The sequence below is a fragment of the Aricia agestis genome, chromosome 8, assembly GCF_905147365.1.
Source record: "Aricia agestis chromosome 8, ilAriAges1.1, whole genome shotgun sequence".
Classification (NCBI taxonomy): Eukaryota; Metazoa; Arthropoda; class Insecta; order Lepidoptera; family Lycaenidae; genus Aricia; species Aricia agestis.
In genome coordinates this window covers 1,203,286-1,275,374 of record NC_056413.1, presented here as the reverse complement: position 1 = coordinate 1,275,374, position 72,089 = coordinate 1,203,286, and the positions used below count along the sequence as shown (strand labels likewise).

General features: G+C 36.0%; 1 protein-coding gene across 2 annotated transcripts; it reads right to left on the bottom strand.

Moving 5' to 3' along the window:
* Positions 1-19,446: 19,446 nt before the first annotated feature.
* Positions 19,447-64,870, bottom strand: LOC121729406. 2 transcript variants are annotated; one of them, XM_042117913.1, is made up of 12 exons: positions 64,236-64,870; positions 58,379-58,570; positions 44,223-44,369; positions 43,626-43,814; positions 41,875-42,025; positions 39,595-39,726; positions 36,582-36,749; positions 30,095-30,284; positions 27,130-27,281; positions 24,857-24,972; positions 23,677-23,832; positions 19,447-22,259 (listed from the first exon to the last, which is right to left on the bottom strand). In XM_042117913.1, exons 1-12 carry the CDS (start codon positions 64,507-64,509, stop codon positions 19,786-19,788), a joined length of 4,341 nt encoding a protein of 1,446 aa, XP_041973847.1. In that variant the 5' UTR covers positions 64,510-64,870; the 3' UTR covers positions 19,447-19,785. The 2 variants fall into 2 exon arrangements, with proteins under 2 accessions (XP_041973847.1, XP_041973848.1); XM_042117914.1 differs by having other exon boundaries at positions 58,379-58,566; positions 64,236-64,275.
* Between the last annotated feature and the right edge of the window lie 7,219 nt (positions 64,871-72,089).

Below are 72,089 nucleotides of genomic sequence, written 5' to 3'. Positions count from 1 at the left end.
ACTTTTATACTATACATATATTTAAGATTTTTATTATATCATACACATATTTAATACACATCCAGACCCGGGAACTTTGAAAACTCTTTGTTCCGTCGGCGGGATTCGAACCCGCGACCTCCGGCTTGAGCTACCGACGCGCTCACCACTGAGCCACAGAGGTCGTCAATGTATGTATGTATGTTTTTATGTTTGTGTTCGCATATCTCTGGAACTACCATTGCGATTTTAGTAAATCTTTTTTTGTTGTACTAGATACGTACCGCCACTAGAGCTATCGCCAAACGGAAAACGGCATTGTAAACGCTGTTGAAAATTATCGCGTTAAATTGTGGCTACACCTACGGCTAACGTCCAACAACGCGATAATTAACGGCGTTTGACGTTAGTGTGGCCAGGGCTTAACGGATGTAAAGGCCTAGTTTTTTTTATCCGTGGTATCGTATCATCGAATCCACAGGGGTGAACAAAATTTGATCTTTTATTTAACGCTGACATGATCGAAAGTGTTAGTATAGTATTATATTCATCATCTTCTTTGTTCTTTTCATCATCAGAGAAAAGGTTTTATTTGGGGTTATGTTGTTCAATATAATAATATATTTATTATATAAGAACTTTCTTCGTCTTGTTTCAACATTTCTCTTGGACACTCTACGTGTGATAAAACAAGACAAATGTCCCACAAGTTAAATTGTATTACAGTACGTGAGTAGAGAGGTGAACACACCTCACCTGTTATAGAAAATTTCTTGTACAATTATACTAACATTCGCCCGCGACTTTACCTGTCATTTTAACAAGCTATAAAAAAGGAAGTTTCCAAATTTGACGTATATTTTTTTGTGTATTTTCGAGGATAATTACGCCGTTTGTGAACCGATTTTGATGATTCTTTTTTTGTTTGAGAAAAGACATTTTGACAAGACATAGTCCCATCACCTTTACCAACAACATTTATTATTATTACTGTTTAAAGATGTTTTTCTTGTTAAAATTAGTCTAGATAACAAGTAAAGGTCACGTCAAATAAGGAGACTATGCACTCGTGTAGCGTTTTAGTTTTCACGAATCTCTAGAAAGGTCAAAGTCTTAATTAGTTATTAATGAAATATTTTGTCATTTTTTATCACGGGGCCTTTTCAGATAATATTATATAGGCGTGAAAAGGCTTAAGCCCCGTGGTAATAAAAAATACGGCAAATGCTGTAAAATGACAAAATATTTCATTAATAACTAATTAAGACTTTAGATGAGTCATGTCACACTAGGTGTAATTATCATACAGTAAAATAACTCAGCCATGTCTTTAAATTTAACTTAGTAAATTACAGACAAGATTTATGTGCTTGCGACGTGATATAGATTTACTTTCATTCTTGAATTTACCTGAAATCATGCTAATGTGAGCGTGCGCTCAATTCTGGCGGTTAGTATGAAGATAGTCTACTGTATTTATAGTGTGTTATAATTACGGCCGGAGAGGGTACAGTTTCCAAGATAACTAGTTTGACAAACGACCTTATTGCAATGACGATAAGGTTTACAAATGGTGGACTGTACACTAATAAATATTTGGAACACCTTAATTACGAAGGGCTTCCGGAATAATTAAGGATAGTGCCACCTGGAAAATAGATATTGTAAAACGGGTAGGAAAGGGAAACGTTAATTGGATTAGCTGTTGTCTACAATACTTTAAAACAATTTCTGCACAATTTTCGATATTTCACTAGGGCAAAACCCCTAGCTAAGACGTTTTCTTTATATCTTTTTTATAGAATCACCGATCAAAATGTATGGAATTGACATGAGCGTTTCATAAAGTAAAGTCCTAATTCGTGGCTCATATCTCAATAATTCCAAACATTTTGATCGGCGATTCTATAAAAAAAGCGATAAAGAAAACGTCCTTGCCTAGGGCTCAGACACGACACACACAAAGCGCCACCTGGCCGATTCGTGTTCTCAAAAACTGTCAAGAAGAATAATTATTCGACAATTACCTTTTTTAACATGGGGGAATGCTTTGCCGGCCGGATTATGTGGGGCTTCCCGTAAGATCTACCCACTAAAACCCCATGGGCCATGGTCCTCCACTCCTCGCTTTGGCATAGTTCCGGGCACGATCAATCCACCGCAACTATACCAACGGTTGTCCGCGTCTCCAGCTGAGTCTCCAGACTCATCACAGCGTGCAGGCTTTTCTAAGTTACTCCGCGAGGTGGGTATAAAATATGTAAGTAATATAATTATATACCTACCACCTGATACCAGATGGAGCTCTGTAGCCGTAGGGTCTTTCGTGTAACTTAATTCAAATAAATGTCATAATATTATGTAAATCCATACTAATATTATGCGAAAGTGTGTCTGTCTGTCTGTTACCTCTTCACGTCCAAGCCGCTGAACCGATTTTGCTGAAAATTAATCAAAAAACTGTACGGATTTTGCCGGCGTCATCTAGTAATCTACATATAACTTCCTCCTTATTGGTGTCATAAAAGTGGCTTAGAAATGTGTGTACCCGTTTATGATAATAAATCAATCGTTTTCAACCGACTTATTTATCTAAAAAGCCTAGTTCTAAATAAAACTTTCAGTAAATGCCTCTAATGGATTATTAATTAATGAACGTAAAGGCGTAGATCGACTTACGACAAAATATATTTTTAAACAAAAATCGAACGATTTAAATTCCTAAATGTTATATAATATATTTTTTGTATAGATTTTTTCGATGGTTAGAACTGCCTTGTGTCTTTTCCTAACTACTCTTAGGGCCTGTTTCACCACTTCCTGATAAGCTATCCACCACTTAACTTGACAAATGGAGTATGGAGAATAAGTTGTGAATAGCCTATTCGGCACTTTATCAGGAAGTGGTGAAACAGGCCCTAATATTAATTCGGTGAATCGGTTTAAATGTAAAATGACAACAGACAGACAAAGAAATACCACCTCGCTCGGTCGGAAGATCTTTCTTGATACTACGTCTATTCCTACAGTAGCAACTACAGTTACTTACATATTACAAATTTTATACTATGGTGATGAGTAATGAACTTTGTATTATGTACTTTAATCCTAATATACATAATATTATAAATATAATATTAGGAAGGAAGCAATAATATAACCTTCCTTGAACGTCCACGAATATTCCAAGACTAAAATTTGCCAATTTGGTTTAGCCGTTTTCGAATGTTAACGAGACTTTTATAATTAATTTTTATTTATAAGTATAGATAGATTTTCATTAGATCAGGGCCAGGACGTTTTATTACGCGCAGACAATCCATTACGATGCGCCAAATTAAGATAAATTGCGGTTCGTGTTCCAGAATCTCAGGTGATTCGGAGATAAAATAATTTGGGATAGTTCTGCTCGCTTCATTAATGTGTAGTTTGTTTATCCCGTGAGAAGGCGCGCCTTATATTATTACATAGACAGGCGCGCGCGAGCAAATAGCTCACGCTACTTAAAATGCTTATTAATCTAGTGTTGCAGTAGTTATTGGCTTATAATTGATGTAAATTAATAAAACAAGGTTTAATCAACAAAAAATTAAGACATTTAATTGCACGTTTAAAACATATATAAACTTCTTAGGCAAATTACAAAACAACTTAATAATACTTTCTTATTTCTATCAGTCTGCATAAAAATCACATTAAAAATCTGTCTGTCTGTCTCGCTTTCACGCCAAAACTACCGAACCGATTGTAATGAAATTTTGTATACAGATAGTCTAAAGCCTGAGAAAGGACATAGGCTACTTTTTTACTGGAAAAAAGCGTTGTAAGGGGGTGAAAATGCGTAAATTTGTTCAAATTAAGTTAGTTCAAAAAATTCAAAATAGGTGGCGCCGTGCGTCTCCTACATCGCGCTAACGCTTGCCCAGAAGTCGTTCTATAAGAGTTGGTATTATCGTTTAATTGGTTTTTCTTGATTGTTATTTCTTTTTGCGTTACTTATTTTTATGATTATTGGGGGGCTAAATAAGCTTAAAAATTTGGCATAAAATATAAAGATTAATTTGAAACATTGAAATATTATATGCACACTAATAGGCTTGATGAGGAAGTGATTATGAGGAAGAGGAGAAAAAGGAATTTTCACGCGTAAATTTAGAGGATGCGGATGAGGAAGAGGATATTTTTTGAGGAAGAGGATGCGGATGTGGAAGCGGATGAGGAAGAGGATGATAGGAAATTATAAATACTAGCGGACCCAACCCAAAAGTCTTTGTTCTGTCTATCCATAACTAGGTACATACATTACACAAAAAACAATTAAAAGGGCATTTTCCAGTGGACCAAACTATGAATCTAAACCATTCTCAAAACACACACAATAAAGAATAATCAAAATCGGTCCAGCAATTAAGGAGGAGTTCAGTAACATACACAACACACGCACACAAAAAAGATGGATATGCGACGCGCATGCATAGTGAAATTCCTCATAAATTCCTCTTAAATTTTGAGGAAGCGATAGCGGAAGAGGATTTTTTTATTTTTATTTATGAGGATGCGGTAACGGTCGAGGAACCCAAAATATTGCGGAACTTCCTCATTATGAGGAAGCGGAAGAGGAATCCTCAGCAACTCTACTGACACTGCACAGCTGTTTTGATTTAAGGGGTACCAGGGTTTTTTTAAAGCTTTTGACACCAATTTTGTTGACATCGCGCGCTATAAACTGAAGTCCACGCGGACGAAGTCGCGGGCAACAGCTAGTGTTACATAAAATATACTTAAAAAATTTACTGTTCCATAAGATGTCCACGGGTGTGACTATCAAAACACATTGTACACATAATATATGTAACATGTTCCGTGCAGAGTAATTGCTTGCACAAAGTACATGCTTTTTTCGAGCATCTATTCTTACGCCTGGGACATAATATAATAAAATCCGCTTGACGTAGGCTGTGCAATGGGTTCAGGAGCTGGAACAAAACGTTTCATAAGGAACTTGAGATCGGATGATATATTTGTCATGCAAAACCGGCGTGAAATATGTGGTTTTACAAGCTGGAGCGCTGATCGTTCATTTTATTTCTGTATTGAAGCTAAAATAAAAATAAATGTTTTGTACATATCACTACAGAACATTCACTTATTATTTAAACATTATAATACATGCCATCAATAACACAGTACGTAAGAAAATACAATAATAATGTAAGTATCTTATTCGAAAACTAAATACTTACACGGATGGGCGCGCGATGAGCAAATTGCCGCACGATGGTACGTGGTCACCAAAAACGCCTCGCTGAGCTGTCGCAACAGAACTGACCAACATGAGACTTGCGTCAGGGGGGAGGATGAATAGTTAGGAAGGTACCTAGACACTTAGAACGTTATGGCGATGGTATCACCCTTTCTCCCGCAATTTGTTCCTTTCTTTCAAAGGTTGTCTGGAAGAAATTGCTATTTAGTAATAAGACCGCCTTTGTGTACTCTCGTCATTTTATGTGTTTTTATTTGATGTGTGTGGTATTATAAAAAATGTGATTGTGCACAATAAAGTATATTTTCATTTCAAGCTTCATCATAAGCCTATAATTACAAGTTCTTATTAAACCATATTATCTTCTCTGCACAACTAGTTAAACAAAAACTGCTACTTTTTATTAAGCTAAAAGCATAATATTTAAATAATATTGATGAGACATTAGTATTCTGAGCACGTTTCTAGACCGTGGACTCGAGTTAAAACTTAAAACTAGTAGAATTCCCGCCGATAGACTGTGCACACATTTATATATCTGTAATTAATCTTATTATATCTTATATCTTTAAACAGCTCGGGCAAATAATCTAGTATTATTTAAGTACTATAATTATTCAGTACATAGTTAACTACTAGATGACGCACGCAACTCCGTTGCGTCAAAATTCGTTTATCATGCGGGAACCATACATTTTTGCGGGATCAAAATATCCTATGTTCGAATATCGAGCAAAATCGGTTTATCGATTTGGGCGTGAAGAGGTTTTCTGACGTGGGAGAGCCATGCTTCGGCACGAATGGGCCGGCTCGACCGGAGAAATACCACGTCCTCACAGAAAACCGGCGTGAAACAGCGCTTCCGCTGTGTTTCGCCGAGTAAGTGAGTTTACCGGAGGCCCAATCCCCTACCCTTTTCCTTTCCCTACACCCCCCCCCCCCCCCCCTATTTCCTTCCGTACCCTCCCCTATTCCCTTCCCTACCCTCCCCTATTACCCCTTAGAAGGCCGGCAACGCACCTGCAGCTCTTCTGATGCTGCGAGTGTCCATGGGCGACGGAAGTTGCTTTACATCAGGTGACCCGTTTGCTCGTTTGCCCCCTTATTTTATTTAAAAAAAAAAGACAGACCGATACATTATTGCATTTTTAATATTAGTATGGATATTATAATTAGGTAATTGTAGGTCTCGGTAATATTTTCATTTAGATAGAATGACAGAGGATGTAATACGATTCTTGTAAGTCTAACGCTAACCCCCTTACTAATAAACGCTGTATAAGCTTTGAATAGTTATACAGTGTTTTGTCTTCTTCAATCCAATTAAAAATGTCACTTGTGTGATAGGAACAAAATACTGTATAACTGTTCAAAGCTTAAAATAATTACTTAATATTAGGTATATTATTATTATTATTATTATTATTATTATTAATAGCCGATGGTGTCCCACTGCTGGGCAAAGGCCTATACTAAAGGTATATACTAAAGCAAAAAATAATTACTTAATCATACATAATGTACTTTTATACAACTTTCTGTATATTAATTATACAGTAAGCTAGCTTTAAATACAACTTTAATAAAATAAAATGAGCAAAGACATTTGAAGACAGGCAAACATCGGAGAAAATGTTAAGAAAATCCGTTGAAAGTCTAGCGCCGAAAAAATGGATCGGTGACCTCAAAATCCTAATTGCATGAATGTCAATAGCAGGACTGAAAAGGGTCGCCCTTACACGCAGAAAGAACTCCTTAAATATCAAGTACTAACGTCGTAAAAGAGATCAAATAAAATACTATTAGTAGCAAAAAGGCACTTATACTTAGAGCGCTCAAAGGTTAACTTTAGTGCAGGTCATTTAGCCAAGACTTCTTCGTTCTCGCTTCCATATAGAATCGCCGATCAGGTGCCTTACTCCCGAAACTGATATCAATTTCGATTTCTTGATTTCAACGGTTTTGACACTTTAGACATGTTTTAGGCGTCTAAAATAGCGCTATATTATATGTCTAAAGTGTCAAAAACCGTTGAAATCGAAAATCGAAATCGATATCAGTTTCGGGGGTAAGGCCCCAGAACGTATGGAATTGACACAAGGATTCGTTAATATGACGTTGACGCTCGACTCGTCTTATGTCAATTCCATACATTTTGATTGGTGATTCTGTAACGAAGCGATAACTAAAAAGTCTTGGCTCACCCCCCAGGTTCGAAGTTTTCATGCGTCATAGATTTTTTTCATCAAAGAAAAATATATTTTGTACCATGACAATAATGTCTGTTATCATATTGTCTGATACTTACTTTCTGATGATTTTAAGTTTCATTTTCGCCTACGCCACTACAAAGCTGTGTTTGTATCGACCGCTATAGCCTAGTTCATGATTATGATTATGTACAGAACTATCTAATATAACTAGAGATCGCCCAATGGTCGAAATTCGACCTTAGTTTCAACGACATTAGGACTACTACCTATATTTTGTAAAAAATATTGACTTTATCATATTATTTTTTTCAACTCTTGTCTCTGGGACTCAGCTGATCTCAGACTCGCCGTGTAAGCATTGTCTAATAGTATCTAAGGTTCAGTAAAAAAAACTATAATCCATTTTCAATTTGTCAACTTGTTGTCAACAGACTTCAACCATAAATAAAAGAGTATAATTCGTATGTATAGGCTTGTCACTCAAAAATCTGTCGTTTTTCCTAGTGTGTGTGTTGTAGTGTGGGTAATGTTTTATTTGTTAAATTTTTTTATGATAAAAGCATAATTTCAAAATAATATTAGCTCGATGCACTCCTTCACCATAATATAAGCTATAACAACTGTGCAAAATTTCATTCACTTACGTTTCCGCATTTTTCGTCAAAAGGGGTACAAAGTTTTTCGCTTGCGTATTAATATATAGATATTATCAATGATATTCTATGTTACTAACGTAACTAGATTGGAAGTTTACGGTAGCAACGCGTTGCCACTTCGAAGATGCCTGCAGGCATATCTCACATACATAATGACATAACGAATATATGACTTGACATTGTCTTTTGAACAAAAAAGTGGTTACGCATTTCTGAGAATCTTTTGTAAGACATTGCTACTCTAGTATTTTAGAAACTCATTGGATATTATGGTGAAACATGTTATATTGTAGCGAAAATTCGTTTGAACTGTTTTTGTATAAGTAGGTACTGCATACGTATTATAATAAAGATTATTTTAAAGATCCTTCCTAAATCTTGCTTATTCAGAATCTTTTTTTTATAATTAAAAGTGCTGTTATAAAACGTTATTACAGCGCTTTTAAGAATAAAAAAAATCTGAATTAGCAAGATTTAGAAAGGATCTCTAAAACGCCAGGTCCAACTTCTACATGGAGCTATCCTAAAACCAAGCAACTAATTTCAACCAGTCAATACTATTTCAAACTCGCTGCCACAAAGTTTGGACGAGGCCAGAAGTTAGGGCAGGATGTATTTTTAAACTTCATTTTATCTCGCATGCTAAGTAGACCGGTTAGTTCCCGGAATCGAAGGTTTTTTGATCGTAGTTTATCTTGGCAGTAGTGTTTTGGATTGGCTAACATCGAACACGATGCTGCTGAAAATGTAAGCTACTAGATATTGACCGCAACTTAATTGCGCCAGAATTCGTTTATCGTGCGGGAACCTCTCATTTTTCCAGGACAAAAAGTGTCATAATATGCAGTAGGTCATATGATATTTTTTCCGGGACTCAGAGTATTTCCACAACCAGCTACATCGGTTTAGCTGTTTGGGCGTGAAGAGGTAACAGACAGACAGATAGACATACTGACAGACAGTCAGTTGGTATAGTATGCAATGTTGAATAGGTATAATTAGAAGATAGGCTCATATAAATATATTACACATAGACTGTTTTACTCGTAGCGTGGTTGTAGAATAGTTATTGTAATAGGAGCTGTCATGTTTCTATGATTATTGCGAATCAAAAGGGAAAGTAATAATAGATACTGTACTGTACTGGAATCGCATAACTAATGCTATGGGAATTTCAATGACAATTAATCCGCAAGAAAGACGCAATTTACTTTCACTAAAAACGTGTTTTTTATATTGCGGGTTCCAGCTAATATTGAAAATTGTAACGTATCCAATTTAAATATTAAACTGCTGAACATTATTCCCGGGACCATACATTCCACGAGGACATTTCCGTTGAAAAACAGTTTTCATTCAACTGAAAAACGACGGAATGTTGTAAATTACATGCAGCTTAAACCGACTACATCAGTTACCGAATCTGGGGCATTTATTGCGAGGTACGGATTGGCCCAGCGTGGGCACAGATTGGCCCCGGGGCGGGGTGACAATTAAAACGGGATATAAACATCCCGGGACTAATTTTTCCCGGAAAATACGAGGTGTTAAATGAATTGCTTACGTCATTGAGTGTTTGAAAGCAATTAGGTGATGGCACAAAAAATAAAATAAAAGCGGCCAAGTGCGAGTTGGACTCGCCCATGAAGGGTTCCGCAGCAGTAATAAGGTTTATTTTAATAAAATTAAAAGGTTTTCGATTTATTTTTATATTTCAGTTGATTTAATGAAAATAATTTAAGGTTTATTTTATGACTTATAAAAAAAACTACTTGCTAGATCTCGTTCAAACCAATTTTCGTTGGTAGTTTTTATAGTAATGTACATCATATATTATTATTAGACTTATCATGCCCCTACTTTAGAAGTTAGGGGGGGGACACAAATTTTTCCACCTTGGAAGAGTCTCTCTCGCAAACTATTCAGGTAACAAAAACATTATAGAAGAAACTTCAATATGATTAAAGACCTATCCATAGATACCCCACACGCATAAGTAAGATGAAAAAAAAAAATTTATTGGTTTAAGGTTTACTATTTATGACGTATAAAAAAAACTACCTGCTAGATATCGTTCAAACCAATTTTCGTTGGTTGTTTTTATAGTAATGTACATCATATATTATTTTTAGACTTATCATGCCCCTACTTTAGAAGTTGGAGGGGGGGGACACATTTTAGCACTTTGGAAGAGTCTCTCTCGCAAACTATTCAGGTTAGAAAAAAATTACACGAGTAACCTCAATATGATTTTTGAAGACCTATCCATTATAGATAAAAAAAAATTGTTTCAATTGTACCTATGGGGACCCCTAAAATTTTTAATATTTTTTCCATTTTTGTATCAAAATCTTAATGCGGTTTACAGACTACATCTATTTACTAATTTTCAATAGTATAACTCTTATAATTTCGGAGGAGTGGCTGTGACATACGGACGGACAGACAGACAGACAGACATGTCGAATCTATAAGTGTTCCGTTTTTTGCCATTTGGCTACGGAACCCTAAAAATGGGATAGGAGGAAAAATACAGGTATAACGCCGCTTGTGATGCGAGAGTTCGGCAGAAGTTCGGCACGATTACGCCTCAGTAATGTATTTTAAATTGCTGATGACACACCATGCCGAAATTACGTCGTGTTATATTGTATGCGTAGCGCATTGCGAACGTAATCTTGCCGAACTTCGACCGCGTATTTTCGGCCTTTGTTTAGACACTAATTCCTCGGCTGCGACCGCCGCTTTAGTGATAGCCGGTTTAGCGACTACACTAGGATTTATCATTGTCGTTAAAGGTTTTTCGGTAACGGGCTATTATGATGATATTATGTTCAGATTCGAATTCATAATAAGATAAATATATTTAAATTCATATAATAGTTTAAATTTATATTATTATTATAATTTTTAATGAAATAAGGGGGCAAACGAGCAAACGGGTCACCTGATGGAAAGCAACTTCCGTCGCCCATGGACACTCGCAGCATCAGAAGAGCTGCAGGTACGTTGCCGGCCTTTTAAGAGGAAAAAGGATAATAGGGGAGGGTAGGGAAGGGAAGAGGGTAAGGATTGGGCCTCCGGTAAACTCACTCACTCGGCGAAACACAGCGCAAACGCTGTGTCACGCCGGTTTTCTGTGAGAACGTGGTATTTCTCCGGTCGAGCCGGCCCATTCGTGCCTGGCATGGCTCTCCCACATTATATCAGCAAAAAACAAAGAGTCGCTATTTAAATAAATCGTTACAGTTACATCATAATACGAGTATCAATCCGGCCTTCGAATATTTGGAGTGTTTTAAAAAATTGAACGACGATTGAGACGATTTTTTTTTTCACTTTTGTATGGGCAAGGGCACGAGCGTCACGAGTTTCTCCATACAAAAGTGAAAAAATTTTTGGTCTTTCAGCGCTGCTACTTTCACAGTGAACTCTCTACAAGGAACACGTACACACCCTAAAGTATTATCACTTATTTTTGTTACACCCTGGTTGTGCACTTAATTTTGTTATAATTTAATATATTATGTTTCCTTAATTTCCATAATAATTAAATAATAAGTTCTCAAATTACACTCTGGATTTGTGTTGTGTTTGATTTCCACTGTTCGGATGTAGCTCAGTTTGGGAGTTTCTGTTCATCAACCGTTGGATGAACCTTTAACATAATATGGCATATTCACCACTGTCAGAAGAAGACAAAGAATACATATCTTTGACACTTGACAAATGATAAGTGTTTGCTGGCCGCTTTTTGCCGCGGACCGGGCTTGATGGCATTCGAGAAAAAAAGGCTTAATCCAGCTGGAATTTCAAGTTTCTTTCCCTTTTGGTTTTTCAAAATAATCGCTGTGAACTTTTTGTGTGGTCGGCCGACCAAAGTGCATCAAAATTCAAGAGTACTTCAGCTACGCTCCGGAGCGGACCACGTGCGCTACAGAAGACAATCATCTTGCTCCTACAAGATCCAACGGGCTTGCTGCTACTACAATTGCCTGATGAGCACCCCTGCTGACTATGGAACAGATTAGTCGGGCATAATACGGATTCCGTAGTGTTTTTTTTTTTTTTGAGAACTTTGTATTATCCCGCGGGTAATTTAGCTATTTATACGCTATTGCCTTTCCACACCCTGTAGACAATGTTTGCAGACCTATAATCGGTGTTATAGTTCTGCAAACATAATGTCTATATTACGTATCTATTTCAGCTATTATCAATATATTATATTAATACATATACGTGGGAGAGCCATGCTTCGGCACGAATGGGCCGGCCTGACCGGAGAAATACCACGTTCTCACAGAAAACCGGCGTGAAACAGCGCTTGCGCTGTGTTTCGCCGAGTGAGTGAGTTTAGCGGAGGCCCAATCCCCTACCCTATTCCCTGCCCTATCCTCCCCAATTCCCTTCCCTTCCCATCACCACCCTTCCCTATTACCCTGTTCCCTCTTAAAAGGCCGGCAACGCACTTGCAGCTCTTCTGATGCTGCGAGTGTCCATGGGCGACGGAAGTTGCTTTCTATCAGGTGACCCGTTTGCTCGTTTGCCCCCTTATTTTATTAAAAAATAATAATAATAATATAAATTTAAACTATTATATGAATTTAAATATATTTATCTTATTATGAATTCGAATCTGAACATAATATCATCATAATAGCCCGTTACCGAAAAACCTTTAACGACAATGATAAATCCTATAAACCAAATGTAAAAACAAATAAATTATTTGACCGCAATTTGAATTAAATTGAAACTGTGCAATTAATTATTTACCCGCTGCGTTTGTAAATGTTTAATCGCCTGTGTATTCTGTCGATTAGTTCGTGGTTTTGTGAAAAAGTCAATAATTAAGCTCCTGATTGAAAAGAAAATGAAATAAGCTTTAAAAAAATGCAAGCTATTTCAAAGCTAAATAAAATCACAGTATAGTGCCAAAGCTGAAAACATCTTACTCAGAGGTTCCCAAACTTATTTTATCTACCGCCCAATTTAAGAACAAATTATATTTTAGCGCCTCCATTGTTTCAATATAAAATGCATCCAGATGAAATAAATCACCCTCTAAGCCTCTACACAACGCCCACATTTTTTTTGGGTCCTACACCGCCGCGCCCCTCTTCCGACCTTCAGCGCCTACAAGGTGGCGTTATTGCCCACTTTGGGAAAGGTTGATCTTATTAATAAGAATAGTTACAGATACTTATTATAATGTTTTGTCCTTTTCAATATAATTACAGCATTACATAATATTTTGACATTTCTACACTGTTCTTTAAGATGGCGACTAACGCAAAATCAAAAATCATCCTTCCTTTTCACATATGCCAGGTGAAAAAAGACGACGCGGAATCCTCGCAAAGTTAGTTTTTTCTGAATAACTCGATAAATATACAAAATTTTAAGAATCCGCCAGGACAGTGTCTCAATAAAAGAATTTTATACAATGTCCTATAATATTAACTTAGTTTAATGCACGTTTATGGCAATATATGAAAAATTCGTAAAAATTTGATGCATCTGTGTGATTTTTTCACATTCTTGGAAATATTATAATGTAGTAGGTATATCTATGTTAAGAAAATAAAACAATTCGATGTTTATTTTCAAATATAAAAATGAATTATAAAATCGACAATTTAGGGTTGCTCGCCCTCTTAAACCGTTATTACTTCAGGCTATGCAATATTTAAAAATATTCTAAGGTACCTATTTAAAATTATTTGTAGCCTGTATATAAGTAAAAAAAGTAAAATAAATAAAAACCATCGATACAGAAAAACATATTTGAAATATAAACCAAAATATTAATCGCGTATACGCTTTGAAAGAAGTACCTATAATAAATGCTTTGCAGCTGGTTTTGAACATTTAATAGCGAACGCGGATGTCCCCGCTATATCTTATACCGATAAATTTCAAGAAAAACATGGATAACGATTTCTTGAAGCATTTTGGAATGTGCGACACGATATCGTACACAATCGACCGAATCACAGAAATATGTAATTATTATTTTTAACAAAATAATTAAACCGACTTCCAAGGTAAAAACAATAAAAATATGAACTAAAAAGTATTAAATAACTCTTACTCTATAATAGTGCCTTTCTCAGAATTCGTCTAAATCTCAACTATTTTTGTACATACTACAGTCTTCATTATTTGAAGTCGGTACCAGCTAATTTTATCGTTAGTTCAGTCAATGTCAGAATATCTGAAGCTTTTGGGACTGGTACCGACTTCAAAGTAATGAAGACTGTAGTATGTTCCTACAGAAATAGTTGAGATTTAGACGAATTCTGAAAAAGGCACTATTATAGAGTAAGAGTTATTTAATACTTTTTAGTTCATATTAATATTGTTTTTACCTTGGAAGTCGGTTTAATTTTTTTTTTTAAATAACAATTTCACTCTTTTTAGTTATCTACAAGATAAGGCTTTATGCGTAAATAACAACTACGAATGTTAACTATTCACATTATGTTACTGTAAGCGAAATTGTGATAAATGATTGCAGTTATCTAAGCGATGCTGCAATTTAAAAACTTTTATCTTCAAAGGTTCAGGAGTTCTGTTCAGTGCTTTTGGACCAAGAGACAACTTTGTATGAACTTTCCCTTATTCGTAACATATGTTTAAGTTACTAGAAACAACATTTTAACCACTATGAGTCTTTTGATAAATTTCAAGGATTTCCCTCGATTGCTCATAGACTCCATCATCAGCTCACCGCTTTCGTTATTACTATACAAAATCAAGATTATACCCTATACAACAACGTAAGAATTTTGAAAATCGGTCCACAAACAGCGAAATAATCATCAAAAACCTCTGCTTCGAAGCAAAATATCACGATAAGCATCACTAATTGGGTCATAATGTGATGATCCATGGCATAATTATGATTTTGATGATGATGATCAAATAAATTGATGTGTCGGCTTATGCTTTCAGTTGTTTAAACAACGCCGAAATCCCCGAACCTGTATCTATAAGGATTCAAAAGTTCTGTTGGACATCTTCGGATCCAGGGTATAACCTGGTGCGAAATTTTACTTTTTGGTAGCGTTTACCTCGAATGCTTCAGAAAAAAATTGAAAACACTATATCCATACAAATTTCAAGGAGTCCCCTCGATCCCTCTAAGATCCCATCATCAGATCACCACTTTTGTGAACATGGTACCAAATTCAAATTAAACCCTATACAACACAAAAAGAATTTTGAAAATCGGATCACAAACAGCTGAGTTATCGTTGAACATACAAAAAAAAAAGATACATACAGCCGAACGTATAACCTCCTCCTTTTTGGAAGTCGGTAAAAATGGCTTGTAAATAAGCAGTCGTAAGATCTAAAAATCGTTACATCATATTATGCTGTCGTAGATTAGAAGAATGCTGCTTGCGATGCAACCGAAAACTGGATGGATCAAAATTGTTAAAAAAATCGAAGATTTTGATCCAGTTACGCAAAGCTTGGATCATTATAGCTACGTGACGGTTCTTGTGCCCTTTCGTCAATGCTTTCTAGTTCTATTAGAATTATTTAGCTTAGCAAGTAAGGTGGTCTTGACGATATTCTTCTATAACTGTACCTAACAGGGATGATGACAAGGTCAAAGATTAGCGAATTTTGTTAATAAAATAAAGAAATCACGGTAAAAAATAAGTGTTTCCAAAATTTCAGCTTGACAGCATTTGTATTTTTTTTTGTTATGCGCCTTTAAAGTTGGATATTCAAGTCGAATTTTTTTTCAATTAAATTTCTTAATATTTGTATACAATTCGATAACCTATGCAATTAAAAGCAACTTTTGTTATGAACCCACTTTCATAAACGCAATATTTAATATACCTGTCGAACAAAGTTGTCTCCCGATGCGTACAAACTACGAAAGACTGACGTCAGTCTTTAGTAGCACTTTGTATGGAGCGTTTCGGACAGGTCTTTTTTATGAGATATTTGAATTGTCATAATATCTTGGTGAATTTTTAAGCTATCAGAGTCATTCTTTCAACGATGTTCCTATTTTTTAAGTGTCCTTCAATTACCGATAAGAAAATAGTCATCATGCCTATTCTGTTAGTGATGCTAATAATTACTTGAGATATTATGTTTTTACCTTCTGCAAATCGTATCGTGAGCTATGAAGCGAAATCCGAAATCCACATGGGAGTCGTTTAGAACGTTGTTTAAAAGAAATATGATACGATTATTGTAATTTCCATACGCAATATTTTAGTATAACAACACCATGGAGCATCCTTTATTATTCAAAAACAATAAGGTGGAAATAGACTGAATTATTACAGGAATATTTGTAGAGCTCCTCTTTGCGTGCGAAACAAAAATGGATCCATTATTTTCTTTGCAAGAAACAGTAAAATAATAAAATAAACATTAAAAGTGATTTCATTGTCGTCCATACTAATATTAAAAATGCGAAAGTGTGTCTGTCTATCGGTTTGTTTGTCTGTTACCTTCCACGTTTAAACCATTGAACCGATTTTGCTGAAATTTGCTATAGAAACTTTGAGTCCCGGGAAAGAACATAAGATACATTTTATCCCGGAAAAATGTGCGGTTCCCTCTTGATAAATTAATTTTGGTGCAATGGAGTTGAGGATATCATCTTGTCCCTAATATATCTTCCAGGACTATAGATATAATATGTAAAATTTAAAAAGATGAAAATGTTTATTTTGGGAATACTAAACCTCTAACTGTGCTTATCTGAAAATGACTGGTCAAGAGAGGCACAGAACATGCACAAAACGCCTGCCAGTTCCATCAAAATTTATGCATTGCGGGGACAGGCACATTTATCAATTTCAAATATCAAATTCAAGTTTTCAATTACGACGCTGGCGAATTGGGCCGATGTTCGGACAATTTAATAACCCAACTGACAGCTATTAATATTATAAATTAATTATCCTTGCAGTCTTGTCTGTAGCTACAACTAAGGACCTTTCTATTGAAGCTCTTCAAACTAAAAGTAACTCATGGAAGAAATCTTTAAGATATAACTAGGGATTTCTTCATTTTAAAATGTTTACCTACGTACATTATTTGTCACATACATTATATTTTATATTATTATAAAAAATGTTTTGTTTTGAGTTAATTCTTCAATAATATTATTAATACTAATTGAAAATGGTAACAACTAAAAACACCGTGACTTTTTTATGAAATACGAGCAAACGGGTCATCTGATGGAAAGCAACTTCCGTCGCCCATAGACACTCGAAGCATCAGAAGAGCTGCAGGTGCGTTGCTGGCCTTTTAAGATGAAATAGAGTAATAGGGATGGAAAGGGAAGGGAATAGGGGAGGGTAGGGAAGGGAATAGGGTAGGGGATTGGGCCTCCGGTAAACTCACTCACTCGGCGAAACACAGCGCAAGCGCTGTATCAAGCCGGTTTTCTGTGAGAACGTGGTATTTCTCCGATCTAGCTGGCCCATTCGTGCCGAAGCATGGGTCTCCCTCGTATTGGCTTAAGAATTTACAACTGTAAGAAGTGCAAAAAATGTCGCGAACAGTAACAATTTGGCACGTATATCTACGTGATTGTACAAAAAATGTAGCTACAACAAAAAAGCGTGTAATCACAGCAAAATTATGTCCCAGAAAGCCGAGCGCCGCACTTAGTCTCGCGTTCAAATTGTAATTGTTCCTAAACTTAATAAAGTCGGGTACATCGAGCTAATTGGTGTGAGTTGTCGACGAGAAAATCCCTTAAAGACTCCGACTGTGATAAAGGAGTTTGACACTTATTTGTGGCCCAAAGTGTGAGCGTAAAAATTGTACGCTTAATATTTTATAGGTATATGGCATGGTAGTTATGACGCTTTGTTGCCATCATCAATCATCATGCTAGATTTGTTACTTACAATTTTTCCTTTTAAAAATATTATCCAGGCAGACACAGAAGAAAGAACACTCTTAATTTTTATAAAAAACTAGCTGTCCCGGTGAACTTCGTGTCACTTAAAAACCTTCCCTGGACTTCTACGAATATTTTAAGACTAAAATTAGCCCAATCCGTTCAGCCGTTCTCGAGTTTTGCGCTTAGCAACTACTCCTTTTTATATTATAGATTGTATTCTATCAAACTTACTAACAAAGATCTTATTGACGCAACTATTTAGGGTCTGCTTTAAAATACTGACGACGACGTTAAATGTTTGTCTGTCACATTAGAAAAGTCGCATGCGGTGTGAGTTGTCACCGATTAAAATAGCGGTCTTTCTACAATGGTTATACACTGCGTAAACATAGTGTTTAACAAAAGAACCATTATAACTAGTTTATTATTTTTCTTCTTTTCATGTGTAGTATATCCGTTAGGTTTGGTTCACACGGCACAATCCTGCACGTTTTTTTGCAGTACATACGTCTTAACATTCATACGTCGATTGTACTGCAGCAAATCGTGCAATACAATCGACATGTGAATGGTTCTATATTATACATTGTATGCAGTATTTTTGCAGTATACGGTAAGATTTAAGACGTATACTGCAAAAAATGTGCAGGAAACGTCCTTGTAAGTAGATAAAGAATGTGTTGTGGAATAGCCTACATCTTTTAAAATAAAACAGATTCCTAATCAGTACACATTGCCTCTTGTAACTTATACCACACAAAATAAGTCGTAAGATAAAAATGTTTTAAAGTCATAGCGTTTAAAAAGATTCTCGGAGATTTCAGATAAGAAACATTTATATTTTAGAGCTACTTAGGGTAAAAAAAGTGTTAATATTTTGTTAAAAATGTCATAATTATTCATGGCACAAACAATTATTATAAACATAATATTAAATAGTTGTTTTCAATAAAAGTTTCTCATCGTTAAAAGCGTGACGCCGAGAAGCAAAGTTGATATTTCAATAATGGTCTCATAAATAATTTTAAAATCCGAGATTTTTTAGAACTACACCAGATAATCAACAAATATTTCACTCAAAATGTAACATCCGATAAAAAATTTGTCAGGAACCGAAAAACAACAGTAACTGAGCTAAAATTTCACACAAGCGGAAACTTAGAACTCTGCGCTTGCCAAAAACATTGTCTGCTAATATAGTTTTTGCTGAGTGCATTTGCTTTTATCTTTTTCATGAGTGACTACGGGAAATATTACTCTCGAATTTTCTCTTCCTGGATCAGCTTACGTTGTTCTAAAACCAAAAAATTATGCTGTTAAGCTTTTAAGCTTTGGTAGCAGAGAATTTTATGCGTATTAAATAAGGATTATTAATTTTACCCTGGAAAAAAATACTTTTTGCAGAATTGTCTGGTAAGAAAATGAAAGAAAATGTATCAAAGTAAATATTTTATTTGGCTAAATGCTTTCAGTGCTAATCGATTAAAATCATTATTGTACTTAAATAACAAAATGCACTCTATATTTACAATTATTATTCTATGGAATAAAAATACCAATGATTACAGGTATCACTAAGCAAAAATTATTTGTCATTGATCTTGAAATTTGTTAATACAGTAAAACTTACGGTAACAAGTTAGTCTGACGTAAACTTGTTATCTATGAGCGAAGCACTTGAAAAGTTTATATCTTGTTTGTTCAACTAAAGTTCTGTTGTACGTATCTAGGTCTAACCATAGTTCTGTAGGTCCTAACTTCTGAAATTCTACTCTACTTTTGTAGATCTACTCTGCGTACGGTACCTGTACTAGATTCAGTATCATTAGAAGATCCAGAGTTTGAATGCTCCAATTTACTATCATCTTTACTTTTACTTCTAAGGCTCTTGTTTAAAATTGCAGGTTTGATTGACCTTCTCTGTTTCACTTTCACCGCTTTTTCTGGTGGTCGGTGGATGCTTTCACTTCGATCCTTTAATTTGTTCAAACTGAAGTTTGGTTTTATTTTAGCAGTTTGTTCTAAATTTGTCAGGTCTGGTAGAAGCAAGTTTGTTACACATACGTAGTCATTAGTATTTTTAGGTTGAGTTGTGTTTATTTTCACTGGCACTATTTCAACTTTCTTTTCAAATATCGTTTCCGGTCCTTTAGAATCTAAGACATCCTCACCCGTGGGAGATTGAGCACCTCCAACTAATTCTTTTATAAGTTGATCTTCTGCTAGATCATCGAAGAAATCTTCGTCATCGTCATCTTCATCTTCATCGTTTGACATTTCATATGTTGAAAATGAAGTGATAGAACCGGAGGCGTGTGAATGGAAATCGTCTGGCAGTTTGACTCTAGGTATATTTGAAGGCAGTTCAATGTGACTTACTGAGGGTGTAATAATAATTTTCGATTCATTCGATGATGGTTTATCACTAGACGCTATAATTACTTTCGGAAATTCTCTACTATGGGAATGATAAATTTTGTTTTGATGACTGTCACTTGAATCTGAACTTAACTCAGTTGATTTGTGGTACGGTTTATGCGTATAAGGTGATACTTCATCTATGTTTTCATAGTTCTGATTCCTATTAGCTTCGAATGAAGATAAAGGCTTAGTATTTTTATAAGCAAGTCGCCGCTCCAATGTAGTTGTACGCGGAGGAGGCTGAGGCGGAACTCTCGGTCGATCTGTTTGACTTTCAGTACTGCTGCTGAAGCTACGGAAAGTTTGGAATGAATTTGGTTGCAAAGAAAGTCTCTTTTGAGCTTTAGGAAGGTCGGGTAATACTTTTGGGAAATTCCTCCTTTTTATTGTCATTAACGCATCTTCTGGGGATTGAGTAGGAATTTTTGCGTTTTCATCTCTTGATGTGACGTTTATGTCGTTTCTGAATGTAACTGGTGGAAGTATATTTATAATGTCTTCCATTTTTTCTTTCATAAGCTGCTCATAGTTTATATCCGTAACTGGGTCGGAAGTTGAATGTTTATGAGAAACTCTTAAAGGTTTCTTTGTTTCCAGAGCTAATATTATTTCATTAGAGTAGACCTTATTTTCTTCGTTGTCTTTATTTAAAACTAATGGATCACTGCTTTTTGGTTCAATACGAGTATCAGTCTCTGATTTTATTTCACTTTTGGAATGTTTATCATCAATTGCATCAAAAGATTTCGTTAACTCTATTGGTTCTTGACTAAGAATAGAAGTAGTACGAGCTGCTGGTGTAGCGTCTACTGCTACAGATACTTTCTTAGATTTTATGCTATCAGTGCCTTTACTTTTTAGCGAATCATTTGATTTTCCTGTGCGTCTATCTAATGATTGTTTATTACTAGACAGTGAAGAATGAGAATCGAGTGCAGATGTAGATGTTGTTTTTTCCGACGTTTTACTTTTTTGAAGAGTTGGCCGAAGACTATCTGTTGTTTTGGTACTAGTGTTTTGAACTTTTTTTGTGTCAGATAATAATTCTTCTGATCTTGTAAACGGTTTAATAGATTTTTCATTAACATCAGAGTTAGATTTTCTCAATATATTTGGCGAGCATCTATGCAATACTCCATTAGCAATCCAATCCCTAACTTTAGTTTGGGCGTCCAACGTACTCGTAGATAAATGTCGCCGCAACTGAAACCTTTCTCGAAAACCTCCAGAATCATCTGATTTCGGGGTTTTGCAAACTTCTTTTTTCTTTATTTTCTTACTATTTTGATGTACTTTGTTCATACTCATAGATTTGATAACGCTGCATCCATTTTTTAGCGTTTTGAGTGCGCTTTTATCATCCTTTGAACTTTTTTGGCCAATCAAATCCACCTCGCCGATTTCAGCTCGCGATTGACGAGTATCAAAAGGCCTGTCCCGCTTTCGAGACTTTCGTTTTTTGTAGTATAGCACGGCGCAGATGCTAATATTTGCAGCTACAAATAAAACTGCCAGGGATACGATTAGAGTGACCGTCGCACTGGAAGTTTTAACGGGCATGTTGACTGTTGGCTTTGGAGTGGTGGGCGAGACTTTCTCAATTAATCCGGATGGTATCGGTCGGGCCGGTGTTTTTATTGCTTGTATCTCTCTGTACACGTCCGGCTCAGCTCGGCGTTCCGGGGGCGAGTACGGCCTGAGTTTCCCGTACGATTGAACTGACCCGTAGGACGGTGATCCATACGACGAGGAAGAGCCGTACGATGTAGCTGAACTATAATGAGGAGAGTTGAACACGGGCTGAGACCAGATCTTCCTAACTGGATCTGAAATCGAGATAGTTTTAATTATATTTTTGGAAACGGTTACAATAATTCGGTTCTTGGTGGTGAAATACAAACATTTCCATGAAGTTATGCCATATGACTTAGACTTTATGGCTTAAAAATAATATTATTGTAATGTGAGATTAACATTATAACTATACTGCAGCAAAGCGACGTGACGGTATATTTAACATCACGTATAACATTATGAATGCCGTGTGGCGAAGTTTCGCTATCGCGTAATGCGGTTTGCATCACACATACAAAGAGTATTTAACCCATACAATAGTACAATAGTATTGGGTATCACCCTGTTACTCGTGTTATTATGTCTATTGCGATCTCATACTTAAATTTTACAAAATAAAATAATTCAATTTTTAAATGCTTGAACGGCTATAACCCATCTATTAAAAAACTGGGCCTATATTTTTTCATTAAAATAGCTTTATGATACTCGAATTAAGTCAGATAAAAATCTTTCGCGGTCCAAGAAATGATTTATGAAGATAATTTCTTAATCATACTAATTGACTTTTAATTTTCACTCGGCCTTATCTCGGTCAAAGGATTCTTGTAATTAGCTAAGTGAAACCTTTAATTATATTATCCTCATACAGATATTTTATAGAAATATTATAGGAATTTTGATAATTAAATTTTGGTAATCTAGTGTAATATTGCAGAGAAATATTTTTAGCCAGACCTGGGGGGTGAGCCAAAATATTTTCGTTTTCGCTTCATTATAGAATCGCCGATGAAAATGCATGGAATTGACATAAGCGTTCGTTAATATGACGTTGACGTTCAACTCGTCTTTTATGTCAATTCCATACATTTTGATCGGCGATTCTATAACGAAGCGAAAACGAAAAATTTTCGGCTAAATGGCCTGTACATTTAATGCTTCAGAAGGCTTACATACATTACAAAATTCCCAATCTAAACGTGGATAGCCTTTTCTTCGCCTTCATTTGCAGTAAATACTCAGTGCATTTGCAGTCGTCTCTGATCTCTGGAGGATGTTTTCTTCTGCTGAAATTCGACGACTTGTTCCAATAGCAAGCTTTAATGAGATTGTCGCTAGATGAGATCTTGGAGATAAACATTTAAATGACTATTTGCTTCGTTTATCGAAACAGTTTAAGTTAATAATATTTTAAAGGAAGATAGGGTGCTAGACCACTCAAGATACCCTGAAATTTTGAACGTAACATGAAGACTACGGGAAAGAATATAGGCTACATTTATTGCAGAATGTACGATGGATAACATGTTATGATTTTTCCCGGAACTCTGATCTTATTACCGAATTCAATACGATTCGGTGCGACGACGGGTTGAGCGTGAAGAGTACTAACAGACAGACAGACAGATAAATAGATTTTTATATTACGATATTAGTACGGATTATTACCAGCAGTAGTCCTATGCGTCGGTTTCGGTTTGGCGGTGGTGGGTGGTGTGAATTCAAAGAGCGGGTCTATGAGGAACTTCACCTTGCTGGGCAGTGCGTCTATCCAGAAGTTGGTGTAGTTTGACCGGTATAGGCTGTTGATGGATGGTGGTATGTCTGAAACAAAAAACTATTAGTTACTAAACTAAAAGTCCTGACTATATTATGATAATGATATTATCTTGAAATTAGAGTTATAATCACATTCATTCTAATGTCATATCTCTAGGCGAAAGTGTGTCTGTCTGTTACCTCCTCACGCCACCTGAACCGATTTTGTTGAAAGAACAAGGGGCATTTTTGTATGGAAGCCGTACCCAAGCTGTAACACATTCACACATATATCAAATGAAAGGGCTTGAAAAGCTGAATATTTTATTGTATGATGTAAAATCTGACATAAAACCGTGGGAGAAAAAAGTTAACGAGGGTAGAACGTAAAAAAAAATCACAAAAAACACCCTGTATTATTGCATCAATCTAAAGTGTTGCTAGTTATGAATCATTTCTGGAAAGTAATTGGATATGGCAATTTTTTGTTAAACAATAAAATGTTCAACTTTTTAAGTTCTTTCATTTGGTATATGTCTCAAAGTGCTATATTTTTGGGTAGTGCCCTTCCTTCTTTGTTATGGAGATATTTTGAGTCCCGGAAACGGATACATTTTTCGGATTGCAACTCGTTTTGTGTTCTTCCGTGTGTGTACACGACAGTCAAGCCGGACTGCAATCAGTTTGACCGTATTCTATCGGCCTCCCCGGCTTTTAGCAATAGCTCAAAAGGTTGTGTGTGTACGCAAATTTTAAATCTTTTAAATTAATAAAATGCCAAAACATTATTGTTTACGCTATTTTAATTGAAGACATGAGTGGAAGAAGTGGGTAACTAAAATTTTACAACAATACTTTAAACTTGCTCATTTTTCTCAAATAATTTGAACAAACCTTGTAACTTGCCTAATTCATTATATGGCGAAGATTGCATACTAGATACATACCATTTACATTTTTTTTTTTAAATAATTTTCTCAGCTGTGAAGCCTCCATTTATGAAAAAAAACGATGGTTTTCAAATTTTTAGTACACTTATGGCGACTTCATGCACTCACATCTTCAATTGTTTTTATTTGAGATATCTCACCGATCCTCAGATACGGTTGGTGTTGCACGTTGTACTCCGGCCACTCGACGTTGTACGCCGACCAAGTTTTCCGGTCGAGTGTGTAGTACTCGCTCACACTTTGAGTGTTCGGAGACCTGGAATTTTGAGGAGGAGAATCAAATTTATTTCATAAACCGAATAAAAATAATAAAAATATCGTCGCTACACCACACTGTTCAATGTGAGAGAGAGAAAGAGAGAAACAGAGAGAGAAACACGCCTCTAACCACACGGGCGTCACAAAAGTGTTGAAAGTGTCGTTACGAATTTTCGCCTAGCCCCCTTTCGCATCGCGCGATAAGGAACTTCGTTCCAAAAAGAGGTTATTTACAAACCAAATTGAACCGAAGAGTATGAAGAAAACGGCTGCTATTTAAAAAGTGTCAGAGAAATTATTTTTAATTTTGTATCCATACTTCCATACTAATATTATAAATGCGAAAGTGTGTCTGTCTGTCCGTCTGTCTGTCTGTTACCTCTTTACGCCCAAATCGCTGAACCGATTTTGCTGAAATTTGGTGTGGAGATACTTTGAGTCCCGGGAAAGGACATATGCTACTTTTTATCCCGGAAAAATGTACGGTTCCCGTGCGATAAACTAATTTTGGCGCAACGGAGTTGTGGGCTCCATCTATTATAATATAATGTTCATGTACGATAAACGATTTTCGACGCAACGGAATTGCGGGCGTCATTTTGTTGTTTCGCAGATAGCTAACCTACGTGATTTTCTGTGGCTGTGTCGAGATTTAAGCCCAGAAAATGGATTGCGAACAACATTGACTTGACCGACCGTCAGACAGACTTTAACCCGACAGAATTACGTTTGCCCATGAAACCATTTCTCTCAGTAGGTATAATATCGCACACAATGAGACAAATAAGATAGGGCTTTTATACGCTTCAGTCATAAATGAAGGTGAATAAAATTTATTAAAATAAAGCCCACTTATTTAAGAAAATTCTAATAAATACTTGCTAATATTGGACATTATAGTTATTCGATTTGCACCAAATATAGCAACTCTATATATTTTAGCATGTCACTTGAAACAGAAACAGAAAAACCTTTTTCTGAAGTTAAGTAAAACTCCTTTGGCTTGCAAATAACATGATCCCCATTACAAGTGCAGTGCAGACGAGCGATCCAAGCTTATGTAGTAACAGATCTACAAAGCTCTTCCTTTTTATGGCCTAATTAGGTCTAACACCACCATCTTATAAAGACGTTTCACTCGAGAGATAAATATAATATGATATATCGTCCTATCAATGACATATAAAAAATATTTTACGTTAACTTACGTTAGTTTTGAGGGACAACTTTTTCTCATCCATGTCCCTATGACAAGTATATCACGCAAGTACCACAAGATCATAATTATTAAGATCCTTGTATTTTTGTAATTCTGTACCCACTTACGTACACAATTCCATTGACAAATCACTAATGGTTGTGAAATTACGTTTGATGTTGTAAATGTATAAAAGCCACAAAATATATAAAAGCCCTATCTTATTGTTAAATAAAATACTATTTACTTTTATTAATTACATTTTTATTACATCCATAATTAGCCTATATAACTTTTTTTCTGTAGATACTAAAGAATCAACCTTAAAACGCCCGTCCGCAACACAAAAAGAAGTTTTATTTGGTGCCACTTAAAAATTCTAAAGAAAGAGCTGCCTGAATAATGTAGGAGATTGTAAAAAATGTATACAATTCCCCGGACCGAGGATTGGATGTAAATATTTACATTTTTATAATTTTATGGATATCTGCTTCGATTGGTTTGAGATAAAAAGGGATTTGGTAAATCGTATCGCAATTTCTTCGAGAACGTTTGGAAACCGCAACTTAATAAAATAGTAGTCCGTATAATATTTGAATATAATGTATAATACGTGTATAGTGAAAAGTACTTTTAAAATTTAAAAATACCTTTGTGGAGTCATTAAAATTCAAATCTTTTCCTTTTTGTAGTGTACATAATATTTTATACATAGGTATACAATATGTGGACTACAAAAAAGAATAATAGGAGGAATAGATTTAAATGACTCCACAAAGGTATTTTAATATCTTATCATAGAATAATGTGCAGGATTTCCTGCTTATTTTCTACATTAATTCTACATGGCCAAAGTCCTGAGCTATATTTAGTTTGAAATAATACATAGCTACTATGAAACCATATTCTACTATCATAAACAGGCTAGCAATAGAAAACATTACCATTAGTACTCACCCATTCTTCACAAAATTCGTCCACAGCCTCATAACCACTTCGCTCAACAGTTTCTCCTCCTTCGTATACTCGGAGTGGAGATGTGTATTGGCGCCGCCTAGTGGAATACCCAGCACATACGGCATCTCCTCACCATGCACGCTCTTGTTTAGCTGGAAGAAGAAAAAACTAGGTCAAAAAAACTTGAGAGGTGTCAAGGGACACCCGGATGGAACGAAGTTATTTCTTAGTACAAAAAACCTGTATAAATTCAACAAAAAAAATAGAGACAGAGAGAGAAACACGCGCTACCGCACTGCTTACAACTATAGCAAAAAGCACAGACATAGATCAAGATAGATACCACATGTCCCGTGAAGTACAAACACATGCGGTATCTATTTTGATCTATGTCAAGAAGTATCTAAAATTGTCATTACAACTTTTTGTTCTTATTTTTTCTAGCTCCCTATCGCAACGCGCGATAAGGAACTTCGTTCCAATTAATAATTCATTTAGCTGCTGCAACATTTTGCATACATTTACATAGGATACCCATGCGAGTTTCTTACGCCGGTTCTTCTCGGCGGGGTAGTTCCTGAGCCGGTGGTACTCGTAGGCCTCATGTAGACACGACGTTCTAAAAGTGTTAACTTTGTAAACCTATTTACCTATTTAGAAGTAAATATTTTGATTTTGATTTTTTGTCCCGGAAAAATGTACAGTAAACGAGTTTTGGCGCAAGGGAATTAAGTAATGTTAAAAACATCGAGAGAGAGTCAAGGGGTAGACCTCACTTTTACCTTTTCCAAAGCATTTGATAACTTGAGAAATAATCTTTAATTACATACTCGATAACTTGTGATCTGAGTGTTCAAACCGAATACAAATAAGTACGAAGAAAATACATTTTGCTTCAATGGGTACCAAATCAATTCGTATTGCTTCACAAAGGCTGCAATGAAATCAGTCACACAGAAACTCTATCTTTGCTAATTTAGAAATTGGTGTCTAAACGATGAACAGACGACCTAGTTGATAAAGACTAGTATTAGATAGAAGCTTTGTACCTATTATTTGTGTTAAATGTGACTTTAAATTCTTTTAGACTTTCTTTATCTCTAGAAAAAGATAACGAAGAAAGGTCAGTGCAATGTCGTATTGGATTTGGAAATAAACGGTATAATACGTGGGAGAGCCATGCTTCGGCACGAATGGGCTGGCTCTACCAGAGAAACACCACGTTCTCACAGAAAACCGGCGTGAAACAGCGCTTGCGCTGTGTTTCGCCGAGTGAGTGAGTTTACCGGAGGCCCAATATCCTACCCTATTCCATTCCCTACCCTCCCCTATTCCCTTCCCTTCCCTACCCTCCCCTATTACCCTATCCCCTCTTAAAAGGCCGGCAACGCACTTGCAGCTCTTCTGATGCTGCGAGTGTCCATGGGCGATGGAGGTTGCTTTTCATCAGGTGACCCGTTTGCTCGTTTGCCCCCTTATTTTCATTTAAAAAATGGTTAAAATTTAATCCTATGCACGTCAATATTATAATACTTCTTACACCGGTTTCAGTGACAGTGGCCAGTGTCATTGAAACCAGACCAGCCACGTAGGAGTGAGTTTATAGTGCCAAAATGTGTATGCAGTACACGAGAGCATTATTTTTCCAATGCTCTCGTGTACTGCATACACATTACTCTCATAACTCACTAGAAAGGATGACTGACACTACTGACGAGAGATCAGTTGCAGGTCCAATATTTTATATGCCCATCTGACCAATGGATTATCTTACTTGTCATATCAGGTGGTGCAGGATCATTGTCCTAACCAAAATTTTAAACCAGAGGTTGTAAGAATCTAGGCACGATCGACGAAATTTATTCATAGGCAGACGGACCTACGTAATTTGGTCGGATTATGTCAATTCAATAATATTAGTTGAACTATCAGCTGAGTTTGGCCTAAAGTGACCAAATTGCGTAGGTCCTCAATCAACTCCTCTGATACGTGACCAAATTGGGTAGTTCCGCCATCTGGTTAAGAATCAACTTCTCTGATACAAGTGTAGAGATTCTAAACGAGTGTTTAAGGACGGCAGAAATCGCTTAGCTTCAAGCGATAGCTCATATCCTGGACCATTTCGTGGAAAAATCCAGGAAAATCCTACATTATTACGTCCGATATAGAGTCCATAAACAGAAGCTATCACGGACAAAGTGTACCACGCGGAGGTCCGATTACTGAGCACAAAGCTTTGTGAGATAATACGGATTATCGAGATATTTCTTTATACTGATATATTGCTTTTAATGCGCATTTTAGTGGTCCTGGCTGGCTAATGAATTTCTTTGTAATGATTGATGAAATACATTATACTACACAATGTATTTAGGTAGTCTTGTGAATAGACTTTTTATTAAAATAAGCGCAAATATTTCTGCCTAAAAAAATCGTTATAATTATGTAACAAGATCGACAAAGCTTCCAACTCTACTAGTTTAAAAACTTCGCTTTTGCAATAAGACGCATCCAAATATTTTAAGAAAATGATTAGCATGACGCAGTTAAATACACATTTTTGTTAACAATAATAATATGTTTGAGTTCGCACGATTTAACTGAGTTGCTATTTTCATATTACGCTCGATTGTCAAGCGTTACGATCTCATTTCATCTCGCTCACGCGTGAGATATAGCCTGCGTTCGAAACTACATTCAAGCTTTGATAATCGTGCCCCTGATTAAGCAATTTCGTCAATAGTAAGTCGAAAAGGCTATATACGCCTCAATGAGGGTATTTGAAATTCTATTTGCCACCAGAAGCCGCTATGTGGCCAGGGTCTATCGTGTCAAATAGACATATTATCGTGACACATGCCAGCTATAATATCGTGACAACAGTTTCACATGGCTTAGGCCACATAGAGGCACCTGGTGGCAGATAGAATTTCAAACATCCTCACTGTGATTTCAGGGCACTCACCGAAGCGTAGTCCGTGCTGACGCTGTTATGGGCGAAGACATAGAAGTAATCCTGTCGGTTGGCGCTGGCGTGATAGTTGGCGGTGCGCACCACGGGCGCGAGGGTGCGCGCATCGCTCAGTAGGTTGAGCACGACTTCCCGGTTGGCTTCCACCGTCCAGCGCTGCGGGTCGAGCTTGGTTGGAGCATATCTAGAAAATAGGGAAAGCGTGTAGTGATCAGTCAGTCAGTGATTTCTCACACCGGTTTCGGTGATGGTGGCCAGTTTAATTGAAACCAAGCCAATACGCAGGAGTAATTTTATAGTGCCCACGTGTGTACACAGCATACTAGAGCACTCTCTATTCCTTTACTCTCATAACCCAGTGGGACGGAAGACCGATGTGACTGGTAAGATATCAGGCGTAGGACCGTCTTTTCACATGCCCGTCAGACGCATGGATCATCTTACTTGTCAGACAATCAGGTGATCAGCCTGCATTGTCCTAACCAAACTTGGAAATTGTGGTGTATTAAAGATGGACGCGCCTACTATGGAGGTAGTTGGAAATAGTTGGAGTGGTCGCGCGACGATCACTTCTCCACCAACAGCCGCCAGAGTAGTGTGTTCAGTTATATATATCTGTGTTTAATTTCCTCACCCAGCCATTGTACATACTGTACACCATATACACCGGTACACTCGCCGCAGCTGTAGTTGACGACAGCACAAAATGGCGACGAGGTAAAGAACTTAAGTGAAAAATTATATTATACGACTACAAAACATCCCAGAGCTATCAGACAAAGGGTTACAACAATACTATCACGCATTTCATTTTCTAAAGGGGGAGAAAAACATATGACCTAATTACGGGGACATACTCAGTTAAATGCCTTAATTTTGTAGACATAATATTTGATTCATTTTACATATTTGATTCATTTTAACGAAATCGTAAACAAAATTGTTCTGATAGCTAAGGGTCCATGAGTTAACGTAGTCGCAAGTGTGTTGCTAATATATACCTAGTAAAGTGGTTCCTATGTATGGTCATGGTAACAATTTATTGACAGCGTAGTACCTACTTACTTACTACGCTGGCTCAGTGACCCGAAGTGAGTCTTGGCCTGATACCGTAGTAAATAATGTTGCGTGCGTTGCTGATGCGTTCATGTCGCTTATACGTGTAATAATTACCTCTTATTAGTAATATGAATTTCTTATTATTACCCGTTACTTGTTAATTTTGTACATCTTGAAATCTTCTTATGATTATTGTACTAATACCTGACCATGCATACAACAAAGTTATAGTGCCTGTATATATTAGCCAAGTCGGGTTAGGTATACTATTTTGGCAACCCGGCCGAGTAAAGTACACCGTACAATTGTCTAATGAGTAAAAATCTCATCAAGTTTACATAGACGTACATTTTAATGTGATAATTCATTTAAAATGTAATTTCTATGCAATTAGTAGGTAGTCCCAATTTTGATATTTAGTTTGCTTCCACTGTAAGGATCTAGAATCGGCGACAAATATTCAGAATAAACGTTTACCTCGTTATTTACTTACCTTTCGTACTGGACCAAGTTTTCTGTACTCGCAGATCGTACACGTACTGACAAAATATCTATAATCTGTATGTAATCAATGTAACTTCGCGCGAAAGGACGACAACTTGATCGACAAGATAGTGAGAAATAGAGCTTTTCTGACTCTAGAAAAATTCTAACTCTAGGGAATAGTTACAATTCGGTTATAATTACTTTCGATGTAGGCAAAATTATTGTCATGGGAATGAATGCTATTTTCTATTAATTTCAATGATGTCACAGCATACTAAGTGTTAATAGCTTTGCTATTTGCTAAAACGCGGCATCGTGAATTATCGGTTTACATCGCACGACTCGCGTCGGGTATTATTTGATATTTCGCATCGAGTAAAAAAAAAAATATCAGTTGTTTAATTACAGTTAGCACCAGGTGCGTAATAGCGCGGACGTGATTTTTATCATGATCGCAGACTATTGGTGCTCACGATAAATGATGATAATATAAGCAATCGTACTTAGCAAGTACGATTAATTTAATTATTGCTAATGAGTATATAACAATTAATTATTACTAGCTAATTGACCGAGCTTTGCTCGGTATTCGATAAAACAGGAATAAAATGACATTTTCTAAAAATGATTCCTAGCTAGATCGATTTATCGCCCCCGAAACCCCCTATATACTAAATTTCATGAAAATCGTTGGAGCCGATTCCGAGATTCAAATTATATATATACAAGAATTGCTCGTTTAAAGATATAAGATTGCTAAGTAATACTATTTTTACCAGCATTAAAAATTATAGCGGACTGTGGAAGCAAACTCAATCGAGACTGTCGAAAGACAGTTGAAAGGATTTCAAGGAAATCAAAATAGTCAATAAAATTGGGACTAAGACAAGCAACAATAGTATGCGGTGTACTAGATGTGGAAGGGTTTATCACGATAATGATCACGATAGTGTAAATAAATGTGTTGCAAAAGAGCTATGCACTAAATGTGCACGATAATGATCACGATAGTGTAAATAAATGTGTTGCAAAAGAGCTATGCACTAAATGTGCACGATAATGATCACGATAGTGTAAATAAATGTGTTGCAAAAGAGCTATGCACTAAATGTGCACGATAATGATCACGATAGTGTAAATAAATGTGTTGCAAAAGAGCTATGCACTAAATGTGCACGATAATGATCACGATAGTGTAAATAAATGTGTTGCAAAAGAGCTATGCACTAAATGTGCACGATAATGATCACGATAGTAGAAATAAATGTGTTGCAAAAGAGCTATGATAAATAATTAATATGTGTTGCAAAAGAATGCACAAATGGTTTTAAAGTACACCTGATGATGAATTATTTTGATATTGGTCGTGTATTTCGTTAAAATATATAAGTATAGAAAATTGTGTAATCATTAATGTGGTGTTTCATTAATGATAAAACTTGTGAGTAAACCTGGAGATCTTTATTTATTTATTTAAAATAAGGACACCAAACAGTACATGCATTAAAACCTTGTTAAACAAAATAATAGGAATATGTACGGATGCATATACCTTAACAGGCGAAACAGCATTCACGATTATAGCTCTACAAATACAAAATAAAAATTGATTTCTTAATAAAACACAATTAAATCAATAAAATATGATTAACGATTATGAATTAAATAAAATTAAAATTTTATGCAAATTAATTATAACAGTAATAACAAGCTACATTTCATAATAATAAATAACTTAAAACTACGACAATATCAATCTTCAGTATAAAATTCAGGTTAGACTGCTCAATTTAAAGATTATTGTAAATGGTATTGGAGCCTATATAATGTTATATTGTATTATCTATGATTGGAGTTACCAAATTGCGTAACTCTTAAGTCCAATGGTGTCCAAGTTAAAAATCAAGTAACGAATCCAGACAAAAGGTTTATGGCCTATGGATTTCGAAGCCCGCAGTAGTTTGGGGATCTTACGATTCTTTTGATCAGTTGAAAACGTTTAGAAAAGCAACATTTTAGGTTGTTAAAAAAAAAAAAGCTGTACATAACTTTACTTGGCAAGGATATACGTTATACGTAGTACTTATCTCTTAATAGTCCAACAAAACTAGGAGTATTGAGATTACCTACATACCTAGATTACCAACTGTGGAACAACTTCTTCCAAAATTTAGAAATGCAAAAGGTTTCTCGGAACTTGACCTAAAAATAGTTTTCAACAACTTGAATTAAGTGAGCTTACAAATACAAATATCTTTATTGATGTTGTTGATATTTAAAAGGTCTTATTAACTACCTACACATAGTTCTAACATTCTGCTATAGCAATGGAGTGCAATTCAAATAAATGCACCTAAAATAGTAGTAGACATCATAATATTATAACATCTTTTATTTATAATCGAGACCGGTACTTTTTCGATGCAAGTGCCTTATTTTGACATCTCTTGCGCTGTAGAGTGCTTCCAAAAGACTATGGCAAGGTTGCTTTACGTTGTGACTTGTGACAGAGTAGTTAATTTTAGTAACGATATTGTTATTTTTGAATGCAATGAGGCTAAACATGACCTCTAATGGTAAATTACTTTATGTGTCTTTCCTAGTGCGGGAATGTAATTGGAGGAATATATTAGTGAATTTTAGATAAATAAAACTACAGGGACATTTTGAGAACCTTTAACGATCGATCGAAGAGCTTTAGAGTTTTTAGGACTGGTGAACTATGTAGGTAAATATGGATCCCTAGCTTAGCAGCATGGATTGAAATTGTTTAAGCTAAAGCACAGGAAAATTTAAACATAACATGGTTTGGGCGTAAAGATCAAGCTTTTAAGCATTTAGTGGTTTAATATGTGCATTGACTCAAGGTTAGGTACTGGTACTTTTTATTTTATTTCATTTATTTATTTTATTTGTTCAGAAAACTTATAGCTAAACAAATTTCAATAATGACTAATTTAAAAACAAATAACCATTACTAGTTTTTACATTTAAGTAATATTTTAGTGAGTAAAAGGAGATAATAACCAATTTACAATAATTGCTAAGAAATTCATTAGCATACTTAGTATTAAGTAATAAGATAACTTATGGGTCACAGAACTGGTTTCATACCAAATACATAAATTAGTCAATTATTCAGGAGAAAATAAATAATTATTTGCAAATAATCAATGTGTAAAAGTTTGAACGAAAAAGCATATATATTTGAGTGAGCACGAATGAGATCGTTAAAGTGGGCAGAAGACCTATAAATGAACGAATTGCGACGATAATTGGTGTTAAAGGGTGAAATTTTGTTGCTATTGACTATTTTTAGCCGATATTTAAAAGAAGTCAAAATTACTAAAAAAAAAAAACTATAACCACTTAAGTGGCAGGTACACTAAGAGAAATGTTTTCTACAATCAGGGATGCCATTACGATAGTCGCCAGCAGAATTGTTTTACAGGTGTCATTTTAAAGACAAATTGCCATAATTAATATAATAAGTATATAAAGCTTGGTAAAAAGGACTCGGAAACAAAAGATAGAGAAACAGACGCATGGCGCAAAACAAAAGGAAGAGAATACGCTGACAGAAAGATACACGTAACTACTATTGGAGTTGGAGATAAAGTATACATGAAAGAAACGACGAAAGCAAAATATACATTGTCGAGTACATTCAATAAAACACCATTTACAGCAATAAATAAAGAAGGAAATTATGAAGGATTCGTAGCTGACAACGATGGAAAATAAAACATGTTAAAGTGGCAAGTTTCTAACAATGATGGTAATGTCTCAACAACAATAGTGATTCCTGTAAGAACAATTCTGTTACTGGTAGTACTGGTAGCTCTCATGATTTGTAATTGATTGCAATGTAATATAATATTTTGAGTTTGTTAGTAGTTGAGTAATTTGAAATTGTCTATTATCAAACTGTACTTATTATTCATGATTGTACTTGTCTGTTCATGAGTGATGAGTCATAATAATATTATTATATGTTTTAAATTGTAATTTTCCATCTTTTTAGTAAAAGATGGCCCCGTGCGAGTTTCTTTCGCCAGTTCTTCTCGCCGGGTTAGTTCCCGAACTGGTGGTAGGCACCTTAGTATCAACGTTCCGAAATATTATTGAAAAAAATACACTGAATAAAAAATATTTTTTGTAAGAGGTAGATGTGGTGTATTAAAGATGGACGCGCCTACTATGGAGGTAGTTGGAAATAGTTGGAGTGGTCGCGCGACTACAGCGACGATCACTTCTCCACCAACAGCCGCCAGAGTAGTGTGTTCAGTTATATATATCTGTGTTTAATTTCCTCACCCAGCCATTGTACATACTGTACACCATATACACCGGTACACTCGCCGCAGCTGTAGTTGACGACAGCACAGAAATAGTACTAGATTTTCAATATTACTTATGAATCAGGCCATTGTCAAACAAAAAATAATACTTTTTACAATGTGTTCATTTATTTAGTTTCGAAACTTCACAGTCTACAAACTCACAAGTCTCGAAACAAAAAACCAGTCATATATTTGTCTACTCTAGCTAAACTGTGGCAGTTTTATCCTTACATGTATAGCAGGACTACATACCGTGTAGGACCGACTTCTTACATGGCCCTCCGACGCATGGATCATCTTACTTAATGTCAGACAACCAGGTGATCAGCCTGCATTGTCCTAACAAAACTTGGAAATAGTACTAGATTTTCAATGTAACTTATACTGATTCAGGCCATTGTAAAACAAAAAAGAATACTTTTTACAATGTGTTCATTTATTTAGTTTTGAAACTTCACAGTCTACAAACTTACAAGTCTCGAAACAAAATAACCAGTCATATTTGTCTACTCTAGCTAAACTGTGGCAGTTTTATCGTTACATGTGTAGCAGGACTCTATCTACATAAAATGCTAACAAACTCCTTCACTTACTGTTTCAATATCTCTTTCAGAGCTTCATTTTCAGCACCTTGTAGGACTATTTTGGTATACTTTCTTATGAATTCGTCTCTCTGATTCTCCAAGATGCCGTGGTCGAGCTCTATTACACCGAAATCGTGATAACTCTCCAACTCTGTCACACCGCTTAACAGTTGATATCTGCAACATTGAAATATTATATTGAAACAAATACGTTTAAGCGATACGTTTTTAGTAATGAAAACTTTCTTGTGTCCTGTCCCGCAAGCCAAAAGTATATCCTTTTTTTTTTATGAAATAAGGGAGCAAACGAGCAAACGGGTCACCTGATGGAAAGCAACTTCCGTCGCCCATGGACACTCGCAGCATCAGAAGAGCTGCAGATGCGTTGCCGGCCTTTTAAGAGGGAATAGGGTAATAAGGGAGGGTAGGGATGAGAAGGGAAGGGAAGGGAAGGGAAGGGAATAGGGGAGGGTAGGGAAGGGAATAGGGTAGGGGGGGTCCTTCCCGTTCATACCACAAATTTTTCATACCGCGGTATGAAACAGCGAAGTACTGTTTTTGAATTGCCTGTTTCATACCGGCGTCCGAAACAGCGAAGACCTTTTTTGAATTAGTCGATTCGTACCGCAGCGCAGATTTTAGTACAGTCAAGCTCAAAATATCTATACATGTTATATAAATTATAAAATAATAAATTATTTTATTATTTATTATTATTATTTATTACATATTATTATTTTATTTGATTATTTAAATTAAATAAATTCATCTCAGAGAAACCAAATACATATTGGGCAATTTATTGATGGTATACGAAAAGACTCTAAGTATTATTGTGCTTTATTAAAAAAACCTAATGATGTAAAAAATTCAAGAAGTTCAACACATTCAATTGAAATAAATCAAAGAATATGAAACGAGCAAACGGATCACCAGATGGAAAGCAACTTCCGTCGCCCATGGATACTCGCAACATCAGAAGAGCTGCAGTTGCGTTGCCATCCTTTTAAGAGGGAATAGGGTTATAGGGCAGGGGAGAGTAGGGAAGAGAATAGGGTAGGAGATTGGGCGGTGGGCCTCCGGTAAACTCACTCACTCGAGGGCACTTTTGAGATTGACAGCTCCCGGACCATAAGTACATTTATATTCTTTTTGATAATTTAAAATTAATTATATAGTGTTAGGTTAATGTTAAAGTTATATGTGTAATCAAGCTGTGATTCTATTGTTAGAAGTCTGATAGTATATAATATATTTTTTTGATTTTGAAAGAAATGACATAATATCTTTATACAAAATATTTTTTTATTTCTTCTTGTTACCACTTTTCTATACGCCAGTATAAATAAGTGATTAGACTAAAAATATTTAATAAAATTCATGGTACGAATCCATCCATACCAAAAAAGAATTCGTCGTTTCATACCACTCCAAGCACCGCGGTACGAAACAGGCAATTCAAAAACAGTACTTCGCTGTTTCATACCGCAGTATGAAAAATAAGTGGTATGAAACGGGAAGGACCCGTAGGGGATTGGGCCTCCGGTAAACTCATTCACTCGGCGAAACACAGCGCAAGCGCTGTTTCACGCCGGTTTTCTGTGAGAACGTGGTATTTCTCCGCTCGAGCCGGCCCATTCATGCCGAAGCATGGCTCTCCCACGTATAAAAAATTGCTAAACATCCAAATCACTTTACCGTAAAAATGATAAAAGGAAACAGTTTATTAAGTTAACTGATCCTTGTGCTAGCTCTTACGCCTAGTTATGTCCCTAGCCAGGACTAACTAAAGGTACCATAACTTCACCAGTAGAATAAGTGTGGATCATGATGAAGCGAGGAAATGTTAATTAAAACAGAACTGAAACGAAGTACATTAAGAAGCGGAATTTACTAAAGTAATTAAAAAACAGTCTTCAAACACAAGATTTAAAAACATAATTCGACTACAGTTCTGAAGACAAGTTCTTGGAGGGAAATTTTCAAGTTAAATCATATTTCTGCAGCAATAAATTTAAAGTAAAATGTTGGGTGGGATCAAAATCTTGTCCAAATAAGTTGGTTGCTTTGAAACTTTTGTGAGGTATGCAATATGCATGGAACATTTTGGAACATTTTATTCGAACGTGCCACGGGCATTTCTTTGTGTCTTCTGTACAATTCGTGCATGCATTAGTGGATTTAAACTTTACCTCGATTCTAGTTTGCAACTTCGTTCTTTATTCGATCCCGACCATTTCCTACAAAATACTGTTTTTGATTTAATTGTGTGGTGTAATATTATATCCGTTTGAAATTTCTTTCATATAAAACATTTTTACTTTACAAAATTTACACTTCCAGTGTTATCAAGATATTGTCTGTTACTATGGTTTAAGATATAATCTAAATATCGAGGCACAGATTTTATCCCAATTTTGACTTTTTATTTTATGAAGTTTTGTGGCTCGATTCGGCTTAAGAGGGCGACTAACCCCGAAAATCAAACATCGTCCTCTCTTCACACGCACGCTCGTCTTTCATAATATGCCAGGTGAAAAGGGACGACGCGGATTCATCGCCAAATTAGTTTTTTCTCAACAACTCGATAAATATACAACATTTTAAAAATCCGCCAGGTCGATCTCTCAATGATAGAATTTTATACAATGTGTTAAAATATTAACTTAGTTCAATGCACGGTTATGGCAATAAATAAAAAATTCGTGAAAATTAGATGCATCTTTGTGATTTTTTTCTATCGAGAAAATTTTAAAATATCATAACATTTTAAACTTTCGCGTTGCATTATTTTTTATTATTAAAAAGTTTCATTTAAAGTATCATGTTTTTGCTCAGATTGAATTTTCGCAAATATAATGTAGTATCTAATTTTAGAAAATAAAACAATTCGGGGCTTATTTACAAGTATAAAAATGAATTATAAAATAGACACTTTAGGGTTAGTCGCCCTCTTAAATTTGAAACCTGTTGCTACATTAAAAGGTGGCTGGAAAATCTTCAATAATATTTAAAGTCTCACTTGCTTAGTAGGTTTGGGTAGGACTCCATGGTGCGTGCTGGCTCGCTGGGTATGAAAGAGCCAGCGACGGCCGGACCCAGCGGTGTCTCAAACTCTCGCGCTAGTATCTGTACCTTTTTGATCTCTGATAGCCTGAAATTAAAATCCATACTAAGGGCCTGTTTCACCACTTCCTGATAAGTGCCGAATAGGCTATTCACCAGTTAACTTGACAGATCAAGTATGGAGAATCTGTCAAAAAAGTTGTGAATAGCCTATTAGGCACTTTATCAGGAAGTGGTGAAACAGACCCTTAATATTATAAATGCGAGAGTCTATCTGTCTGCCTGTTACCTCTTCACGCCCAAACCGCTGAACCAATTTTGTTGAAATTTGGTATGGAGATACTTTGAGTCCCGGAAAAATTTCGGGTTCCAGCGCGGTAAACGAATCTTTAAGGTCACGCCGCGTTAAAGTAAAAAATCGTTTTGGATATGTTTTACATCGCTTGTTTTCTATGAGAGGCCGGGCCGGCCTCTCATCGAAAACAAGAAATGGAACAGCAAGAAATGGAAAGACAAACGACAAAATGGTTTTTGTCGCGTAATTTAAAAACCATAAATATATTTCATAATATAAGCTATGGGCAAATTATTATAGTGTATGCTTAAAGTAATCTATGTACAAATTTTGGAAGCTTAAATCACTCTCCTCTGTTGGCAAAATTAGAATCCCTGTTTTTATAGAGGTATTTTTGATTAATTTATTATTTTATGTTATAAAAGTTGACCAATCGTGTTATGCTATGGATAAGTCAAAGATAAAAACATGATGAATACTGAGAATGAACTTTAATTTCTTAGCTTTAGTCATTTGTTGAGAAAAATCGATATCGCTGCAGAAATTTAATTATCAAGGCGTCACCTTAAACATTCATTTGTTATGAAGTGCAAGAAACCTTCCTTTTTAACACAACCGTGTCTAAAGCCAAACTTTAAAAAGTTCAAGATTTAAGCTTTTGTTTGGGGCTTAAGCTTTGTTCAGCTTTGAAATTCTTAGCTGCTTACAAGTACTGGCACAGTTCATAATAAATGAATGCAGCTGCAACTGAGATCTCCATGCTTGTAAATTGTTGAACGTGTTGAGTTCAGGAAAGGCAAATGTTATTATTAAAAGACTTCGATAAATTGCTTCCAATCAGAGACAATAAATAAAATATGAGTGTTAGGTACATCTGAAACAAAATCTTACCGACTGCACCAGATGCAGGTTATGTACAATACAACGGCTGGTTTGATTATTTTACTATTTCAAATGCTATATCTGAATAATTATGACAACTGTAAATACAATGCAATTTAATTTTCTCACTTAATTTAAAGCAAGTCATTCTCCAACTAAGCATTAATTAGTAATATTACCCTAGGGGTTTAGAGCTATATTTAGGTTACTACCTACGTAAATACACAAGGCTATTTACCTTGTGAGATTTGCTTTCCCATATTTGCAGAAAATCAATCTCGCGTGATCTTGCCCTTTTTCGTCCGAGAGCAATCTCGTTAAAAAGCCGAAATTTCGTAAGAATAAGATTGTATCATTTGTATCCCCTACCTTCCTCATCATTAGCTAATGTAAACATAAACGATTCTTTGAATCGAATAATCAAATCTGTCAACAAAATCAACCCGCAGACCGTAAAAACTTCAAAGTATTCCGTAACCCGCAAATAGTTGTCGATATTCCGGTGAATAGTTTGATGAATTACAAATATTTGGCCTCGGTTTATGTGAAGGGTTAGAATCCGCTTCTAGTAGCGAGCTTACAAAGAGAATTTACTTGTAGTTTGAATATTGATGTGATTTATTGGTATTAAAATGATATTCTGTCTATCGTTTACAAGATCTAGAAACAGCCAATTATAGAATTAGTATTCATTGACCCATAATAATATGAGTCCAATTATAATTTAGGTATATTTTGCTTGCAATAACAAAGTCTGCATTACAAAAAACATCAAGTCCTTAATATTATGTTACGCATCGGATGATTCTAAGAGTGTCTGACAAATTATGAAACATACTTATTTATATTATGCTCACTTCAGAATGAGAACTTATTGCATAGAGAAGAGAAACGATGCTAAAAGACGTGAAATTGTGTCTGTCTGTATAAATGTAGCATTTACAACATTAGCATAGTATATTTTGACGCGAACGAATTCGAAATTAACAGCTCGCTTTTATGGATTAGTACACGAATGCTTAACAGCGTCCATATAAGCGATAGTTCTGTGATACTCACTGTCGGTTCTGCAAGCAAGTCATCATGTTCTTTGATGTGGGGCTGCAGCCGAGACTCTGTGCTACCTGCAGCGTGTACTGCGCGGGATCGCGCGTCATCGCCCAGTCTGACAACGCGGAACCCGACATGAGGATCGCGCGGTGGAATAGACCTGAAAGTGTTGAGGGTATAATTATTGTAGGATCTCGGGAATCTTGTATTATTTAAGAGTACATAGTTGTTGTCTTCATACCGTGGAAAATAAGAATTAAGGGGCGTAAGCCCGAGTATAAAATGTTTCAATTGTATAGAGTCAGTCCCAATTTAGAGTTAAAGAGGTACGGATGTAGACGTGACCTCAGACGTGTAGTTAAGACGGAGGCAACTTATGCCCATTGTAATTTGTATGTTGTTGTAAGTGAATACACTGGTGATCGATCCGACTTCGTTACCTTCACCCAACATCTTCATAGTATCAACAATCACCTACACTGATATTACATTATTATGATGTTTATACTTATTCACAATTAAGCGTGGTAATTATGAAATACTGGTTTCCTCACAATATTATTACCTAAATAAAAAGTAAAGTTTATAATAATTATTTGATATAGTTACATTTGATAATACGTTTTAGCAATGCTCAATTATTTCATCAGTACTAAATATTATCATTTATTGGTATACTTATTTTATCTAACGAAAAAAGCTTTGAATTCGTATTTAGTGACAGACAGCGCCATCTCTTATTTTAGCACGGAAACATTTTATGTTTTTTCACCACCTAATAAGTGCTGGATAACCTATCAACAACTTATTTGACAGATAGAAGTGGTGGATAGTCTAGACTCTGTTTCATCACTTACTGATAAGTGCCGGATAGGCTTTCCATAACTTATTTGACAGATAGAGTGTGGAATATCTGTCAGATAAGTTGTAGAAAGTCTATTCGGCACTTATCAGTAAGTGGTGAAACAGGCCCTAAAAGTTTTAATAATTATTTTTAAATATTATTTTTAAATTATTAAAAAAAAAAATAATTAACAACACTTTAATGATAGAATGTAGCTAGAACGCTTTTTAAGGTCTGTCCATTGTGTCCGAGTACAATAAAATCGCTAAAAGCCGAGTTTTGTGAGGGCTCGCGTCGTTTTTCTGGATGGTAATAATCTTTAACACTAGAAAGACCGGAGCGGTCAAATGACCGCATTTTCGTTTTTAATTTGCGATATTTTTGTTACCGTTGCGTGAAATTCGTTTTCCTCTCGTGACATTTAATACTTTTCAATTGTTTAAATTGAGATAACGTGTTTTTAATAATTGCTCAACAAAAATAAGTTTTATATAACAACCTACCTAGAAAGACCGCAGCGGTCAAGCGGACCGCTTGAATAAAATTTCTAAAGAAAGTGGGTTTTTCTTGGCAGTTTTATTTTTATTTTAATTAATTTATTACTACTATGTTTTGTTTGTGTATTTTATTTGAAATTTGATTTAAAATTTATAAAAAAACTCGACTGAAATAGACTTGACTATGACTCATAGGACAAAAGTGGAATAAATACTTTTACTTACATAAATCGTCTAAAATTTCACATTTTTATATGTAAAATAAAGGTAATATATTTATAAATATAGTATGTGCACAAATAAAACCTTTTGCCTTGCCTGTTTTGATATTGTAACGTATTTCAAATAAAGTTGTGGAATATACTAGGGCTCGCTTCGCTCGCCCCGGATACTACTACAATAAATATCTACCCTCATACCATTAGATATCGGCGATAGCATCAAGTAGTTGACACAGGCCGCGCCAGTTCCCTGGCCCATGATGGTCACGGAGTGTGGATCCCCGTTCAAATCCTCAATGTTGTCCTTGATCCACTGTAACGCCGCCAGCTGGTCCAGCAAGCCGTTGTTGCCGTACACATGCTCAGTGAGACTGGGCTTCATGAAGCCTGGAATAAAAAAAGTTGCTTTGCGATTTCAGGTCATAAAACAAAATGTACAGACGAATAAAAAAAGTATTTTTTGAAAGCCGGTAAAAATAATCAACTAGTTTTTACACGCTGCTCCGCCAAAATGTAACCTTAGTTCATTTTCCATATTATTGCCTTCTGTAATAGGGCCGAATCACACCGAAATGGCCGCTCGCTGCCATTTCGGTGTGATTTGAGCAATTGCTGTCACTTATGATCAAAATGAATAATATAATATTGTAAGTAAGTCAAAGATAACATGAAACAAACTAACTAAACTTTCCTCTTAAAAATACATAGTCTGGAAATTGGAAAATTGATGGTGCTCTTTCAGTTTGAATCTGACAAAGCGCCATCTAACATTGTGCTGGTAAACGAATTACTCACCAAGAATACCAAGACGAAAGTTGACTGTGATAACCATCACGTTGCCGTAGGAGGCCAGTATTCTGCCGTCGTACGGGTTGCCAGAGCTCCACTCAAAAGAGTCTCCATGAATGAACACCAAGACCGGAAATTTCTTGGATTTTTGTTCTAACAAGAAAAAATAATTTTATTTTTACATTTATACATTCGAGTACACCTCAAATTAGTTTTTTTTAAGTCGGAGAGCCCACCAAATAATTTACAAATTGCCTAATAGATGGCACTGGTAAATAGATGGCAGGGTTTTGTGAGAAACCGTGAAAAGCGACATCTATACTGCAAAATAGGAACTATATTATATAAAACTGCGTTTGATAAGCTACCGTATCTTTTTCTTAGATGTCTCACAGTAATAATAATAAGTCATAGTTTCAATATTTATATTATACTTGAAGCCTGAAGGTTTTAAACTCAAGCTAGTCTTGTCTACAAAACTTTTCCTATGCCTTAAAAAATAAAAGCTTAGTTTTATTTAAGGTCACCGAATCCGAAAATACAAACCAAATTTTGAAAATATTGTTGATATCAAAATAATATAATATGACTGCAATTGGGTAATCAAGATAATATACCTTGATTTTAATTCCAAAATAATGAAAATATTCAGATTCTAAACGCTAGTTTATGGATAGTCTGCACATCCTAAAAACTTATATAAAAATGTCAAAAAGCATGAAATTATCTTAAATTAAATAAATTATATTTTGATCGAGTGATAATATTTAAAGTTTATATGTAAAGTAAGAGGCAAAATAACGTTAAAATAAGAAATTTAAAAACAACCCCCGCTTCAAAAATTTTAAGTAGATCAAAGTAAAATTTTTCAGCACTGAGCGGGCTGATGATGATGATTTTTAAATGAGAACACGCTCAATAATGTCAGCTTAAAAAAACTAGATCAATTCCCCGTTTGGATGTTACGATGCCACGGACAGACACACACACACAGACAAACAAACAGGCAGACATGTCAAACTTATAGTCTTATAACACCCCTTTTTTGTCGGAGTTTAAAAAAAACTTCATTTAATCGTGATTACGTTTAGAATTTTTTTACTAACTTTCTTTACAAACTCTACAGTTTGCGGCACAGACGAAATGACGGCCTACTCCAAGTGCCGTTACAAGTATAAGGTAATCAATTGAATTAACTGAATCCCAATCTCTACAGTTATCAAATTACCGAAGTTAGCGCTGAAGGGTGAAGATTGACGTGTTATTTTGGTTAACTCGGAATGCGAAGTTAAGAAAATCAAAGGCAAATTTAGGACGCGTTCAGGAAAAAGTAGCATAATACCTTTACAGGAAAGTTTAGTACCTATGGGGACTTAAGATATCACAAGTGTTTTAGGCCCGTATTTTTGGTTAGTACTTAAGAGGATTCCACACCGCCGTTTTTCCATACAAACGCTGTCCCCTGTTTCCTTCCTGGATAATGCCGGTAGAGTTATGATTTTTTCCCTGAATATCTATGGCCACTATTAGCATGTCCCCATGTTTTCTTTTTTTTCATAATTTTATTATTAAAAAAGATAAGAACGTCCAAAAACCCAAAAAAATGGCAAGATTTTCCTCTGTGTTCAAACACCTAGAAAACAAAACTGGCTAAAATATACAAAAAAAGTAAAACATAGGAACACAGCTCAAGCCTTTATTTAATTTTTAATGAAAAAAGTACTTAAATCGGTTAAGTTTTGGAGAAGGAATCAGCGGACAACGAATCGAAGATTTTCTGTTCTTTTATGAGAACTTTTGTCGTGTTGTCTCTATCGCGCTCTGCGGTGGGAGACTTGAGATTGGTGAGACAGCAATACATTTTAAAAACCTATTTTCAATTTCTCTCGCCCCTGGTGTATCCTCTTAAGATGCGACCCGGTCTCAAGACGCGGTTCGACTCTGTGATTGGTCCAAATTTTGACAGCCAACCAATCACAGAGCCTGAACCGTGTCTTGAGACCAAAATGCATCTTGAGTACTGACCAAAAATACGGACCTAAGTGCATTATCCATACTAACCTTGTACTATTATCTATTCTGTGCTAATACCAGAGCTAATACTAATGCGAAAGTGTGTCTGACTGTCTGTTACCTCTTTAGACCGAACAGCCAAACCGCTGAACAAATTTTGCTGAAATTTCGTATAGAGGTAGTTTGAGTCCCAAAAAAGGACATAGGATAGGTCTTTTCGACTTTTTATCCCGACAAAATGTACGGTTTTCGCGTGATAAGCGATTTTTGGCGCAACGGAGTTGCGGACGTCATTGTAGTAAGTAATGTATATTTTGGTAAGTCTGTATCCATGCTAAAAGTGTGGTCAATTGTACCAACATTGATGTTGTTTTAGGGGCTATCACAAAATAAATAAAAACTCAAATTTTGAGATTTGTAATCTAAGAGAAGCTTCTTTATGATTTTGAAGAACTTTAAGTTATAATAATAATTAATAATATAATAAGTAACCCATTATATTTTGAGCACGACGTTATTAAACTAAGGAGGAGTTAATGATTGTTCTACTTAGTCTTTTTATGTAATATAGTGTACAATATCATAACAACAAAAACTACAAAAAATCTACAAAAAATACTACTAAAACTAAACTCTTTGACAACACTAGGTACAACAATATAACAATAAAATAAACTAGGAAGAGAAACTTAAAATTGGAAGTAGGCCAGTGGCAAATTCCATCTACATCAGTTTTTTGAAATCAATAAGACAGGTCTTTGCTCTGTCCTAGGCGGCGCCAAAAAATAATTGATGTGTTATTTAAAATTACCCGACTGTGATATAAGAAGAGTTATGTATGCGAAAGTGTGTATGTCTGACCAATGATATAATAATAAAAAACTCAAACCCTCAACTATTCCCTTCCCTTCCCTTCCCTTCCCTCCCGTATAACCCTATTCCCTCTTAAAAGGCCGGCAACGCACCTGCAGCTCTTCTGATGCTGCGAGTGTCCATGGGCGACGGAAGTAGCTTTCCATTAGGTGACCCGTTTGCTCGTTATTTAATAAAAAAAAGCATTTTAAGTGTGAAGAGGTAACAGACAGACCGATAAACAGACGGACAGACAGACACACTTTCGCATTCGTAATATTAGTATGGATGTGGTCACCCTCATAGGCATTAATCAGGTACCAGTTACCAACGTAATTATGAATTCCTTTCCACGCTTCAAATTGGGCCAAATTGGTGGCAAAATGCCAGTGATATTGGCTTTGTGAGCTGTGGCCGCTATATTGAAAAATCGTACTAGAAAACCGCGGTAACTAGCTGTTGCCAGCGACTGTTATTCGACTATACCGGTAAGAGGGGTGATGCTCTTGGAGTGTATTGATTAGTAGCTTATACGTTGCAGACAATACGCGGAGAAACCATTCATTTTTCCCACCAAAAAAACATATTTTTTGGTGTGAATGAAATGAAATAAGGGGGCAAACGAGCAAACGGGTTTCCTGATGGAAAGAAACTACCATCGCCAATGGACACTCGCAACATCAGAAGAGCTGCAGGTGCGTTGCCGGCCTTTTAAGAGGGAACACTCTATTTTCTTGAAGGTTTGCAGCTCGTATAGGTCCGGAAATACTGCCGGTGACAGTTTGTTCCAGGTTTTACAGTGCGCGGCATATAAATAAGTGGTAATGCTTTGTTTAGAGTTGTATGTATGTGTCCTTTGTATACAGTCCAGTCGTCAAAGTTCAGGTTTAAGGGTTAATAGAAAGAGATAGACAGACACACTTTAGGATTTACAATATTAGTAAGGATTGTCTCTTTCTGTTTTTTTCTGTCCGCTCGTTCGGTCACTAAAAGTGGGAATGATTGCCCTCGAGTCACGACGAATGGCCCACAAACCTCGTAAGATCACTAATAACCATCAAAGACCGCATCAAAGCGACCAGCGGAAACACTTCCCCGTAATTCCGGAATGTTTTTCCCGTGATTCCGTACACGATTCTGCTGATTCCGGAATTCTGGGAATTGGGAAAAACCGTGGACTTAGAGGATTCGACGAAACACCTTCACGTCTGACTTTAGACCGTGAGGCCCAGGAAGTACAAAGTTGATGAATTATCATTAAGCAATGTTGGCCTGGAGACCTCAGCTAAAAGGACTCAGAATAGCTCCATTTAAAGGAGGGTTTGTAGTCTAAAATTATCCTAAGACTAGCCTTGGACACACAACAAAATCTTATATTGACATACAGGCTGAATTTCCCAGTCCAAAACTTTGACACAACGGGAACCGAACTCACGACTCAGTCAAGAGTCAAAACTAAGCTTCACCAATCTGCAAACTGCAACTTTGTCTGCACAGAACCACATAAAACCATACTTTGTAAAGGCTTTAAGAGAGCGACTAACCCCAAAAATCAAACATCGTCCTTCTCTCTTCACACTCATATGCCAGGTGAAAAAGAACGACGCGGATTCATCGCCAAATTAGTTTTTTCTCAATTACTCGATAAATATACAACATTTTAAAAATCCGCTAGGTCGATCTCTCAATGATAGAATTTTATACAATGTGTTAAAATATTAACTTAGTTCAATGCACGGTTATAGCAATAAATGAAAAATTCGTGAAATTTAGATGCATCTTTGTGATTTTTTTCTATCGAGAAAACTTTGAGATATCGTGTTTTTGCTCAGATCGAATTCTCGGAAATATAATGTAGTATCTAATTTTAGAAAATGAAACAATTCGGGGCTTATTTTCAAGTATAAAAATGAATTATAAAATCGACACTTTAGGGTTAGTCGCCCCCCGTGAAGAGTTGACAGACACTTTTAACCCTCAGTTTACCCGGTAGATTTTTAGTACGTAATTTACCTCCTGTGGACCCAGGGACACACTCATATTGAAATGTCTCTAAAACTATAATTAAACGCTTTTACAGTATTGTAATCAGCTTTATTGTCAAAACAGGTCTTAACAATCTAATTATTACACATAATTAAAAGTGAACACTTTTATAGGAACTAAAAATCAAAATCACAGAACTTTTCATATAAAATAACAAGTGTCAACTTCTGACTTGAAAATCACAACCTTCTTGTAAGTTTACTAAATATTTAACATATAAACTTATAAAATGTATTTTAAAAAACATAAAAGAACATTAATTAAATGTTTATATCTTAACAAAAAAAAAACGTGCAGGGGTCAATGATTGGTCTTTTCGACGCAGCTCGAATATATCTTTTTGGTGGAGCTAACAGGCAGACTGGCTTTGAACAGCTGTGACACAGGTATGCAGTCCTCCCTACAAAGACGCCAAGGGCAAAGATGACAAACTTTCCTCTCGTTTTTGGTCATCTTTTATGGCTTCAGAAGGCAAAAGATCTTGAATTATGTCCGATATGATGGCGAATATTACATTCTTCGTCAGAATCACTTTTATCGAGATTTCGTAGCCAATGCCAAAGTCAAGCCAAAACAACTGACTTTGCATTATCATCCTGGAAGACATTAATTATTGTTAGAAGCCATTTTGTACACTAAAAAGAAAAGAAAATCATATAAAAAATACTGCTAAAACAAAAACAGTTACATACTTACCCCGCTGTGGTCCCATGGACACACTTGGAGATAGTACAAAGTACCGAACCAAGCCGCGTGCCGACACGTCTACTCGCCACCGCGTTTGGCGCGAAAAATAATGAAGTTACTGAGCCGCACGACACCAACGGAACAAACCGAAAAAAGTTACGAGCTCAAAATAGTGGCCAGTGTGTCCCACGGACCAAGGAGGTAAATTACGGGTTAAGATATTATTATTTTGTGTTTGTGAATTTCAATTCTATGAATTTCTAAATTTGTATTTAGATTTTTGTAAAATCCATTTAATCTTATCATATTTTTGGGTATTTAGACTTACAATTCCATATTTTGTCGACATTTATATTCTCAATTCCCTTAACATTGTAATTATTTCCGTCCTTTATCCTTGTTCGCACATCTGTTTCACTCAGTCTAAAAATATGCCGTATGAAAATTGTTTTCGTAGTAGGAAAATATTGTTCTAATTATTGACAATCTCTGTGGCTCAGTGGTGAGCGCGTTGGTAGCTCAAGCCGGGGGTCGCGGGTTCGAATCCCGCCGGCGGAACAAAAAGTTTTCAAAGTTCCTGGGTCATGGATGTGTATTAAATATGTTTATCATATAATAAAAATCTTAAATATAATATGTATTGTATTAAAGTATTAAATATATTTCGGTTGCCTGGTACCTGTAACACAAGTCCTTCGGGTACTTACCATGGGGCCAGACTAACGTGGTGTGAAGCGTCCATAGATATTATTATATTTTATTACTAGCTGTTGCCCGCGACTTCGTCCGCGTAGACTTCAGTTTATAGCGCGCGATGGAAACGGAAACGCGCGACGAAAATTGGTGTCAAAAGCTTTTATAAAAAAAACCCTGGTACCCCTTAAATCAATACAGCTGTGCAGTGTGCACACAATAAGTATTTCATTTTTTTATTTTATGCCAAATTTTAAAGCTTATTTAGCCCTCCAATTACACAACTTTACCCATAAACTATTTATCATTGATAGGTTTAAGGTTACGTCACTGCACAGATAAAGTACTGAGTTATTTAATACCGTAGAATAGATATAACAATCGAAAAAAATCGAAACTTAAGTGTAAGATGATATCACGTCTTATAGAAAGACTTTTGCGTTATATTTCTTATAGAAAGCGTTAGCGCGATGTAGAAGACGCACGGCGCCATCTATTATGAATTTTTGGAACTAACTTAATTTGAACAAATTTACGCATTTTCACCCCCTTACAACCTTTTTTTCCAGTAAAAAAGTAGCCTATGTCCTTTCTCAGGCTTTAGACTATCTGTATACAAAATTTCATTACAATCGGTTCGGTAGTTTTGGCGTTTGGCGTGAAAGCGAGACTGACAGACAGACAGTCAGACAGAGATACTTTCGCATTTATAATATTAGAATAGATTATGTGCACACTGCACAGCTGTTTTTGGGTATTTTGATTAATTAAGGGCCGCGCTACACCGGAATGGCAGCGGCGAGGCGAGCACTTTCAGCGCTGCCATTCCGGTGTAGCGCGGCCCTAAGAGGGGTACCACTTAACAGGGTTTTAAAAAGTTTTTAAATTTGACACAAATTTTGTTGACACCGCGCGCTATAAACTAAAGTCCACGCGGACGAAGTCGCGGGTAGCAGCTAGTTATGAATAAAAACAATATATAATAAAGTAGGTATGATTAGTTCTGTTACAATAATGAAGTAAAAAATAAAACGCCATCTGTTTTCATATATTAGAATTAAAATGTTGATTGCATTGATATATTTTCTGGATGGAATATAGGCCATAGATTAAGTATTAAGTATAGATGTAGTCATCGCGTGGCCATTTTGTGCTTATTTTCATACAATTAGTGTGCGTTTATTTTCTTGAATATTTCTATTTGTCGATTATTTCGAAGCACATTATGATACAGGAAAGAAAGTCAATTAGTTCATGATATCGATTAACTATAGTTCATATGTTGAGAATCCGTAAACACAGTACACATAAAAAGCTATGCAATTTTTATAGCCAAATTATTAATTGATGTGACATTTTTAGAACTAATGCCTTATATAGCACAAATAAGGGATTAATAAACTTATAAAATATCTTTTTAGCTTACAAAAATACCGATTGAAAAGCCCAAAAAACGTTATTCAAAACTTACGTATTTAATGTAAAATCCACGTGTTTGAGGCATTCTTTGACCATTCTTATGGTTTATTATTTAGCGAAACCACAAAACTCAACAATATCTAGCATTAAATGTTCACTAAAAACCTTTATTAACACTTATATTACATGAAATATGCCGACCGACTTCTTTGTTATGTCCTAGTAAGTAGGACATAACATTACACGCTTTTGACGCTTATACACCGATATAAGGCTCTCTCCAGTCTATAGTACCTCAATGAAATAGGCCAACACGGTACACTCGAACTCCTTTATTTTAGAGCGCCTTCTGTTGTCAACTTGTCACATATATTAGAAATGCAGTAGGAGTTCTATAAGATAAGATAGATTGATTATTACTATACCAAGTGATAATATTATTAAACATAATATTCTAACGTATTAAAAACTATAAACAAAAACATAATAACTAATAAGTATGATTAGTTCTATGTTACAATGAAGTAAAAAATAAAACGCCATCTGTTGAATCGTATTAGAACTAAAATGTTCATTGCATCGATATATTTCTGGATTTTTTGTAATATTATACATAAAATATACTTATTTAAGATTTTTGAAATATTATTTTATTATTTTAATACACATCCAAGACCCAGGAACATTGAAAACTTTTTGTTCCGCCTGCGGGACTCGAACCCAGGACCCCCGGGATGAGCGCTGGCCACGCGCAATGCGAATTAATTTTCATCGATATTTTCATGGAAATAAGATATTTTCCCACATCAAAATGTAGCCTATGTCCTTTCTCAGACTCTAGAATAACTGTGTACAAAATTTCATTGCAATCGGTTCAGTAGTTTTGGCGTGAAAGCGAGACAGACAGACAGACAGACAGATAGACAGACAGAGATACTTTCGCATTTTTTTTAAAATGAAATAAGGGGGCAAACGAGCAAACGGGTCACCTGATGGTAAGCAACTTCCGTCGCCCATGGGCACTCGCAGCATCAGAAGAGCTGCAGGTGCGTTGCCGGCCTTTTAAGAGGGAATAGGGTAAATAGGGGAGGGTAGGGATGAGAAGGAATTAGGGGAGGGTAGGGAAGGAAATAAAGTAGGGGATTGGGCCTCCGGTAAACTCACTCACTCGGCGAAACACAGCGCTAGCGCTGTTTCACGCCGATTTTCTGTGAGAACGTGGTATTTCTCCGGTCGAGCCGGCCCATTCGTGCCGAAGCATGGCTCTCCCACGTATTATTTTTATTATTAGTATAGATTTATATTATTAGTTATTACTATTATTTATATTATTAGTATAGATTTTTGATTACATAAAATTTACAAAATAATTATTTTAATCTGTTAATTTGTTTTACAAAAAATTTAAGCCCTAACTCTTTTTGATACTTTTAAGCCAGGCTGTATGTAGGCAAACCCTATGGTGCCTTTTCAGCTCTTTATAACACCTACTTTAATAGCGTGAAAACCATAACATAAGTTCACACCGTCAAGCTACCATAGAGAAATTACCAAAAGCTATGAAGCGCGTAAAACGTATACTTTGGTAATTTACACCTGTAATTTACAACACGAAGGCCCCGAAATATAGGCGCAACAAATTTACATTTTTTATTAAGAAACCTTAATAGCCAATCCAAGTTTTGTACAAGAGAGCATTCTATTAGGTAAAGGTGTATGCACACTACATAACTCGTATTCAAGTACAAAAATGTCAATGTAAAATTGAAATGAAATATTATTTAATTAATATTTTAAGCAGTTTCTAAAATTATGGTGGTCAATATGGATAAAAAAATTATGCAACCCAGAAAATATTTAGTTCAGTCAGTTCTATTAAAGACGGCGTCTAAAATTATAGGTACTTTGTGTAGCTATGATTTTAGACGCCGTCTTTAATAGAACTGATTAACAGACTAAAATTTTCAGCCTCATTTTAAATAGTAAAGATTTAAATGTATTTTTAGTAAGACAAGTAGGTATATACTCTAAAACTACATAACCAATTTTGTATTTGGATTTTGGTAAGATCATCAAGCAATTTTTCATAGCTTATAAATGTAGGGTTCTCGTGATTCTGTTTTAATTCAGTCGGAGCCGTGTGCAATATTTAATTCATAATAATTGATATTACTATTATACACAGTGTAACAAAACTAATTGATAGATCCTTCTAGAGAGTTCACAGTGAAAGAAGCAGCGCTAAAAAACCATTTTTTTTTTACTTTGTATAAGCAAGCGCCCCTGCGTCACGAGTTTCCCCATAAAAAAGTGAAAATAAAATTGGTCTTTCGGCACTGCTACTTTCACAGTGAACACTCTTCAAGAACATTACACATCCTAAAGTATTATCACTTACTTTTGTTACACCCTGTAATCTGTATAGGTTGTGGCAACGTCGAAAGGTAAAAACGTTTGTTAGTGAGTACCCACCTTTACACTCAAAGTTGGCGGCTATAAAAAAAACATTATGAAGTTTCCTAAATCATAATTCTCGCGCACCTTGAAGAATATTCATTTCTTTTGGGAATGTAAATGATATTGCAACTTGTAAAAGCCAGTGAGTTGGTTTTATGGGGTGTTAGTTTCTTTTGCAATTTAATGACACTGTAGGAACTTTAATTCTTTTGATTTATGCTGTATGTTGATTATTGAAATGGATCTAGAGTTGTTTCATAAAATGTTCTTGTATTTTGTTAAAACAGAACTTATCTACCAGAAAGGCAATTTATTTATTAAACTTCTATAAGTGGCAGTTCAGTTTGTTTAGATTTTTTTATCTGTCAATTTAAATAGGTAATTTATATGTAGCTACTACGTGTTTGCCTTTTGATTTGTGTTTACAATAAAACAATCTGGGGGCACGGCAGTGCTCTAAACAAGTCTAAATCAAAGGCACGGCCGTACCATATTTTTCTCGAATTTTTAAATCAGGAATTATTGAATAAAATATGACAGTGAAAAAGTTGACATATTTTCCTTATTTCTTATTCAAAGACAAGTATAACTTTGATCAAATATATTCTTTGATTTCAGACATTTGTAGCGAAAATCCAAGTACCGTTCCACGGAATTCGGGACACAAACATGTGTCCCTTCGCCTCATGTCACGTCAAAATGTTTAGGCGCCCCGCGTCAATCTCTGATGGATGACTCACCAAATAGATCCATTATGTATGTTTTGTAGCGGGCGTTCAATTTAGATTATGGATATTGCCCGCGACTTGTTAAACTCAGGGTTTTGTGGGTTAAATTTTTAATAATGGATAAACGAGTTAGTGGTTCGCCCATGTACACCCGTAATATTGGAATTTGGATTACATTAAATATAATAAAATGGAGTAACTCAGGGTTGCTCTATTTGGCATGGATTTTTTACGAGCTCACGTGCTGCAATGTATGGCACATGTGCAATGTATCCTGCAAATATAAATTAACGCGCATTAAACTTGATATAAAAGTCTCCAAACTATGTCTAGTGAAAACCGGCGTGAAACAGCGCTTGCGCTGTGTTTCGCCGAGTGAGTGAGTTTACCGGAGGCCCAATCCCCTACCCTATTCCCTTCCCTACTCTCCCCTATTCCCTTCCCTACCCTCCCCTATTCCCTTCCCTTCTCTACCCTCCCCTATTCCCTTCCCTTTCCTTCCTTACCCTCCCCTATTACCCTGTTCCCTCTTAAAATGCCGGCAACGCACTTGCAGCTCTTCTGATGCTGCGAGTGTCCATGGGCGACGGAAGTTGCTTTCCATCAGGTGACCCGTTTGCTCCCTTTATTTCATAAAAAAAAAAGTGTAAAGTGTTCACAAACTACGTCTATGGTATTGGTATAGTTTGTGAACACTTTATACATTACTTTAAAATAATAAAACTGTAACAAAATAACTACAAAATATTCCACCGAAACTGAACCCAAAATATTATATTCCATCAGATTTAGTGCGAACGGTTAAAATATAAAATTTGATGCGTCGCCCAGGGAGTCGCTTCCTTGTAATAACCGCAGTAAGTGGCGCTAAGTATTTTCGATCAAGGGCACAGGGCCTGAGGGAAATTAACGTGAAGGGCATGTGCACTTCCTTATATATTTTGGGATTCATATTTTAAGTACTCCGTAGAATTCATAAGCAGGGGCGCATACTAGGTCCAATGTTAGAGAAATAATATCAGACAGCAAGTGCGCGCGAGTATGGCTTGCAAATTTTCGAAGTGAAAATTCAAAGTATGAGAATAACGCCCGTATGAAAATAAATCTTAAAATTAAGCAAGATAAACGTGACTCGTTTTTATAATAATTATCCAAATGGAGGGTTTATAGTACAAAACAGTTCCAAGAATGGCGTCTCTTGAGTTTGAAAACTTAGTAGTCAAGTTGCGAGGGCGTATAGAATAGCTATTCCAAATACTTGTAAGGCCATCTTAAATAAATGTAATCACACAAGCAAGAGAAAATCTAACAAGGACCGTTCATTGTCCCATCATATAAACTAGACTCAATTATCAAGTTCTATATCGGTACTTAATCAAACATAATATTTTATCTGTTTAATGATTTGATGAACTATCAATTATCATCTTCTCTTATTAAGCTATTGCATAGCTTTTATAAAGGTCTTTGAGCGCGGTGACCGTATCAAGAAATTCCGTAACGAAAAAAACCTAACACCCTCCACTCTGCTGCAACAGAGGTGCGGCGTGGCCAGACTTCGGACGGTGTTTGTGTGCGTGAGACTAGATTTTACCGCAGCAATCCCCGATTGCCACGCTTGTTTTATTCTTATTATTAACTTCTCTCTTGCCTTGTTATATTTTTACGTAAACTTTTCAACACCTTTTACTATGACTCATGAGTCACGCGCGAATTTGGGTCAGAAATGGGGAATTACTTTTAATCGCTCACATCTATTTCGGGTTTCGGTTTGAAATTGAAAGATGATGTCATAGTTAACCACTTATTTGGGTGTTAGCAGCGAAAATGGTAATAGTTTTGTAAGGACTTGTACACACTAAGATAGTACTTGAAAAATTCTTTTTGGATGAAATATTAAGAAAATTACAAGGCGACGTTACAAATTAATAATAAAGCGAAAGATTTTGGTTTTTGGGTGAATCGTAAAAGAAAGTAAAACACACGTTTTTTGGGAAGCTAGATTTTTTCCTAAACTAGGAGGCACATCGTAGTATGTGAAAACAGTGTGAAAACTCACGTTTCGCTCTATTAGGTTTTCTGTCTTTGTACCAATTAATTAATTTGATATATCATGTTAACTGATATTTATTCAGGCTTTAATTGACTTTCCCGATTACAAAACCCGCCCAATTTTGAGAATAGACATTATTTTTTAGAACACTATTTACGTCGGCAGATATAGTACCTGATAGCTATGTCCACACTGTGCGCTTTCGTCTTCAATTTTCGTCATCTTCTTTCATTCAACTTTCGTTTTGGCGCATTCAATAATTGAATGCGTCAACGACACAACAACATTGTCATTTTTGTTTTTTGGATACGGTCAGAGGGCGTTCGTCGCTGCCCGCGGGCATGCCTCACGTTCGCTGTTGACTGCACTATAACGCATGCCCTTGATGAACAGAAAAAGGCACAGTGTGGACAAAGCTTATTGCTTATACTCGATAATTCTAATATATAGTTTAATATTAAATTGATAATACTTTAGGTAGGGGTTGTATGTGTCTTCTATTGTATTGAGCTCACTGAGCGAAAGTAGCAGCACTGAAAAAATGAAAAAAAGTTACTCTTTCAGTGCTGATACTTTGACATTGAACTTAAGAGGAGTCCACACCGCCGTTTTTCCATACAAACGCTGTCCCCTGTTTCCTCTTTGGATAATGCCGGTAGAGTTATGATTTTTTTCCTGAATATCTATGGCCACTATTAGCATGTCCCTATGTTTTCTTTTTTTTCATAATTTTATTATTAAAAACGATAAGAACGTCCAAAAACCCAAAAAAATTGCCAGATATTCCTCTGGTTTCAAACACCCAGAAAAGAAAATTGGCTAGAATATACACAAAAAATAAAACATAGCAACACAGTTCAAGTCTTGCTTTAATTCTTAATGAAAAAAGTATTTAAATCGGTTAAGTTTTGGAGAAGGAATCAGCGGACAACGAATCAAAGATTTTCTGTTCTTCTATTAGAACTTTTGTCGTATTGTCTCTATCGCGCTCTGCGGTGGGAGACTTGAGATTGGTGAGACAGCAATACATTTTCAAATACCTATTTTCAATTACTCTCGCCGCTGGTGTATCCTCTTAATACAGGGAATCATTGATACATTATCACACTTACTTATCACACAGCATTATTTATTACTTAGCTTTGTCACACCTTGTATAAGTAGGTACTATAGAAAACTACTAGTAGTAGTGGAAGAGTATGTAAGCAACTTACCTCTATAAGGAACATAAACATTTAAATATAGACAGTCTTCTGATTCGTGTGTGAGGAATGGTTTGATGCGGGTCAGGTAGTGTTGCCTGCCCAACGATGGTGGATTGCCCTTCTTGATCGTGGGCAGACTCTGGGGGCAGACTGGAGCGAATTTCGTCGCCATCTTGACGCCAGACCACGGTGGCGCGCTGACTGAAACAAGCAATGATAATAATATAACTCCCACATCGGTTTCGGTGACGGTGGCTGGCTTCACTGAAACCAGACCAGTCACGCAGGAGTAATTTTATAGTGCCAAAGTGTGTGCGCAGTACACAAGAGCACTCTCTATTCCTTTTACTCTCGTAACCCTGTGGGACGGACGACCGACACGACTGGCGAGAGGCGCAGTTACTTGTCAGACAATCAGGTGATCAGCCTGCATTGTCCTAAGCAAGCTTGGAAAAAACATGTTTCCAATGCGGGAATCAAACCCACGACCTGCGACTTCTGAGTCAAGAGCCACGCTCTAATCCACTGGACCACGGAGGCGTTGATGATGATCATGATATGTCCACCCTATCGACACCATCGACAGTAATAATAATTGGATACTGTAACATAATTTACTACTAGTTAGATGGCGCCCGCGACTCCGTTGCAATATAATTCGTTTATCGCGCGCGAACCGTACATTTTTCCGGAACAAGAAGTATTCTATGTCCTTTCCCGGGAGTTAAGGTATCTCCACAACAAATTTCAGCAAAATCGGTTCAGCGTGTTTTCAGTCAACGGCTCAACGGGTCACCTGATGGAAAGCAACTACCGTCGCCCATGAACACTCGCAGCATCAGAAGAGCTGCAGGTGCGTTGCCGGCCTTTTAAGAGGGAATAGGGTAATAGGGGAGTTTAGGGAAAGGAAGGGAATAGGGGAAGGTAGGGAAGGGAATAGGGTAGGGCATTGGGCCTCCGGTAAACTCACTCACTCAGCGAAACACAACGCAAGCGCTGTTTCACGCCGGTTTCCTGTGGGAACGTGATATTTCTCCGGCTTAGCCGGCCCATTTGTGCCGAAGCATGGCTCTCCCACGTATAAACGTCTCCCGCGTGTTGGGCGAGAAGAGGTAACAGACAGACAGACGGACAGAGAGACAGACACACTTTCGCATTTATAATATTAGTATGGAAGTATGGATGGATTCTACAATCGGTCGGGTAAAATTATTTTAATATAATATACCGTGGAATATACGAGAAATATGTACCATTTTTCTGCATTTAATAAAATCGCATCGTTGCACCCGCGTTGTTTTAAGAAAACTCACTCTCATAAGAAATACAATCTTCTTAAGACTGCGTATTTTTACCTTAGAATAATTGAATTTATAATACCTGTTTTTATGCAGTGAGCTATAAAATTAAGTGTAATTAATTATTTAAAGTGGATTTGAAGGAATGTGTGTATTGAAATCGGGATTAACGTTGGAATTTAACTCTATCAAATGTTTTTATTATTATTTTGTTATAATTATATGATATTTGATTTGCTTGGGCTTGAACTTTACAGTTGTCACTGGGTGGTTCTGGATTAATTACTATTACTATTATTAAACTGTTTCCTCTGATTATCGTTTACGAATTAACAAATCTAATTTTTTTATAATTAAACAACTCAAGTGTAGCCGCTAAACTCATACAAAAGGAAACAAGTACATTTCTTAAGGTGACTATCCGATCCTTGACACAAGCGACCGCGACCAACATTATTTTTAACAAAAAATTAAAACCGACTTCCAGGGTAAAATCAATAATAATTTATAATGAACAAAAAAGTGTTAAATAATTCTTACTCTTTAATGTGCCTTATGCATAAATCTCCTAAACCTCAACTTTTTATATGTACACAATCTTCATTATTTTGAAGACGGTACCAGCTAAGAATGCTGAGTTCTATAACAAAATATTTTTAATATTTAAGATTTTTAATATTTTATAAATTTTAAGGAGAATACCTTATAGATCTTATGATCAAATTGCTAACTTGGCAACCTAAACACCAAGATCGAATCATTTACATTGAAATAACATTATAATTTTGTAAATCTTTCGACAAATTCGGGTTTCGTTCTTAAAGACGATTAAAAGTACCAATAATAAGGGTTATAATTAGATAATTCATGGTGTGGTGACTGGTGGTAGTGATAATAATGATGATGAATGTAACTTGCATAGTAGCATATGCTTTCAGCTCTTAAACCAACTCCGAAACCCCCAAACATGTATTTATAAGGAATCCCGAGTTCTCTTAGCACCTTCGGAACCATCGGTATATCTTATTGCAAAATCTTGCTTTTTGGTAGCATATGCAGGATACTTCTTAAAAAATTGAAATCACTATAAGTTTCCATATACATTTTGAGGAGTTCCCTCGATTACTCATGGATGTATGGTGGAATGGTGGTGATGATGATGATGATTAATGAAATTTGCATAGTAGTATATGCTTTCAGTTCTTAAGACAACGCCGAAACCCCCAAACATGTATCTATAAGGAGTAAGGAGTTCTGTTCACCACCTTCGAACCATGGTATATCGTGATGCAAAATCTCACTTTTTGGTAACATATGCCTGGATTACTTCATATGAAACCAAAAAAATCATATATTTCCATTTGAATTTTGAGAAGTTCCCTCGATTACTCATGGATCCCATCATCAGATCACCACTTTTCTGAACATGGTACCAAATTGGAGTAATACCCTATACAACACAACAAAAATTTTGTAAATCGGTTCACAGACGGCGGAGTAATCGTTGAACATACATAAAAAAATAAAAATAAACATATCCACAGCCGAACGTATAACCTCCTCGTTTTTGGAAGTCGGTTAGAAAATTTAAATGAAATGCCACTTTAGGAACTAATTTTATTTTGCTTATGCCACTACAACGAGCGGGGGCATCAGTCGCTAAGACAAACAGGTAGAAAGAAACCTTCACTGAGAAAAGTTCACCGTGGAAAAAGCAGTTTAACAAAATCTGGTTACTAGGAACAACAAAACCACCACTTTGTTGACGTTTTGGTGTCCAAATATATCGACAGTGATAACATTAATTACGCTGCTGTATGTGGGGCGCTGCCAGCGCTGCCAACATGTCAGCCTGAGACGTGGACAAGTGACGGACTTTTCATTTTTAGGGTTCCGTACCCAGGGTAAAAACGGGACCACAGTATAGCATATGTCATATTGCTATACTGTGACGGGACGGTTCCTGAGACTGCGATGTCTGTCCGTCTGTCTATCTATCTCCAGGCTGTATCTCAAGAACCGCTATAGCCAGACTTCTGAAATTTTCAAAGATTGTGTATTTCTGTTGCAACAACAAATACGGTACGAAAAAACATAATAAAATTTATTTTTAAGGGCGGCTCCCATACAACAAACGTGATTTTTTTGGCTTTTTTTGCTCGATATCAATAATGGCAACAGATAGGGACATTAAATTTTCACAAAGTCCTTAATTTTATATTATGTACTTTAATAGTCAATAATAATATTAAAATAAAATAAAAATTTAAGGGGGGGCTCCCATACGGAACCATTCGTGCGCAAGTCTGACTCGCACTTGGCCGATTTTTTTAGGGTTCCTTTGTGATGATTATGAGAATTAAATTAAACTATATGACTATAGCGGTTCTTGAGATACAGCCTGGAGATAGACAGATAGACAGACAGACATACTTTTGCATTTCTAATAATATGTATTAGCACCTACATAGGTATCCATAATGGATAGAAATAATTTTAAAGTTGTAACAAATTCTTGCAGAGTTTGGGTTACGTGTTTTTCTCTTTCAGTTCCCTTACAGATGATTAGAAACTATCCCGGTAAAAAATATTGTTTCACAAAACAATATTTAATTATGATATATGAATATATTTTTTCGTACCAATTAATATTTATATTATAAAACCCTTTTTAATACTTGTTAAAAGATAGTTTCTTTTCTTCATACGGAATCCTGCAGCATACAACAATCTAACGAACATTGTAAATCTTTTTTCAGTGTGTGGTAATTATGATTTTGGCTTCCATTCTAGACGAACTAGTTTTTCAATTCACTTTAAAGTTTTTCTACATTCTTAGAAACTTTGTTGTTAAAAACTAGAACGTAATATTTCTCGTTAGTTTGAAGTTATAAATTAATGTTTATTTTCTATTTCTTTCCCTTTTTGAGTCAAACGTACAGTCTTTTGAAGCAGTTTTTTTTAAATATAGAAATATCAATTATGATATTAAATTATCACATTTACAAAAATCTTTATGTATGGGTACATTATGTCATGGGTGTATAATCAGATAATTGACTATTTTTTCTTCTTATCAGTAAAGCTAGTTTCACAATAAACGCGCCCCAATACTACTGTAGTTTATTTTTATAGATCGGAAATTGGTACTGTAAATTCGTATATTTTATGAGTGACTCATCATTTTAAGTTGACAAACCTCTACCCCATATCTAAATCTATACTAATATTATAAAGCGGAAGAGTTTGTTAGTTTGTTTGATTTGTTTGTTTGAACGCGCTAATCTCAGGAACTACTACTCCGATTTGAAAAATTCTTTCAGTGTTAGATGGCCCATTTATCGAGGAAGGCTAAAGGCTATATTTTATCACGCTAAGTCTAAAAGAAGCGAAAAAATAGATGAAAGTGTGGAAAAAGCGGGGGAAATTATTTGAAAGGGCTTATTTGAACGCGCTAATCTCAGGAACTACTGATCCAATTTGAAAAATTCTTTCAGTGTTAGATAGCCCATTTATCGTAGAAGGCTATTGGCTATATTTTATTACGCTAAGACTAATGAGAGCGAAGAAATGGAGGAAAGTGTGGAAAAAACGGGAGAAATTATTTGAAAGGGCTTATCTCACGAACTCCTGGAGCAATGTCTCTGTTATTTGGCCCAGATAAGAAGTAGACCACGTGAAAGATCACAGGCTACTTTTGTGGACTAATTTGTCTGTGAAATATCTAATCGAAGCCGCGCGGAACGTTATATTTTGCGTGGTCACGACATCACGCGTAAACGGCTGGACCCATTTTGCTGAAATTTGGTATAAAGATACTTTGAGTCCCGAAAAAGAACAAAGGATACATTTTGTCCCGGTGAAATGTACGGTTAGTGCACAATATACTTTTATGATTTGCGCGTAAACTATATTCAATCTATTTTGATGGAATTTGGTATGGAGATACTTTGAGTCTCGGGAAAGGACAAGGAGTACTAACTTTGTCCCGGAAAATGTACGGTTCCCGCACCATAAACTTTTATGATTCTCGCCTAAGCTATTTAATCTATTGATGAAATTTGGCATGGAGATTGGAGATACTAATTTGAATCTGGGACAAGGAATGTTTTTGTCCCGGAAAAATGTGCGGTTCCCACACTATATACTTTCTGATTTGCACGTAAACGATTCAATGTACGAGAACAACCATGAACTAAAGTCCACGCAGACGAAGTCGCGGGCAACAGCTAGTATATAATATAACTCAAAGGTTCTATCAATATATTGATTTTTCAACGCACAGCCCAAACCACTGGACGAATTGGGCTGAAATTTGGCATGCAGATAGATGTTATGACGTAGGCATCCGCTATCAATTCTACCCCTAAAGGTTTAAAATGGGGGATGAAAGTTTGTATGAAACTGTCAATTTTAAGCCGATCGAGCTAAGACTTTGCATGCATAAAGCTACTATGAGTTATGACAAAGGCATTTCCTTAGAAAGGATTTTGATAAATTCCACCCTAAAGGGATCAGGCAAAATCTAATTTCAAGTATATTTTTGTTTGGTATTTTGTAATTCTCACCTGGAGGCATGAACCGTAGATTACCAACTGGCGGTGCAGCATACGGCACCCCAAGATACATCTCTACTGGCTGCAGGTCATAGTTCCGACCTGGCTTAACTATCAACCCCCTTATAGCACCCTGTCGAAGGTGGTACTCCCTCGTCAAACGCTTCTCCTCCTTCGGGAAGTTTCGGGGATCATCGTACACCTTCGCCTCATCCGTCATCGGCAGTAAGAGCGAGACGGCAATACAAATAAACAAATTATGAGTGAATACGGTCGCGCGCGCCATTTTGTCCTTTGATTTGCTCTCATTGCACTCAAAATAGTTCGGTTTATGGCTTGTTTATTTTCATGTTTGTTGTGAGTCATGTGTTGGCAATTGGAAGGAAGTCAAATACTTTATTTGAGACAAAAAAAACACTGGCACGTGGGTCACATTTTGTACACATGTTTTGCACAATAATTCCAAACTGAATCACCGCAAAACTTGGACAGTAGGTTGTTATAAAGTGGTCCTAATTTATTTAAAAATTATCACTTTTATAAATTTACTTTCACATTCACAAAAAAATTCGATATTAAATATATCGCTTTATATAAAGTTAAGTCCGAAGATATTATGGTGTTAACGTTCCGTTCGCGCGGGCGCTGCGCGGGCGCACAACTGGATCCCGCCCAAAACTGTCCCCGCTGAAGTGTGATACAGAAATATCTCGGAATGTGCCGTGGGCGGGCGGGCTTTTCCGGGATAGGTCTCAGGATATTTTGCCAAATTAAAATTGTTAACAGTAAAAATGTTTATTCAGCATATACTCCCTTAGGAAATATTGTGGATAATAATACTTTTTAACGGAGAATGTTAGCTAATAAAAATGTTATAATAATATTATGTGAAACGCTATTCAAATATTAAATTATAAATGTATAAGTTGTTTTTGAAATCAAAGTTTTTTTTGGTTAATTTTCAAATTTTATTAATTACTACATAAACAAAAGTGCGTGTCACTACCATTGACTTTTATAAGTGGACTCGGCATAATGGTCTCTACCAAATAAAAATACTGTGGCCGGTCCGCCATTTTATGTTCCGGTTCTCCGAGGTACATAAACTGCCAAAGTGTCGTATAATAGGGATGTCGAAATTGAAAGAAAATATCGACATACCTATACATCGAATTTGAAATCTTTGAAAAAATATCAATATCGGTCTCGATATATCACGAAAAAAATAGGCACTTGAAATGTTCACAAAATACTCAGTTGTATACATACTTTAATAATAATAATAATTGATGGTAAAATTAAAATAAACTGTAAACACTTCGTGCGCGAGTACAACTAGTATTTGTCCGATTTTTTTGTAATTTTTGCCCGATATCAATAATGGCAACTTAAATAATAATCAATAAACTTAAAATAAATTAAATAGTTTTATTAAAATTAAGGAGGCTCCTATATAAAAAAAAAACCATATTTGCCCATTTTGTCTCTATGTACTATAATACATAGAGACAAAATAGCCAAAAATGATATTTTTTTTTATATAATAAAAAAAAATCATTTTCGATATCAATATAATATATAATATAACATGACGCTCACTTATGACAATATGTTAGTTTATCGATGTCCTCGACAAATATCAACCGAGTGTCCCATCACTATAGACCGCCATGTTTAGTTCTTGGCAATATGGCGCCGGCCACACTTTTTTGTAGTTATGCTATCCATCTGTTTCCTTATTCATTGGTCACTACATAATAATTTTTTTATACGCACAATAGCAAAGAAATACACTTCAGTCAGTTTTACAATGTTTATTTTAGTTTAATCGCTATGATACTATGACGATTAAATTAAGGTGAAATCTGTTATAACTACTAATTTGCAGCAGGCTTAGCATGGCCAAAGTAGAAATGCAAAAAGAATAGAAGCGCTGACAGTTTTTGCGGAAAAACTGGCAGATTTCCTTTGTTAATCCATCACTTTGTCTACAATAAACCTTTCTATAGTGGCCATGCTAAGCCTACAGGTCAACTAAGCTTTCTATTTTACTTTTCTTCCCATCAAGCCTATCACGCTTGAGAGCCAGACGATCTTGAGACGTATCTTCAGATGCGTATCCCATGTGTATCGCGGCGGTTGACCACGGTGCACAAACCGGGGATATATTGGTCGTGCCACGTGCGCTAAACATCCGGATCGATCACTTGTGAGCTGATAACTCATTACTGATTAGGTGATAAAGCTTTTATATGGAGCTTTATGTGTAGTTATAGTTAAGGTGTGTTTGGATAGGCTCAGAAAATTATTAAATTGTTTTGATGATATTTAACCTAATTATTAAATATCATCAAAACAATTGACTGACGACCTCAGTGGCTCAGTGGTGAGCACGTTGGTAGCTCAGTTTAAGGTTCCCATGGTTTTTATTTAGCGCGTGCGCAGTTGCGGAAAATATGGTGTATCATCGATATATCAATGGTCGTTTATCCTCGTTTCGAGGGCACATCTTTAACCATCTCCCCTAGCATTGAGATACTTGGCGTCAACATATCGAGCGAAGTCCAGTTCCGATATCATCTTGAGGGTAAGGCCAAATTAGCCTCGAAGAAGCTTGGCGTTCTTAACAGAGCGAGACAGTACTTCAGTCCGGACCAACGCCTACAACTCTACAAGGCGCAGGTTCGGCCTCATATGGAATATTGTTCTCATCTCTGGGCAGGGGCGCCAAAATACCAACTGCTCCCTCTGGATCGTATCCAACGAAGGGCTGCTCGAATTGTTGATTGCCATAGTGTTTCAAACAGCTTGGACCCCCTGGAATTACGCCGAGATGTAGTTTCACTCTGCATCCTCTATCGGTTGTATCACGGGGAGTGCTCTGAGGAATTGTTCGGAATCATACCACCTGCAACTTTTCGCTATCGTCCCACGCGAAAAACATACCATCCTCATCACCTTGATGAGTGGCAGTCTTCCACAGTGCGTTTTTCGCGTAACTTTCTGCCGCGCACTGTAAAACTCTGGAATGAACTGTCACCAGCAGTATTTCCGGACCGATACGACCTGCAAACCTTCAAGAAAAGAGCGTATTCCCTCTTAAAAGGCCGGCAACGCACCTGCAGCTCTTCTGATGTTGCGAGTGTCCATGGGCGACGGTAGTTGCTTACCATCAGGTGACCCGTTTGCTCGTTTGCCCCCTTATTTAATAAAAAAAATCAAGTCATTCTTAAATATGATTCTTATGATGTTTATTTTGGAAGCATTTTAAAATTTTAAGTTTTAATGACTAAGACAGCAGACAAATCAGAGTGATTCGTAAGTATTATAATTTAGACGTTGCCCCTAACTTACTTTTTTGTTTATAACGCAGTCTAGGTAGAATTTGGCCGGGATAAAAACAATCATTTCCCTGGACTCTAACTATCTCTACACTAAGTTTTATCCAAACCTGTTCCGTACTTTTTCCCGTTAAAACGTAAGAAAAAAATTAAAAACATTAATATTAATAGCAAGAATACCCTGCATAAAATACTCCAAAATATGTTTCTCTTTAAAACAAAGGTCCCGGAAATGCGGAAGCTATTAGTACTAAGAGCCAGTTAATGATACTTTGGTCTTTGAACTCATCATGTAAATACCATCTGTTTTACGTTAAGGAATAAAATAAACTTTATTTTAAACGGTTTCAACGGTACCCGGTATTTTTAGAAACGTTTAGGTTTATAAATAAACGTACTATTTTTTGTTGCAGCATAGATTAGTGAATAGTAACAGATAAGTATAGTTCGGTAGTTAAACACGAAGAAATTCAGTCATTGATCTCTTCTTCTCTGCATTCGAAACATTGCTGTTGTGTTCCCAAAGGTAGTTGAATAAAATATATTTGTGAGAGTTGAGACAATATAAGGCTTCGGCCAAATCTACGCGTCAGTATAACGCGGGACGGGAGCATCTGCAACGCGAAACTGGTGTGCACACAGTTTGTGCGACTACGGTGCGAAACCCGCTCTACCGACGCGAACGTCCCGCGTTGTAGACGCTCCCGCTTCGCAGTCGCTTTGGTCGCGTGGCCGAAGCTTTATACTGCAAAAAAGAGATGATATAGCGATAGGCTGAATACTTGTTTTTTTCGTCGTTCGGTGTCCAGACCACTAAATACTTAAAATATACTTACGAGTGAAGGAAAACACCCAAAAATTATTATTCTAGATGACGACCGCAACACCGTTGCGCCAAGATTCGTTTATGGCGCGGGAACCGTACTTTTTTGTGGAATAAACAGTATCCTATGTCCTTTCCCGGGACTCAAAAATTGGTTCAGCGGTTTGGGCGTGAAGAGGTAACAGACAGACAGACAAACAGACGGACGGATAGACAGACAGACACACTTTTGCATTTATAATATTTTAGTACGGATCAAGTGTGGATTTAGAACAAAGCCAAGAACGGAACACAAGTCATGTACGGCATCTCCGCGAATGTCTCGATTCCAAAACGAAAAACAAAATGGCGTCGCTAAAATAAACTGTCGAGCAAAAAGTCGCGAGCAGCTGCCGAGTTCCCGAGATATCGATTGCAAAAACAGACAAACACAAACAGAGTTGGGTTACAGTGGGACGGTATATTATGTGACGTCACTGTGTCAACAGATTTTCGTGTTTTGGAAAAACAATTTTGAGAAGACATCGGTAGATGTGTTTTGTTAAATATTAATGAAATTTTTGCAGCTCCATACCAAATATCTAAATCGGTTAAGTAAATAGGAAAAAAGAAGGATAGGTCCGGGAGCTGTGAATTTAAAAGTGCCCTTATAGTGTGCAAGGATGTTTTTGATGAAAATATATAGTTTAGAACTATAGGAACTCGAAACGCTCGGTTTGCGTGGATTTGCAAAGCTGGAATTAGGTAAAAAAAATATGAAAAAACAAAGTGAATAATTAATTTGCCCTCATGATGAGCAGTGGTTTGCCTAAAGTGTATTTAGTAGAAAATTTCTTTACCTTTCAGGAAAAATTACGCAAACCAATTATTTTGGCTGGAAGAGAGTCAGGCAAGCCTTTTTAAGTGTGTGATGAGATAGGTCATTACGTAACATGATTTTTTTTAATTTGTTTTTTGCAATGTCTACTTTAAGATTATCTTGGTTTGCTGGCTCAGAAACGGCCGGAAATGTTCGGCAAACCACCTTAAAGTTTATTGACTCTGAACTCGTTTTCAATTTTATACTTCTCCGTACACAATTCTCGCAAATCTCTTCAAGTTATTAGCGATTATTATTAATATCTTTTGAATTTTTTTGTCCCTATTCTGGCACGGCTAATCATCTTGATAAATATTTGCGTCGAGATTGGCAGATGCGTCGTGGGCGGTTGTGTTTGAGGAACTAGTAACAAGGACAACACAACTCAATTACTGAGAAATTTATATATAGATGTCCCGGGCGACTTGAGGTATGAACTAACTGAATATGGACCATAAAGTTAATATACCTAACGGAATAGAGCAACAATCTCGAGCTGTGAAACGTAACCAAAATTGGTTTTCATCTGTGTGAAAAATATGTGTACGTATACACTTTTTTTTTTTTTATTATAAAATTGGGGCCGTCTATGGACTGTTCGTCCATATCCTTTTTTTGTTATTTTATTATTTAGATTTTTCGCACCAAGGATAATTGAAATAATATTATGAATTTTAATTAATTGTGGTCCATCACGCCATTTTTAAATATATATGTGTATATATATATTTAATAGAATAGAGTATAATATGTTATACATATAATAAATAAATAAATATATATATATATATATATATATATATATATATATATATATATATATATATATATATATATATATACTAGATGTCCCGCGCGGCTTCGCCCGCGTAAATTAGAAATTTTACAGAATCCGTAGCTACATTTTCCCATAAAAAATATTTCCCCCGTTTTTCCCACATTTTCCTGAGTTTCTTCTGTCGTATTAGTCTTAGAGTAATAATATAATATAACCTTCTCGATTAATGATGAGTCTTACTCGATAAATGATCTATCTAACACTGAGATAAGTTTTTAAATCGGACCTGTAGTTTCTGAGATTGACGCGTTCAAGCAAACATACTCTTCAGGTTTATAATATAAGGTAGATATAGATTTTTTTTAATTATCGCTTGACAAACTCGAGTCTCGATCTAAAAGACTATGAAATGGTATAATATGGTAGTGATGATGATGATGATGATGAAGAATGTAATTTGCATAGTAGCATATGCTTTCTGTTCTTAAAACAACGCCGAAACTCCCAAACTTGTATCTATAAAGAATCAGGAATTCTCTCAGCACCTTCCGAACCACGGTATACCAGGTATATCTCGGTGCAAAATCTTACTTGTTGGTAGCATATGCTTAGAATACTTCTCACGAAACCGAAGTCACCATATGTTTCCCTATAAGTTTTGAGGAGTTCCCTCGATTACTTATGGATCCTTCATCAGATCACCACTTTTCTCAATATAATACCAAATTGGGATGATACCCTATATACCAAAAGAAAAATTTTGAAAATCGGTTAACAAACGGCGGAGTAATCGTTGAATATAAGAAAACGAACATAACACCTCCCCCATTTTGAAAGTCGGTTAAAATTGTAGCCTATGTGTTATTTATTTAATATTTTAATCAGCACATGAATTGAATAACAAAATTTTTTTCAAATTAATCGTAGCACCATCTGTCAGGACAAACTAAAATTGAAATAGAATAATATTGAATGCGATGATAGCGCCGTCCGCCGGATCTAATGTAAAACATTCCAAAATCAACAACTCCTTATAAATAAGAAATTAATTGAAAAAACATTTTCCAGTAGATCAAACTGTAAATCTAAACCATTCTCGGATCTCCACGAACACACACAAAAAATTTCATCAAAATTGGTCCAGTCGTTGAGGAGGAGTTCAGTCACATACACACGCACACAAGAAATATATATATTAAGATATATATATATATATATATATATATATATATATATATATATATATATATATATATATATATATATATATATATATATATATATATATTTATTGTTTCATAAATTGCATAATAATAATATTAATGTTTTGAACGGTGAGGTCCCAGTCGGTGTGGCGGCCAGTAGATCCGACATTTTCCGATTTCCTTAGATTTTATGCTGCTCCACCCTTTGCCTTTAGATGTTGTGACATTGGCTTGGTGGAGAGGGGTCACTCAAGCTGGGTGGAGTTTCTAGGTTGTTAAAAAGATATCGTTCTGTGTCGAATCTACCCGCCATGTGGCTTAGGACTCTATCGTTCCTGTCTTTTATAGCCATTTTTATATTATAATCTTTTATGTGTTCGGTTGACACCTCCGTGGCTCTTTTTATGGAGCTTGCCACAGTGTCAGTGTAATAGACACAGGTGTTAGTGTGCCGGGATATAGCTACAACTGCATGAGGAACGCTGTCATGGATTGCCAGCTTTCGGGACTTGGTCTGTATGATGATCACCGAAGGACTCGTTAATCCCTGAGCTTCATGGATTGTGAGGACGCGAGAGTCCGTTCCCGACCCATAGCCTGTATTAGTGAGGGCTGCTTTCTCCTCTTGTGTGTGGACAAGATACAGGGTATTTAGATCGTATACACTTACACAAGCATGATTGAACATGAATTCTATGAGATTAAATTGTCAAATTGCGGCACGTGCCGACTGGACGTCAAAAAAAGAGTGCTGCTGTCATGTATCACACGTCTCTTTTTACCACGCAGTGTTACTGATAGTGACATCTCTCTTGCTCAGGCCTTTGTTTCTCTATTCCGCTAGGTATATTATTAACTTT

Excerpts from the sequence above, each read along its gene's own strand:
- LOC121729406 (XM_042117913.1), bottom strand. The coding sequence starts at position 64,509 with ATGGCGCGCGCGACCGTATTCACTCATAATTTGTTTATTTGTATTGCC. Across the intron at positions 44,370-58,378 it reads TGTTTATGTTCCTTATAGAG|AACAAAAATCCAAGAAATTT; the intron begins GTAAGTTGCTTA and ends TTTTCTTGTTAG. Across the intron at positions 36,750-39,594 it reads TACCCAAACCTACTAAGCAA|ATATCAACTGTTAAGCGGTG; the intron begins GTGAGACTTTAA and ends TCAATGTTGCAG.